The sequence below is a fragment of the Brachypodium distachyon genome, chromosome 4 (genome assembly GCF_000005505.3).
Source record: "Brachypodium distachyon strain Bd21 chromosome 4, Brachypodium_distachyon_v3.0, whole genome shotgun sequence".
Taxonomy (NCBI): Eukaryota; Viridiplantae; Streptophyta; class Magnoliopsida; order Poales; family Poaceae; genus Brachypodium; species Brachypodium distachyon.
In genome coordinates this window covers 18577075-18648273 of record NC_016134.3, presented here as the reverse complement: position 1 = coordinate 18648273, position 71199 = coordinate 18577075, and the positions used below count along the sequence as shown (strand labels likewise).

At 43.9% G+C, this 71199-nt stretch overlaps 3 protein-coding genes, 3 long non-coding RNA genes and 1 pseudogene across 13 annotated transcripts in view; 4 read left to right on the top strand and 3 right to left on the bottom strand.

The window, feature by feature from the left end:
* LOC104584980 overlaps positions 1-1609 on the bottom strand; it is a 2343-nt gene extending 734 nt beyond the window's left edge. Inside the window, exons 1-2 of the mRNA XM_024454826.1 lie at positions 1001-1609; positions 25-650 (exon numbers count right to left, since the gene is read on the bottom strand). Coding sequence (XP_024310594.1) covers positions 25-650; positions 1001-1251 — 877 coding nt within the window. The 5' untranslated portion in view covers positions 1252-1609. The remainder of the gene's footprint in view (positions 1-24; positions 651-1000) is intronic.
* A 2074-nt stretch (positions 1610-3683) lies between these two features.
* LOC104584541 lies at positions 3684-5608 on the top strand. The gene is made up of 5 exons (XR_732281.3): positions 3684-4117; positions 4464-4529; positions 4791-4849; positions 4939-5003; positions 5398-5608. It is a non-coding gene; the product is annotated as an uncharacterized LOC104584541 (long non-coding RNA).
* A 182-nt stretch (positions 5609-5790) lies between these two features.
* LOC112268785 lies at positions 5791-9561 on the bottom strand. The gene is made up of 2 exons (XR_002960238.1): positions 8948-9561; positions 5791-6458 (listed from the first exon to the last, which is right to left on the bottom strand). It is a non-coding gene; the product is annotated as an uncharacterized LOC112268785 (long non-coding RNA).
* Positions 9562-11935: 2374 nt separating this feature from the next.
* On the top strand, positions 11936-13858 carry LOC100822776. Of its 2 annotated transcripts, XM_024454936.1 has the most exons (6): positions 11936-12045; positions 12120-12747; positions 12855-12946; positions 13068-13129; positions 13206-13277; positions 13393-13858. In XM_024454936.1, exons 2-6 carry the CDS (start codon positions 12502-12504, stop codon positions 13470-13472), a joined length of 552 nt encoding a protein of 183 aa, XP_024310704.1. In that variant the 5' UTR covers positions 11936-12045; positions 12120-12501; the 3' UTR covers positions 13473-13858. The 2 variants fall into 2 exon arrangements, 1 of the variants encoding a protein (XP_024310704.1); XR_732280.2 differs by lacking the exon at positions 11936-12045 and having other exon boundaries at positions 12659-12747; positions 12855-12959.
* A 7808-nt stretch (positions 13859-21666) lies between these two features.
* On the top strand, positions 21667-27237 carry LOC100832692 (chromophore lyase CRL, chloroplastic). The gene is made up of 9 exons (XM_003577473.4): positions 21667-21953; positions 22166-22215; positions 23266-23326; positions 23405-23440; positions 24177-24227; positions 25396-25488; positions 26391-26495; positions 26657-26749; positions 26839-27237. Exons 1-9 carry the CDS (start codon positions 21774-21776, stop codon positions 26977-26979), a joined length of 810 nt encoding a protein of 269 aa, XP_003577521.1. The 5' UTR covers positions 21667-21773; the 3' UTR covers positions 26980-27237.
* A 2733-nt stretch (positions 27238-29970) lies between these two features.
* Positions 29971-55205, bottom strand: LOC104584979 (annotated as a pseudogene).
* On the top strand, positions 49963-54224 carry LOC104584540. Of its 7 annotated transcripts, none has more exons than XR_001407934.2 (4): positions 49963-50378; positions 50724-50786; positions 51727-51823; positions 52624-54224. It is a non-coding gene; the product is annotated as an uncharacterized LOC104584540 (long non-coding RNA). The 7 variants fall into 7 exon arrangements; XR_002966259.1 differs by having other exon boundaries at positions 51052-51823; XR_002966260.1 differs by adding an exon at positions 51052-51131 and having other exon boundaries at positions 49963-50786.
* Positions 55206-71199: the final 15994 nt, after the last annotated feature.

Here is a 71199-nt window from a genome sequence, read left to right as displayed (position 1 = left end):
AAAAAACAAAGAGGTGGTGCGTACCTTCTGCTGGAGTGAGATAGCTGGAGATGTTAGTTCGCCAGTATGCAAAGTGCACGCTGCTGGTTCTTTGTGTGGTGAACTTGGCCTTTCGCTCCACCTTCTTCTTTTTCATGTCAACAGCAATCACCCAAGACTGAGGGTCATCTAGATTGGCCTTGGCCATTAAGAAGAGAATATCACCATCTTGTGAGCTGAGCGTGGGGTGAGCAACAAAGAAGTACGGCTCCAGGGCGTTGACAACATCATGAGAATGGATCTCGTCGTCCTTGACAAAACCCGGATCACCAACCGCCATGCTCCAAGTGACGGCCGTCCAACCATTCGGAACGAGCGAGCCCGGGATGGCGTGGATCTGAATGTCCACAAACTTGATGCGGCCTTGGACGACAGCAATATCCCGGAAAAAGGATGAACTGCCACGGAGAGGGAGGCCGTTATTCAGTTGCATTGGCTCCGGCAGCTGGATGCAGCGAAGCATCACAGGGTTGGAGCTTTCCTTCTCTTCCTCCCCGGGGGCAGGGAGGTGCACATCGCAGAGGATGATTCTCTGCCAGAGATCGACCCAGACGATGGTGCCGCCAAGGTGATGACCATGTCGGAGAGGTGGATTGGAGCGCGCTCCGACCCTGGAAACACAGTGGGCTTAAGGGTCCAAGCATCAGCCTTGGAGTCGTAAGTACAGATGTCGTACTGTAGTGTCCGGCTTCGGCGTCGTGTAGACAGCCTTACGATCTTAAAAGCGTCGTAACTGTCAATGTTGGGGAAGGGGTGTTTGTGACGGCGGGCAAAAGCAGGGCTAAGGGTGGGTGGGGTGAAGGGGGTTTCCTTGGTGCTGGTGCTGGTGCGATAGCGAAGGATGGCAACGGCGCCACGACGAAGGATGTAATCGTCATCCTGGTCGGGTTTGCGAAGCAGGTTGAGCTTCGGCGACTCGTGGCTGCCAGGGATGGGGGCACGGTAGATCAAGTAGTTGTACCTGATGTCGTCGATACGGCGGGTGTGCTCGAGGCCGATGAGAACGATGTTACCTTCCATGGCCAAGATTGTCGGCTCTCTGCTCAACAGGGTGGGTTCCCCGCTGTTGTAGGTGACACAGAAGTAGGAGATGTGCGGCGGCGGGGCAAGGCAGAAGGTGACCTGCATCGTCTCCACCTTCTTGCCGCCGTCGCTTCTTCTCCTGGTGACAACGGGACAACGGGCAGAGGTGTGGTTGCGCTCATTTATCATGTACGCGTCGCAGTCCAGTAGGGCTTCCCCCGTATCCTACGAATCCTCATCCTCCCCTTTCCAGTTGCCACTTTCTGGCGGCTGAACCAGGGACTCTACATGATAGCGCTCTTCGAACATGGTCAAGATCTTCTCGATTGTCTTCTGGATCCAACACCCCAGAATTTGTATACTGGAGAGAGAAGGCAAGGCTCTTTCGGGTTTCTAGATAGTATAATGGAGGTAGAGTTGGTGCCGGGATCTGTTGGACATGGACTCAGAAAGGTTTGAGTCGGAGTCGGATGGAATCAGACAGAGAAAACACAAATATTTCTCTTTCTTCTCTTCTGAGGAGGTCGGGCTGCTGAGGAGGAGAGGAGGACGGCGTGCCGGGATTTAAGATAACGATGGCGGCGGCGCCGGTGGAAACACCTTTGGCGACCGAATACTTCTCTTCATTCTGGGCGTTCGATGGCTTCCTGCTAGAGGTGCAACATGGTGACCCTCAGGTCACCCTGTACAAACCTGAACCGAAAACCGAAAACCGGAGAAAAATAACCGAAACCGGACTAAAATTTCGGTTTCGCCGGTTTGGGTCCGGTTTCAGAAAAGACGAACCGAATGACTTTCGGTTAGAAACCGAACTGTTTTCGGTTAAACCAAATTAACCGAAACCCACTGTACGAAGGAAAAAAATGCGGGTGTGAGGAGTCTGCCTCCATGCTGCCCTGAGAGACCACTTGGGATAAGAGACGTTTGTTAATATCCTAAGGAAAACATATTTTTGACTAGTTCACCTGTCGGGCTTCCAGGTTTGGGCCTATTTTTCCTTGGGCTGTTGCTATTGGACCGAGTATTACGTTTAATATGTTGAATTGGCAGAATATACTTGTCGTAGCATTATACATGCTCTTGACAACATATTGCGTATTGGTGTTTGAATTTATGTGTGACAAAATTTTATGTGTTGCTCAAAAATTCGCGTCAAATTTGATTATTTTGGTTATTATCGAAACCGAACCGTATTTTTATACGCAACCGTATTAACCGAAATATACAAAACGTATTAACCGAATAACCGTATTAACCGAACCGACCCGAAAAACCGAACGCACACCCTGACCCTCAGGGTACCCTCCGACCCTCTTTAGTTCAAACAAATGAACTGGTTTTTTAAAAGTTATATCATTTTAAAACTTTAGTTCATTTGGTTGAACTAAAAAGGGCCAACGGATACGCGGAGGGTCACAAAGTTGCATCTCTACTTGTTGCGGACGGCCTGTCTGCGGCTTTCACTCTTGCTCTGCCTGGAAACCTGGACACAATTTTTTTTTTAACACTCTCTCTGCGCTCCAGCTCATGCGGCGTCTGTTACCCCATGGTCTGGCCCAGTCAGTGTTTGTTGCCGCTGTTTCCACCAGTACGTGCAGACGGCATTTTTTTCAGTTTTGCTACCTCTTAGCTGGGCTGTTTTGCTCCGTGGGCCTTTTGCTTCCGTACCTGGCCGTACAAATTTCTGTTTGGGTTTGGCCTTCTCGTTGCCACCGCCCGCGAGCCTGCCCATGTTTTTCTTTTTCGAAATTTCTGTTTGGATAGCTCTAGGCATCTGTATCCACTGATGCACACGGATACAGATGCACACGGTCATATGTTTTTAACGTCAGGCAAAACTAGACAGCAAAGCTGAATATAGTCTACCCAAAATAGAAAAAGAAAAAGATGATTCCACCAAACTACCACTAACCTTATGATATAGGCCGAAAATGAACAAAAAACAGTCTTTAAGAAGGAACGGCGCACGTGCGTCGACTGATGCACACAGCCATACAATAGATGTTAGTCGAGTTTAAACAACGCCTAAATCAATTTTTCTGTTACAAAGGAATTCCAAGTTGCAGAGTTCACTGTTTGTGAAAAAAAATGCTTTTGCCACCCATACTTGCTTCAATTCAGTTTACTCGAGGACAAGCAAAAGTTTGAGCATGGGAGTAGTATGGCCATCATGTTTACTACTAGATCACGAAGGTGCGCTTTGCCGCACCCGTCCATTTTTACAAGAGAACGGATGTCATAATTAAGGAAAATAAAGCGGATGAAAATGAGCACACGGCCATATACTCCATATTTGTTTTCTTTTGTTGGGTATGTCCATATATTTGTTACAAGTTCTAGTTATTTTCAAATATAAGTGTTTGTTTTACGGTTGTTCCAAATTACTATAAGTTAACCAACCACTTTTGTTCATCAACTTGGAATACCATGTCAAAAGACGTCATAGAACGAGTGAACAACATCAATTATTGCACATCCCAAAGAATTATAAATCAAGATAAATAAATAGCCAAAACCAGAACCTCTGAGTACATAGATAGTTACGGACTTATCCATACAAATGATCGTACGGCAGTCTTTTTGAATGCTGTAGAAAGTTTATTTAATTTTCCATTGAAGAATTGAAGGAATATCATTTCATATAGCATGCTTTGCTAAGTATCTCTTTTTAAATTGCATTGCAGCAGCATAGATGACTGAATGCCGCCCCCCTACTCCTCCTCCCTCCTCCCATGGCCGTCGGTTCCCTCCTCCACCTCCGGTGGCCGCCGGCCCCATCTCCTCCTCCGCTCGCTTGGCCGCTTCGTGGACTCTGGCCGAAGCTGCGGCAAGTCTGCCGCCGCGTCCCCCTCCTCTACGCGCCGCCGTGCAGCTGTCCGCGGGATTTGAGGGAGCCGCCGGTCGGATCCAGGGCGAGGAGACTCCGTCGCGCCTGCCGCAGCCTCCATCACCGCCATCATATCGTTCGCTCTCTCGCAAAGCCAATACCACGCGCTGTCGCCGCGCACCATCACCATCCACGTGCTGGCCGACGATAGGGCTTCTGCGAACCGTGGTAGGTGATGATGACCCCGATTTGACGACATGTTCTGCTTCTAAGGCTGAGTCGCAGCAGCATCTATGTGTGCCCGCCATGTGTTTGATGAAATGCACATGCCGAGCCATTGTATTGTAGCCTATCGTCTCCCCCCCATTTGATCTACATGCCTTGTGATGAACTGAGCTTATTTTGTCTTCACATTCATGAATTCTTTGTGCAATTATCAAACTGCAGATAGTAATTATATAGGTCTTATGCCTCTGACAATTAATTCAGTTTTTACATTATTGATTTCATAATGTTGCGGTGTTAAGTGTAGTTCTGATGATATAAATTTAATGCTTTGGCATAAACTTGACAGAAGGACTCTGGATGTTATACAACAGATCGTGCTAACACTAATATAGAAGTTTAGATATTATGCCAGGTATGTATGTACTAATCCTAACTGCTTCATCTTCTCTATTGCAAGTGCTAATTAACACAAGGTTGGAGAATACAATCTACCCTTTGTAACTTGTTGTCATACAATTGATTTATTTGCCATGATTTTCTTGTAAATGTTTTACTTAGGATATATGCGTTTTGTCACTTTGTCTGTCATATAACATATGATTTCTGTTTCTTTTGTCCTCCTTGCTATTCCATCCTTATCTCCTCATAGATGCTGCTTCCTATGTATTATCAGGTTGTGCTATGAGTTATGACAGTGTCCGTGCCTTACATTCTAGAAGATGTGGTACCATGGTAATACTAATGCACTTCCTTATGCTGTACTAGCCTGACTTAAAAGGACACAGGCAAAGCTGCAATTTTATCTCATATTCACGCTACAGGTTGTTGAGATCTCAAGGGAAGGAAAGTAAAATGTGAGCTTGACAAGAAAAATGGATTCATTAAGGTGTTTCTTCTTTTTGCACGATCTCTTGCTAATTGGTCATCACTTTCGTTTCAAGATCACGACTTGGTTTAATATTTATTTAGTGTACTTGTATAAGTAATGAAAGTATCCACCAGCATAATTTACTTCTGATATTCTGCTATATAATTTTGATAGGTTGATTGTGTCATATACTCATCTGTTGGAGCTTATTTTGATTTTTTTTAATCAAAGCATAATGCAATTTTGTTACTTCGTCCGGCCGGGATTACTTGTCGCAGATTCAATACAAAGAGTAATTCCGGCTGGAGGGAGCATTATGTTATGCCATTTGACACGTTGACACAATTATGTACGCATTAGTTGTATATCCTCATAACTATGGTTTCAACGATCCCTCTTGGCCATGATGCAGGTAACTATCAGGTGTAGAGAAGGATAGAATGGCGCCAAGGCAGGCTAAGAGGTTTTAGTTCATTGAGACGCTTGTCCGTAGCAGCGCACGGGCATTGTACTAGTCTACAATAAGGAAAGTTTTCTTTAGCTAAAGATGAAATGGCACTAAGGTTTTGTAAAATAACCGCTTCAATAGTGATGTGGGTTGGGGTGGTCCGGTCTTTCGATGAGATTGGTAACTCTCGATTTGGGTAGGAGATGACGTTGACGATCCGACTACGGCCTAGGAGGCAGCGCCTTAGCAATCGATACACCAACTCCAGAGGGTTATTGATCACGCGGGAGCACGATCAACCTGACCACGAAGGTCTTTGTTCCTGCAAGCAATCGAAAAACAAGCAAGAACAAGATAAATAGCAGATGCAATCTGAAATTGCGAATATACAATATCAAACCAATGTCTCAATGAGACGAAAAGTTGGGGTTCTGAAAGCGGTAAAGCAGGTCGGTCTAACCGACACACGCGATTACACGAAGTAGTAACGATGGCTAATTTTTAACTAAACAAAACCCAAGGCTCCTTAAGGGGGCTCATGAGGTATATAAAGGAGGAGGAAGATGGATTTTCGGCCAACTTGGGCATGGGGCTGAAATCCAACTCTATCTCTAACTTTCCTAACAAAACAACAACTCTTTAGGAAACAGAAAAACAGATCCGTCAGCTTGTTTTGTCCGTCACGGTCAGCACACGTGGAATCTCCTTGTGAGGCCGGATCCGTTGGAAAGGTCTTGTAATTACCTTTCCAACAAGTACTTGTTTGCGCTATTTGGACTCCGGATGCGGCCTGTGTGATTGAAACAAATTTGGATCTTCTGACAGCTCGGACCCGAATCGGATTCAACTTTAATTCGTGGTATCTTTCTTTAGCAACCTCCGAATCATGTGCCGTTTGATTTGTTGAAAAGTACACTTGAAATCCTTCTCTCTCAGCTACGTGGATGTTTGATTCTTGTTGCACCTCCCGCTGGCCTCCATTGCATCTCATCTTGACCTTGGACTTGAAAAGCTCGACCAAATACCTACGTAATAAAATGATACAAGATAATAGCTCTGCCTCTTCATGCATATGACATTGAAAACAAATAGTACTTGACTTCACATGATTATAAATGTTATCGAATACTATAGAATTGAGGGTGCCGAAGGTCGTATTCATAGTCATCATGTCCATATCAAATAGTGCTACATGCAAAACAGCTCACATTTGCTCACTACTGAGCACCAACTTAATGTATTAATAGTGAATCATCAACCGAAGAAATACTACTACATAATTAATGACCCATGGAAAACAATTATAATTTCTCCCTATTAAACGTTAACACATTGTATATCAATGAAGCAAAAAATAGCCACTAGAGCGCATAAAACCTCGGCTAGTTGAGCCACTAGAGCGCACTCCCGGGTGCTGGATGGATGAGCTCCCAGCTGTGTTGTGGAGTCTCAGGACAACCCGAAATCAAAATGCTACCTGCCTTAAGGGGATCCTTGACAAGTATTGTGCTGCCTCTGGACAACTTGTTAGTGTGGATAAATCGAGTGTCTTTTTCAGTCCTAATACCCCGGCTGTTGTGAGGGAGTTGATCTGCAATATACTTGATATCATGACGGAAGCTCTTTCAGATAAGTATCTCAGGCTCCCGGCCATTGTGGGTGTGAAATGAAGCGATACTTTCCAGTACATTGTGGATCGGGTTTGCCAACGGATTAATGGATGGGAGGAAAGATCCCTCTCCATGGGAGGGAAAGAGGTGCTTTTGAAATCGATTGCTCAAGCCATCCCAACGTATGCGATGTCAGTTTTTAAAATCCCTAAACAAAATTGCAAAGGAATTACCGACGCGATCTCGCGATACTGGTGGGGTGATGAGGAAAATCACAAAAAGATGCACTGGTTTGCTTGGTGGAAGATGTGTGTTCCCAAGAAAAGAGGTGGTATGGGATTTCGGGATATTCACTGTTTCAACTTAGCACTTCTAGCGAAACAGGCTTGGAGATTGATCGAAGAGCCAAACTCCTTATGTGCCACTGTTCTGAAAGCAAAGTACTTCCCTGATTGCGATCTCCTTAATGCCAAGCTTAGAAAAGGCGCGTCCTTTACCTGGCAAAGCACCATGGCCGGTTTGCAAACTCTAAAAAAAGGCTACATTTGGCGGGTAGGTGATGGCACAATCATCAATATTTGGTCCGATCGGTGGATACCCAATTCTTGCACTGGGAAAGTGGTGACGAGACGAGACCACCAGCTCCTGACTAAGGTTGACAGCTTAATTGACCCAACTACTAATGAATGGGATGAGGCTCTTATCAGGCAAACGTTCTGGGAGGTTGATGCTAATCGGATCCTCTCTATCCCTCTGCCGGTGCATGACATGGCTGATTTTATTGCTTGGAACCTCACAAAATCTGGGATCTTCTCTGTCCGATCCGCTTACTTTGCAGAATGGGACTTCCAGTACTCTCGTAAAGCTGCTGATCTTGCTGCCCCAGAAGCTACTAAAGATCCTCTGATTTGGGATCGACTATGGAGGCTCCGTGTCCCTGCTAAGGTCAAGATATTCCTGTGGAAGACCCTCCATGGGGCTGTGCCTTGCCGATGCATTCTGGCGAACCGTCACATCAAAGTAAGTGCTCAATGCCCGATCTGTCAAGGCGGGGCTGAGGATATTCGACACCTCCTGTTTATGTGTCCTCGCGCGAAGGAAGTTTGGTTTGAACTTGGTCTGGAGCAGCTCATCGCTTGGGCCTGTGAGATAGACCGGTCAGGATCAACAGTTCTGGAGGTGCTCCTGTCTCCGAAGTTACCGAACCTGATGCCGAGTGAGCTGGAGTCGGTGCATGAACTTGTTGCAATGGCGAGTTGGTAACTCTGGTGGGAGAGGAGACAGCTTGTCCATGGCGAGGTGGTCCAAAATCCGAGCCGATCTGCTATGGCGATCAAGGTGTTGACGTCGAACCATATCAGTGCTTCTAACCCTAAAGCTACACGTAAGTTACAGGGATGGAGGCGGCCCCTGAATAACAGAGTTAAACTCAACATTGATGCGTCCTTTGATGCGGACGATCTGAAGGGCACGGTTGGGGCAGTCCTTCGTGATGATCGGGGCGACTTCGTGGCAGCAGCTCATCAGCGAATACCCGCCTGCTCGGAAGCTCACCTTGCAGAAGCCACAACAGGTTAGAGGTGGAATCCAGGGCCGTCTGCAGGAATTGGGGGGCCGGAACGAAATTGAAAATTTTGTTTCAATAATTGGACAATTTCATAACAGTATAATGTAGTATACCAGTACAACTAAACCATATTTTTTTTTATTAATATAACTTCGCGATTACGATGTGTCTAATTTCACGCAATCTAGAAATATAGTACTCCCTTCGTTCCATAATTCTCGTCGGAATTTTACATGTATAGACATTTTTTAAGAATAGATACATCCATTTTTAGTAAATTTGAGATAAGAATTATGAAACGGAGGAGCACTAACTAGTATTGGATTAATAAACTGACCTCGTGCATGTTGAGACGCGATGGCTGGACGTCTGGACAGGAAGAACTGTGGAGTCACGGTGACATACGGAGGCCGTCGTCTAGGGAAACAAGCAGCGCCTGGAGCCTTGGATGCAGCAAGCCAACTAGCAAGGGCCAAGGGATTAGGGGACAGGGACGGCCACGGACTGAGGGCCGAAGCAATCAAACGAATCAAGCGCAGGGCTGATCAACGAGATTACTGAGACGAGCGGCAGTGGGCAGCAAGGCAGGGCGATTGGGATCGCCTGGGTGAGCCGTGGAGGCAGGGGAGTCGAAGTCGAGGCGATGGAGGCAGTAGTCAAGGAGTCCCGTGCGTGATTAGCGTTGATTCCCTCATTTTTTTCCCCCAACTAAAACCATAACCACCTGTAGATTTGGTGGCCCCATAATTTTGGAGGCCCTGAACGGTCGTGCACCTCGCGCACCCTCGTCGACGGTCCTGGTGGAATCTGACTGCATGGAAGTTGTGGATGTGGAGACTATGGAGAACAGAGGTAACTCCACGACGATTGCAGCTGCTATTTACAAGGACTGTGCCTGTCTTTTCATGGATTTCATGGAGATTTCCTTCGATCATGTGCCACGCGAGGCGAACCAGGTGGCGCATGAATTGGCGCAGTTGGCTAAGTCCTCGGGGTCGGAAAGCTGGCTGGATTCTCCTCCCCTCATATTGTACCCTTTCTCGTACGCGATGTAAACCTATTTGCCAGTTAATGAAAGGAGTTTTTTGGGAAAAAAAACTGAGAGTATGACCCACTGTCAGCAAGGACATGCATGCATAGAGGGATTGATCGATGAGCCGGCCTGGGTCTAACAGCACGTCGTCCGTTTGAAGCATAAGATACATCTATTACGGCCGGGGGGTCTATTCGAATTGTGGTGACTTTGCTTGTCGCTGTCAAGGTACTGTAGCTGCAGCAGAATTACGCTTGTGCCATCGTTGCTTGGTTCTGGTTCGATGCATAGCGGCGTCTCTGTTGGTGGTCCTTTGTGCAGGGACCAGTGTGTTGGTCGAGTGTCAGTGAGTGGGTGCGAAATCAATTGTGCGTGGTAGGTTTGGTGGTGTCTGGAGGGGTCGCTTTCAGTTATTTGGTCGGCAGGGTTCCATGCACGCTGACGCGTGCCCTGTGTGTTGTCCGTCTGTTGCGTTGGTTGCTTGCCGCGCCTCCTGTGTGCTGTCCGGTGGATGGTGACATGGATATAATAACCATCGATATAATCATTAGAACTCTAATTGTTGGTGTATTTAATAATAATTATAATCAGGTGAATTCAATTACAAAATATTTTCAATATGTTAGTTGCAAAGAGGCCGAGCTACTATCTTATGTAATCTTATTATGTAGTCATCTTATTGAATTTTATAAGTCCAAAGTGAAGATGAAGTGTGATAGCCTGCAAAGAGAGATTCAAAGTGAAGCCTGTCAAGTCAACTTTCTAACAAATCAAACGGCGCATGATTCGGAGCTTCCTAGAAAAAGATATCACGAATTAAATTTAAATCCGATTCGGGTCCGAACTGTCAGGAGACCCGAATTTGTTTTAATCACTCAGGCCGCATACAGAGTCCAAATCAAGCAAACAAGTACTCATTGGAAAGGTAATTACAAGACCTTTCCAACGGATCTGGCCACATCAAGAGATTCGACTCGTGCTGACCGTGGCGGACAAAATAAGCGGACGGATCTGTTTTTCTGTTTCCTAAAGAGTTGTAATTTGTTAGGAAAGTTAGAAGTAGAGTTGGATTTCGACCTCCTTACTCAAGGTGGACAAAAATATCTCTCCCTCCTCCTTTATATACCCCATGAGCCCCCCTAAGGAGCCTTGGGTTTTGTTTAGTTAAAAGTTAATGATATGGACATGCTAACCATGGATACGACTTTTGGTACCCTCAATTCTATAATATTTGACAAAAATTATAATCAGGTGAATTCAAGTACTAATTGTTTTTATTTTCATATTTATGAAGAGGCGGAGCTACTACTATCTTGTCTCGTTTTATTACGTAGGCATCTTGTCGAGCTTTTCAAGTTCAAGGTCAAGATGAGATACGATGGAGGCGAACGGGAGGTCCAACAAGAATCAAGCATCCATACAGCTGAGAGGGAAGGATTTCAAGTATACTTTCCAACAAATCAAACGGCATATGATTCGGAGCTTGCTAGAGAAAGATATCACGAATTAAAGTTGAATCCGATTCGGGTCCGAGCTGTCAGGAGATCCGAATTTGTTTTAATCACCCAGGCCGCATCCGGAGTCCAAATCAAGCAAACAAGTACTTGTTGGAAAGGTAATTAAAAGACCTTTCCAACGGATCTAGCCCCATCAATAGATTCGACTCGTGCTGACCGTGGCGGACAAAACAAGCTGACCGATTTGTTTTTCTGTTTCCTAAAGAGTTGTAGTTTGTTAGGAAAGTTAGAGATATAGTTGGATTTCGGCCTCCTTACTCAAGGTAGACGAAAATATCTCTCCCTCCACCTTTATATACCCCATGAGCCCCCCTAAGGAGCTTTGGGTTTTGATTAGATAAAGTTTAGCCATCTTTGCTACTTTCGTGTAATCGCGTGTGTCGGTTAGACCACCTGTTTTACCGTCGTCAAGACGCCAACTTATCGTCTCGTTGAGACATTGGTTTGATATAGTATATTCACAATTTTAGATTGCATCCGCTATTTATCTTGTTCTTGCTTGTTCTTCGATTGCTTGCAGAAACAAAGACCTTCGTGATCAGGTTGATCGTGCCCCCCACGTGATCAATAACTTTTTGAAGTTGGTGTATCGATTGCTAAGGCGCTGCCTCCTAAGCCGTAGTCGGATCGTCAACGTCACCTCCTACCCAAATCAAGAGTTACCAATCTCATCAAAAGATCGGGCCACCCCGACCCACATCAGAAGGTTGTGGAGTGCATATGTGCTGGCGGTTGTGGTGTGTCTAGAGTTTTCTCGTGCTTGCTATTTATAGGGCCTTTGTTCGTGTTGTTTCGGTGTGCCATCGGGATTGCTGTTGGTTGGTCCTTGCTTGTCAGCTGTGCTGCTGCTTGTCCGTTTTCTGTCGGCTGCGCTGCTGCTTGTCGGTATGTATGATGGCGTCGAATTCTGGGAGCATCTGCTTTGTTGTTTGTGTTTAATGATTGCTGATTTTGCTCAGGTGGAGCTGGCTCGGTGCCCTTGTGGGGGTATTGGCTTTTGATGTCGGCATTTGGTTTTTGGTGCTTTGTGACCTGTTACGGATTGGACTGTTCTGTGTTGTTTGTTGGTTTTTTCGTGACGATGGAGGCGCAATCCGAGAGCAGTGGATCGATTCGGGATGTTGGGGTTGTGACAGGTGACGTGACGCTTGGCGAGGCGTTTTTTGGCCGTGGTCAGCGTGGGAGGGGCCAAACAGTTGCGGGCGTGCGGGCGCGTGGTGACGTGTCCTCTCTTGGCCGCGGGCGGCGGGGCAGGGGCAGGCCCGTTGCGGGCGCACAGGCACCTGGTGATTGTGGCGTCTCGTGGTCGTGGTCGACGTGGGAGTGGTCCGTCAGTTGCGGATGTGCAGGCGGTTGGTGACGGGGCCTCTTGTGGTCGGGGACGACGGGGGAGGGGCCGGTCAGTTGCGGCCGTGCAAGCACCTACCGACGTGGCGTCTCATGGTCGTGGTCGGCGGGGGAGGGATCGGTCCGCTGCCGGCGTGCAGCCGCCTGATGATGTGGCGTCTCGTGGGCGTGGTCGGCGTGGGAGGGGTCGAGGTTCGTCCTCTTCTGTGGGACGTGGTCGGGGTGGTGCTGAGCGTTCGGGTAGGAATTTTTTGTTTTCTTTTTTTTAGAACGTGTTGTTCCTTTTTTATATATATTTACTTTTCGGAAAAGAAACGTTCGTTGATTCGGGTGGTGCCGTTTTTTAGGTGCTGTTTCGACTGGTGTTTCTGCTGATGCAGGCGCTTCATCTTATGCGTTGTTGGCTGTTCCTGTTGGTCGTGAGGTTCCTGCTGTTCAGGTTTATCTGCTTGGTATTAGCCTGGTTCTTTCTCTTATTGTTTGCGTGCTTTCTGTGTATTTTATTGTTGTTCATGTATATTTCCTTGTGTTGTACGTAATCTTGTGTTGCCACGTGTCAGCGCTTCGGTTGCTAGGCCAAAAAGAAAGCGGCGGCGTATGCAGCAGCGGCCTTATTTCTTTGGTGGGTTCTTTTTTCTATGGTTGCTTTTTGTTTATGGTTTGGCAGACTGCTGATGGATTTCTCGCTTTTCGTGTAGAGATGGTGTCTTCCTGGGTTTCTGGCGCTGTTTTGCCTGTTTCAACTAAGGAGCATGTGGCTTATTTGAAAGGTATTTTTTTTATGTTACTATTATTATTTGTAGTAGTATATTATTACTACTAGCAAAAGACCCGTGCGTTGTTACAGAACAACAGAAAATTGTATCATCAAATTAATTGCCTCAGGCTCATCCCATCGTCGTCCAAGTCCCGTGTGGAGTCACCGGTGCGCACGAGCCGGTGGAGGCGGCGGTCGGGGCCCGTGACGGATCCGCGGGTCCGCAGCCGCCTTCCTCACATGGACGACGCCGACACACACGAGTTGGTGGAGGTGACCAAGAGCGGCAGCGGGCGCCGGCGAGATCCCAAGGGATAGTAATTACTGTGCCCGCGCGTTGCTACGGGTTAATAAAATCACAAACTGTTTATTTTTATTTTCTGTGTAGGCAACTCATGGCGCTGTCGAGGTCGGCATGCGGGTGTGGTGGCATCGGTTGTAAGATGGAGTAGAAAAAATCGTGAAAAAACTGGAGGAAAAGAAAATAACGAGCAGTGACATATTGGTTGTAATTTTAACGAAATTAACCGACCGCGACTGTACCATCACCACCAACTCCAATTTAACAGATAGTAATAGATTGTTGTTATGTTATTACTCCTTCCGTCCCAGAAAAAATATCGTTTTAGGTTTTGTAATTTTTTCCAGATTGAATGTCGTCTTAGGGATAATTAATTCTGCATGCACACGCTTTGCTTTGCTCGGTACTAGATGCAGGTGCTAAGTGCATGCAATGGCACAAGCATGGGGCCCCACCGTTTGCTTCGCTCACTCATTTGGACAAACCAGTGCATGCAACCAGCGCATGGGGCTTTCAGCCTTCCCGAGCTGCCGTATTAAATGCGTTTGTAAAGCTGCTAGCATGCACACAGTGCTTCATTGGTATTTGCGTTTGGTCTAAAACGACTAAGTAAAATGAGAAGTAGGAAGTATTACTACTGCTATATTTTTTATAGTATTATTATTATTATTATTATTATTACTATTAATATTATTATTGTCATCATCATTACTATCATCGTTATTATTATTGTTGTTCTTGTCGCTTATTGTTGGCCCTACTATTATTATTGTCATTATTATTGTTGTACTTTTTTTAATGTTTTTATTTGTAGTAGTAATATTATTATTATTACTATTGCTTACCTTGCTGTTGGCAGTATTGCTGAAGTTATTTTGTTTGTCTTATTGTTACTAAGTATGAACTATTGCGGCTACTATTATCTTCGGCTTTGTCGGTATTAATATGGATACTATTAACATCGTTAATAATATTCTTAATGATATTATTGGTGTTCTTTTGTTTTTTCAGCTGATTATCATGAGAGGTCGTACCATGGTGGAATGGATTATGTATGTTTATATTTTGCGGGGTGCTGTTTTGGTTTTTTGAGAGGATCGAGAGTAGCAGTGCTGGGGAGAATATGGTCTATAATTTATGTTGTAGGGGTGGTCGCGTGCAGTTGCCACCATATAGGGAGTGGCCTTCTCCACTACGGGAGCTTGCTTCATTCGTTGGTGGCAGGCGATCTCGAGATTTCATGTGTTTGATCCGGTCTTATAATTCTTTGTTTGCGTTCACTTCACTTGGTGTTAACGTGGAGAAGCGCATCAATACCGGCCATGGGCCTATGTCTTCTGTGTGTGTGGTAAGGTGCATCATCGTATCGGTTCTTTGGTTCCCGTACAAGGCAATGCTCCACAGTTTGCACAACTTTATGTATATGATGTTGCCAACGAGCTTGCTAATCGGATGGGTGTCTTTGGTTGTGATGGTGATCCTTGTGGTTCCCCTGATTTGGAAATAGTTGCTTCTTTAATTGCCATGTTGAACGAGCATAATGTCCTGGTTCGTAGTTTTCGGATTGCTTCCGAACGGCTACATTCGCCTTCCTGTCCGAATTTCGCAATCAGGATTGTCGGCTCAGATTCTACAGATCCGGATGTCTATAGTCCACCTACTGCTCCTGAACTTGCTGCTCTTGTGGTTGGTGATTTCAGCGCCGACAGATGTAAGTTTGATATTGTCGTGGAATCTCGAGATGGCCCTCTTAGGCGTATTTCGGAGCTTCATCCTGCACTCATGGTGTTGCAATATCCTTTGTTTTTTCCCTATGGTGAGAAGGGTTTTTATGTTGGTATTAAGTTTGTCCAAGTGGATGGAGGCGTACCAGTTGGTAGTAGAGGCGTTGTCAGTATTTTGGAGTACTACTGCTACCGGTGTCATTATAGACAGAATCAGCCTAATCCATATCTTTGTTACGGGCATTTGTCAGACCAAGCCAAAGTTGATGCTTTTTTCTCTGCGGAGTGCAGCCGGCTTTCATATATTTTGAATAATCAGCCAAGGATAAGGGGCGAGACATTGCAGGGCTTGACCGATGCAATTGGACAGGGTGCTTCCTCTTGTATGAATGTTGGCGTGAAGGTGTTATTGCCTGCGAGTTTTATTGGGTCTCGAAGATATGTGGCGCAAAATTATCAAGATGTCATGGCTATTTGCAGAACTTTTGGTGCTCCCGATCTTTTTGTTACCTTTACTTGCAACCCAAAATGTGAGGAGATATTTGATGCCCTTCGGTCGGAGCCCGAGCAGTGTCCGAACGATAGATCGGACATTGTGTCGCGGGTTTTCAAGATGAAGCTTGATGACCTTTACATGGATGTGAGGCGTGGGGAGGCATTTGGTCCGACACGTGCAGGTGGGTTGGTTATTCTTTGGCAGTTCACGTTTCTTTTGTTTTTTTTATTCTGATTTTGACTTCCCTTTCTTCGTGTTTTTTTCCACAGATCTGATCTTTAATTTTTCTTCCATTGTATTCAGCTTTCTATACTGACGAATTTCAAGGCTTGCCCCATGCGCATATGTTGATCTGGTTGGATACGCGTACGGTTACGAAAGTGGGTACAGATATGAATGTCTCTTTTGTCGATCAGTTGATCTCAGCAGAGTTGCCTGACATTTTTGCTGATCCATTCGGTTATGCCTTGGTATGGTCCATGGGCCTCGTGGGCGAATGAATGACGGTTGTCCATGCATGAAAAAAGGGGTGTGTTTGAAAAAATTCCCAAAGAAGTTTAGTGATCACAGTGCAATTGATACTAATGGTTTTGTTTCGTACAAACGTCGTGATACTGGTCGTTTTGTGCAGAAGCATAGTCGATGGGTGGTCCCTTATAATCTTTTATTGTTGAAGAAGTATCAGGCACACGTTAATGTAGAGTGGTGTAACAAGACACACGTGGTGAAGTACTTATTCAAATATGTTCTTAAGGCAAACGATCGTGCTAGAGTTAGAGTGCAAGATCCTTCTGTCTCTTCTGATAACAGTTTGACCGGGCATTCTGTTCGTAGTGATGATCTTGTGGCTGGGCCTTCTGTTCGCCGTGATGTTTCTGTGGATGCCTCGGCCAATTAGTTGGATAATTGTATTGATGAGGTGGAACAGTATCTTAATTGTCGGTATTTGTCATCTTGCGAGGCTACGTGGAGAATGTTTTCCTTTGATGTTCATGTTAGGAACCCTTCGGTTGAGCGTCTGGAGATACATCTTCCTGGTATGAATAGGGTCACTTTTTCTGAAGATGATGGGCTTGTATATCTATATGGCCCATCGTCCATGAGCTGGCCGGGATAACTCAAGACATTTGAAAGTTAAACAGATAAGGATTGCTAACTGAGACGCCTAACGGCCGCGAGACTTGATCTGGATTTGCAAGGGAAGTTGTTAGCTCATAACGGTAGAGCATGCGGCTCCGGAGATCTGGACGTGAACCAAGTATAAAAGGAGGCATTGTAGGCTTGTCGCTGCGGTGGAGAGGGACGGAGGAGGATGGCTGCCAGTCTCCGCTTTTGATCGGCGGTACACAAAACACAAGCACGCGCACACGCACACACAAACAGATCAGATCATCTCCCCTCCGGCCAAGTAGATCAACCGTCATCTCCACTGGTTTCTTCCGAATTCCGATGGCTTCATCAAGACTCGCGACCATATGGTGTTTTTTCATTTCTGTGGCATTCTTGGCTCTACTCGGCATCGTGTCGTCGTCGCAGATGGTTAATAAAAAAGAAGAGAAAAGGATACTACGACATCTGTGGCTCTATCCGGCGTCGTGTCGTCGTCACGGATGGACCGTCATTGCTGTCTACAAATTTGTGAGGTCCACGGCTTTACCTGGCGCTGTGTCATCGTCGCGGACAGTTAATAAAAGAAAGAGAAAATGATACTATGACATCCGTGGCTCTATCCGGCGTCGTGTCGTCGCCATGGATGGACCGCCATTGCTGTCTACAAATTTGTGAGGTCCGCGACTCTACCCGGCGCCGTGTCGTCATCGCGGACGGTTAATAAAAAAAGAAAGACAAAAAGATACTATGACATCCGTGGCTCTACCCGGCGCCGTGTCATCGCCACGGATGGACCCCTATTGCCGTCTACAAATTTGTGAGGTCCACGGCTCTACCCGGCGCCGTGTCGTCGTCGCAGACGGTTAATAAAAAAAGAGAGAAAGAGGTATTATGGCATCCGTGGCTCTACCTAGCGCCGTGTCGTCGCCACGGATGGACCACACCATCGTCATATGTTTCTACAGTCTTTGTGATGTCCGCGGCTGTATCACATGTCGTGCGGACGGTCAGTCTTCATTTGTGAAGAAGAGGCAACAGCTGCTAGGCATCTCATGTCTCCACATGAAGATCATGATTTCGTTCCCAAGGATCGTCGGTTGGAAAGGGCAAAGCCCCAAGGCACGGCTGCTCTATGGAACATGTGTACATCGTGGCCGATGGATGGCATACATACACATAAGAGATTATTGCAAGACGCCATGCTTCATGGGCCGATCACAAGAACCAGAAAATAGATTAATTCATTGATTGAAGCATTATTGTGTAGCCTTTTGTGACTTCCATGGCCACATCACAGTCACATGCTGAATGCTAAATAGATGAAGCAAGAAAAGATTAGTTGTGCATTGTCATATTGCTAGATCAAGATGAACTCCAAAGAGAAGTCAAGAGATCTGTTGCTAGTCTGTCATGATAGGCTGCTACCGACGGTAAGACTGTCGTTGTATCCCAAGAGTCTGCAACTACCTGTGCGTTTATCTTTCTCGTTGGCTTGGTTGGAACATGGCAGTTTCCTATAATCTAGGAATTTACAGACGATTAAACAGACAGTCTGTTGTAGAAGTTATCTTTAATATTGTCTATAGACGATGACTACTATAGACATGACTTGTCTAAACTATCGTACATGTCCAGGGTGGACTGCTAAGGAGGGCAGCGACTGGGCACCGAGGAGACGATGATGACTGAATTCCATTTTTGACACGAAGTTTTAGTTTTTTGACAACTTTGACCTCATTCAGTGGGGTTTCTGTTTTTTTACCCCATTTACCTAAACTTGTGTCATTAATGACCATATTTATTTTTTTGTCCAAATCCCTTCCGTCCTGACAGTGGGACCCACTTTTTCAGGCCGGCATGGCAAGCAAAATTGGACACAGACAATATATAATCCACCACCTGAGGCACTGACCACAATGCGTGCACAAATGTTTCTAGAATAATTATCATCCTGAAGACCTGAATAGACATGCACATTTCTTTTTTTGAGGGAAAAACAGTAGATCAATTGATCTACTATAAATTTTATTGCAAAATATGTACAAAATATTTACAAAGGTCTATCTAAATGCCTTAAGCCAGTCTCCCATACGAGCGTACTGCTTTCTTTTGGCGCGATGAAACACAAGGTTCATTTCTTCAATGAAGTTATGCCGGTATCTATACAATGAGGGCTGAGCATCGTTAAAAATGAAGTCATTACGTGTCTTCCAAATGCTCCAACAAATCAGGTGGCAATTTCCATGGAAAACGGCACCTCAAGTTTTTTCTTGAACTCAGCCATATTCTGATGGACATTACCTCTGGTTGTGAAATCTGGGCATAGGTAGCGCCAGCAAGCAAGTGCAAATAGACATGCACATTTCATAGTTCTATCTGATGTATTCATATATATCAGTTTGCACCGTAGAGGTGGTTTTCACTGGATATTTTGCCAATATATAAATAGCTATTTACATAAATAAAGAGCATGTAGTGATTAGAACACACATGAGTATCGGTTCATCTTCACTTCCATATTTAAAATTTCAAGCCGTGGTCATGGATAAATAGAGACTAAAAAATTAGATAACTAATACAGTATACCATAATAACAGAAATAGCTTACAACATTAGTTCAATATAAAATCAAACGCTCCATTTGGAACCATACATACACATTAAGTGGATTCGGGCAAAAATATTAATTGGGTCATTAGTGGCACAAGTTTTACTAAATGGGGTAAAAAATTGAAAATCTCACTAAATGGGGTCAAAGCTGTCAAGATAATGGAACTTGGGGATCAAAATAGTATTCACTCTTTCTTTTCCATGTGGCAAAAATCCGCTTACGTTTTATCTTCAAATGTATATGCGCTAAACTTAATGTTGCAGCAATGTTTCTTGGGTTGTAGACATTAACCTTTCAGCAATGATTTCTCTTATTTTCAAATCCATGGTTGAGATTTTGAGATGGGTAGAGGAGAGGAAGATGAAGGGGAGAGAAAACGCAGATGCCATCTCAGACGAGATCCGATTGTGGCGTCTGCTGGCCTTAAAGGATCCAAATTGTTGCTTTTTATTTCCACCGTGTTCGGCCTCCCAAGGGATGGCCTGCTTCCTAATTGTTTCCTAATTTCTTCTTGTCCCGCTATGTAACCTCTCCTCTGTAAATTACAACTCTTATTAAGGAAAACGACGCTGGAGATGGAGATAGGAGGACAGAACAAAAAAAATATGAGGTAAAAGATATAGCGAGAGGCATGTGAAGATACGAAGTATGTGTGTGAACATCATGTAGAAAGTTCCTGCAGATTTCCAACACCAAGTGATCCAAAGCCATGTGTTGGCAAGATCGAGTGAGCTTGTTGCTTTCTGGTGTTCCGGTATTGTGTATTTGTGTTCCTTGTTGCATCCAAGGTGTTGTAAACTCTGAATCTTTGTTATGTGAATGAATGAGCTAGCCTATTCTCGAAAAAAAAAAGGTTTTGAGGTGTGATTGTTAGCCCAATCTTCACGACCGGATGGTTTTGAGCAAAAGCAGATGAGAGAAAGCAATCCAAATTAAATCTACTGGATAACTAGCAAAGCAAGTGAGAGATTGCAAGATCCAACAACAAACTCTACTGAGAAAGCACTTGAACTGGAATTCAAACCAAATTCATTTTAATTGAAAACTTAGCCACGCCAATGGTTGGTGGAATTCCTTGGTCCAGACAATTAAAGAAGGTGGAACGGTGGACTTTGTTCATCATCACCACCGGTGGAAAGAGAAAGAGCAAAGCTCAACTAAACTTGACATAAACGTTCTAACACTAGCATAGAGACATAGGTAGGAATTTATATGGGTAACTCTAGGCCACTATAAATGAACTTAAGTCTAGACTTAGATGTGAACAGGTCGAGCCATGACTAGCGGTCGGTAGTGCCGAGTAGGACTGGTAGTGCTGAAATGTTAGTGCCATTGCGTTGTGAGTCATGTCGTCAGCCGTGCCGACTGGCAGAAGGTATAGAAACCCAAGCTGTCGGCATTCCAAGAAGCTTCTATGTCGTTAGGAGAAGAGCCGATAACCAAGTCGCTGGGAGACCACGATGCCAAGCTCATGTGCCGTTGGGAAGAGAGATGTGTTGTTGCTTTCGGTGGCAGAGTTAGAAATTTTCAAAAGCTAGGGTAGGGTAAAACGAACTGGACTTGGAAGTATGGGGCCGTGCCTTGGTAATCTAGACGAAAATGACAAGTTAATACTGCGGATAATAACTAGTAGTTGGGCTATAGTCTCATTTTACTCAGGTGTATCTTCGCTCCTGGCTGCATTCCTTGCAATTCTTCATATCAGCCTCCGTTGCCCCATCCCCATGTTCAAACCCGCCCTCAAACATGTCGATGCTCTGCCTTGTCATCTGCAACCGTTCAGCCTCTCCCATCGCCCCTTGTAAATTGCACGTTGCGACACAAAAAGTAATACATGAGCCACTGAAGTATGGTGCAGTGGACAGATAAGAAGAAATGATTCCGAAAATATAAAGTATGTTGTGGTGGAAAGATAAGGAGAAGTGATGCATTTATATGTGCTACAATACTTAGTTACGTGTAGAGTAATGAGATACGCGAAAATTGTATCAACGTCACGCTAAGACACCAATTATTGGAATGCTCCTGTCTCCTCAATTCTTAAATAGTATTATGATACTATTTCAATTTGAATTTTGATTTGTGGATCCCAGTTTTAAAGAGAGGCCAAAGTGCACGAATGCAAAAACCATCGGTGGATGGATGAATGCAATATTGCAGTCCACAGAAATACTACTTTCCCATCTCACCCCCACAAAACATGTGATTTCTCTCTCCTGCTCCTCTTCCACCTCGTGCGCCCTCGCGAGTTCGCCGTGGAACACCCCATGGGCTCCGGCGAGGATAGCCCCGGCGGAACCGGCGCAGGAGTCGGTGGGATAGTCCGGGGCGCGGTTCTGAAGGCGCTTGTCGTCTTCGGCGGCGTCCTACTGATCCGGCGGCTGCGACGCTCCACCACCCGGTGGGACCACGCCCGCGCCGTCGCCGACGCCCTCTCCGGTGAGAAGGTTAGTGCCCCACCTCCCCCCCCCCCCCCCCCCACCCCACCCCACAATCCCCCGCCCCCCCTTAGAATTTCTATCAGCCTCCGTATCGTTTAGTGCGGCTGACCCTGTGAATTCGTCTATCTTTATGCAATTGAGCGATGGAAAATTATATGCTTTTCTAACATTGATGCATTTCTCGGTGTGTATTAGCATTTGATTAGTTCCCTGTGCAGTTCTCGAGGGAGCAGGCAAGGAAGGATCCCGAAAACTACTTCAATTTGAGGTGACAATTATGCTTTTCATTAGCATTACATTTGCACTAGAACCACGACAAGTATTTAGGAACGGAGGGAGTACATCTGATTACGGTTGTATTGGGAATCGGAAGACGTGACTCCCTTTTGGGTTGTGGTGTTCCTGGGTTGTTACTTAATAGAAAGTGGTAAAATTGCTGCCCTAATTGTTAGAATATGCATTAGAAGTGATTCTTTCCTGTTGAATTGCTGCAGTTCACATTGTTTATATGCATAGATGCCTAATGTTGAGCATTATTGTAGATTTTTTATTTATTAGGTTTGATGGTGATGGTTGTCTGATTTTTACATGCTGTTGGCATGTTGCGTATCAATCGGTAGCTAAACTGATTCGGGAACCCAATTTGGCCATAGCAATGTTTTTGGGGTTCTGGTTGCTGTCCAGAACTCTACATAAATGTTATTTACATTTCAATTACCATGCTAAATTTTTAACAGAGCATGCCGTGGCAGCTGCCGGTGGACATTGTCATAGCGTTGGGTCTTCCTTGACTGAGAACCAAGAGTCCAACACGATTCATAGGTTGTGATACTAATGATAAAACGTTATGCTATGATCTTAACCAAACACCATGTTAGCAAAAACTTAAATAAAACTAGCTCTATTTTACACAACACAAACAACATATTCTATGAACTCATCTTAACAGAATAAAAAGTTAAAATCTGGTCTGCCAAATATCTTGATAAAACCAGTTTACTCAAAATTGATTCTCTCAATCCTTGTGACCCAAACAATCAAATTCTATCCCCGTACTTCATATGAAAATGCAGCTCTTTTAACGTGATTTCAAAACATCATTTTCAAAATAAAAATTAAATTAGTATCTGTTTGAATATTGCATAGTCGAATTGATGTAACTATTGTGCACCTATAACGCATAAACTTCCGTTACACACTCAGAATCATGTGTTTTGCTCTTTTTATGAAATCCTTCCATTTTTTTTTCTACTGCTTTAATCTGCCTTTTTGTCATCTAAACATTTTGTGTTATATCTTGGCCTTTATTTTCTGTTAGAATGCTCACATGCCCTGCAACTGAGATGGTGGATGGTTCCGGAGTGCTTTACTTTGAGCAAGTATGCCTGTTACTTTTAGAAATCCTTCAAATTTATCGCCCCCTTCCTGGAACTTAAGTGTCATACTTTAATTTGCAGGCATTTTGGAGAGCTCCTGAAAAACCTTTCCGGCAAGTACGGTAACTTTTAAACTGTCCATATGAAAAAATCTGAACAGTCTCTCTCTTTCAAGTCATATCTTTTTTATTTGATATGTGTGTTTGGCCATTGTAAATTCTGGATGTGTTCTTCTACCAACTTAAATTCGTTATCAAATACATATATTTAGCAAGCTTTAGCTTAGACTATATTATACACAAGCACAGATGTATATACATCTTTGTACCTTCCCATGTCAGTTAATTATTTCCTCTTCTTTTTTAATTCTCTGATATCTGATCAAGGGAAATATTCTCCTTGTTCCACTCCTTTTATGACCATACAACACACCAGTACAAATGTTTGTTCATTTCGTGCTTCTGTTATACCTATCTTTATGGTAGCTATAACAAGGCAAACAATTTCTAGGCCATTTTGCATACTTTTCTCTTGTTATACCTGCTTTGATTTTGTCTCGGATTATTCATTGTGCTCTTAGTTTGGAGATATTGCGAAAAATGTTGTGGTACTCTAGTCTGCTACCAGGATACTTCTGAAACTTTTTTCTATATGATAATATGTAACTCGAGGCGAATAATACATCTTGAAGAGTGTAATGAGGCTGTTAGTGTCTGGTGGCAGACAGTAGAAGTTCATATACCCATTTGTAGCTTGTTATTACGATGATTTAACAATGAAGTTCTATTTAAGTTTGTTCATTCTTACATATATGCATCTATATTGTATAGTTATAAGCTCGTGGTCCTTGCAGAGATTCTACATGGTTAAGCCATGTCCGAAGGAGATGAAATGTGATGTCGAGGTGAGCTCCAATTTGGCATACATGCTTATAGTTAACAAACATGCAGACAATCTTTGCCCACTGCCCCACTGTATCCACTCTGAGATCCACTTGCACTGTTATGGTGAAACTTAAGTACTGAACAAATTAATATTCTCTCCAGCCCCAAATATAAGGCATGTAAATTTTGTTGACTGTCAAACTTTGTCAAGTTTGATCAAGTTTATAGAGAAATATTAATATTTACAGTGTCAAATCAAGATCACTAGATCTATCATGAAATATGTTCTTATAGTGTATTGATTAGTCAAACTTTAGAAAGTTTGACGGTCAACAATATTTATATGCACCAGAAGCACCAGTAAACAGTAGGATTTTAAAGGGATTTGATAATGCTAAGAGGGGTAGAGGGCGACCTAAGTTAACTTGGGTGGAGGCAGTTAAAAGGGACCTAAAAGACTGGAATGTATCCAAAGATCTGGCTTCCGACAGGGCTGCATGGAAATCTGCAATCCATGTGCCCGAACCTTGATTATTTCTTTGTTTTTGTGTTTACTCTTAGTTTCCACAAATTTCCGTTTGGGTTTCATATCTAGCCTACCCCAACTTGCTTGGGACAAAAGGCTTAGTTGTTGTTGTTGTATATTTTGGAAAAAGTGAGCACAACAATATCGATATTTTATAAAGTTCCTGGAGACATTCATTTCTTCACCCACCGGTTTTGAATTTATCGCCAGCGAGAGATGGTTTTAATATTAGATGTTAGTATCTCCCCTAAGGAACATTTTGGTTGATCACGTAGAAACCTAGGTGTCATGCAACATCAGGATTGGATGAATCATAAAATGATCCGAGTATAACATAACCATTTTGGTATTGCACTAAAACAGTGACAGTATTTAGGAATGGAGGGAGTGCACTAAAACAGCGACAAGTATTTAGGAACGGAGGGAGTACTATATAGGAGTGTAACCAACCATACTTGTGTTTGGCCATGTAATTACCTTTAATGTGAATCTAGATAGATATTTAGCTCAAGACATTTTAATATTTGACATTAACAACATCACTACAATGGTGTTTGAAGCACACCATTTGAAATAAAACCACGACAAGAATTTGGGAACGGAGGAGTATGATCCAACCATGTTTTGTTAAGATAATATTTTGAGTTATTTCTACTGGACAGTTGAGTTCATATGCAATTAGAGACGTTGAAGAGTACAAGAATTTCTGTGACCGTCCAAAAGATCAGCGGCCACAGCCAGAGGAAGTAATCGCGGTATGTCTTGTCTCCAATCAAACCATAATTTTCAGAACACGCACTTCAGGGATTGTCTTTAGTTCTATAATTTTGGGTGTGAGATTTATTTCATATTGCCATTAATCCATGTAATACTTCTTCCCATGATGGGGTCTAATGTAATTACATCATGGATTAATTTGCTTGGTGTTTGTAAGGTCCAAATATTAGAATCTTTAATAGCCATTCGCACCCATGGGTACTGCTTTATCCTCTATCTGCTTGACCTACAGATTTGTTTTCCAAGTCGGTAGTTGGGACTCCAGAGTTTCTTCCGATTTCTATTAATCTATCTAGTTTATAGCGTTAGTGTCATGGGCATTCTCCACTGTCAAGCTTAAGCAAAATATTTCATAGGAATGAGAAGAGCTGCTCATATTTGAATTTGCTTTTGTGTACTGTCATAGGTGTTCTCCACTGTCAAGCTTAAGCAAAATATTTCCTAGGAATGAGAAGAGGTGTTACTACTGTATACGTAGTTGCCTTTAGTTCGGTTGTCGGCTTGTACCCATGCTACCAGAATGGAGGCTTAATAGCTCAGTATTGCTGCACTGGTCTAGAACAGAATGCTGGTTTAGAAATACCAATTTCTGGATCTTGATTAAGCTCTGGAATACAAATTTACAATGTTTGGGTAGCCATGTGCATAGATACTACTCATATGTAGATCTCAAGTACCTTGTCGATGTGTTTGAACTCTCTTAATGAGCTATTAAAAATAAATAAAGCGATCTATCATCCTATAATGCTTCAAATACTACCTCTATTAATGTTAGTCTGGCAGGGGACACATGTGGACCCAAGAATGTGATCTACACTACACATCCCAGCTTGTGGCATACACACCTGTCCTAGCACTAAAGTGTATATTTGGTGTTCAGGATATTGCAGAGCATTTGACCACCATACACTTATCACGATGTGGGCGCGGAAAACGCTGCTTATATGAAGGATCAACGCCTTCTGGAGGTTTTCCCAACAATTGGGTGAGCTACTTATTCTTCTTTTTGAATCTATATGTTCATTCGTCTTCCTGACCAAGCATATTTTGAACCTTGTTTTGATTCAATATCCAACCCCACCTGGGGTTTATCCTCTTTTGCAATGTTTGGCTATTGATTTCGTCTGACAATCAATATTTTAACAGAGTGGTGCAGCATATTGCACATCTGATCTGTCCATTCACAAGAATGGTGAAATACACATTTGGGACAAGGGTTTTGACGACGAAGGAAACCAGGTAGGTTTCCCATATGCTTCACAGCATGGTTCTTTGACTTTATGCCTTCAAAAAGGGTACTATTCGACAATTTGCGTATCTATTCTCAGGTCTGGGGAACCAAGGCTGGTCCATACGAGTTCAAGCCCGCTCCCAAGTCCAATTATGACGACATGTTCTCACCATTAAATTTCTCCGCTCCCTTGTCACTAGAGAAGATAGAGAGCTCATATGTAACCGATGACCAGTAGATGAGTAGAGTTTGTCTAATAAGTTTTGTTGATAAGAGAATACCATAAAGGAATAGCATGTATGTAAATATATTGAGTTATTGATATTGCCTCTGATCATCAAATAGTAATTTTGTGGGAGAGAGCACTTGTAGTGCCTAACAACAGAGTGAAACATAACCTACAAGACATGAGTTGTGTTAGCAGGTGAAGGCATGAGACTAATGTTTGGTAGATGAATCCTACAAGGTCTGTAACTAACGTCTTCTACTGTGATTACTTTCAATGCCCAACAACAGAGTGAAACATAACCTACAAGACGTAAGGGCCTTAAGCAAGGTTGCTAGTACGTACATGCTGTTCTCTTATCAACAAAACTATGCTAGGTAGACTATGATAGATGTCATGCCTCTCTGATTTCTTCTATCTGCAACTGTATATAGGCTTGTAGCTTGTCTGTCTGTCGAGTTTAAGCTCCAGTGCATGCTCTAGTTTTCTGCAACTTCAAAGCAGACTCCGTGATTTCTGTTCAAGAGCATAGACAACATGCCTGTGCGATTTCTTCTATCTGCAGTAAAAAGATCTAATCTTATTGCTGCAATTGTGCAAGGAACAAAGTAAAGGCTTCACTTTCTATTAGTAAAACATAGTAAAGGCTTTTGTATGAGTAAAACAAATATGATACATATCTGATCCGAGATTTATAGTAGTTAAAATTGAAATGTGTGTCACAACTCACAAGTCTAGTTTTTTGTGCCATAAACATCAAGGTTTTTGGAAAACTTTGGACCGTATCTAGTTTTTTTGTGCACTATTGATGGATGTCTAACAAGAAAAACAAGCAAAAAAGGATGCTAATCGCTAAAGACCCTCCAACAGGTTGCTTGCATTCCCTTGTTTGAGGTGATGGTTGAAAAAAAAATGTTGATGTCCGAATGGAGTCTGCATGATCATATATTCGTGATGCAATTGCTTGTTTGTGTGACTGATTTTAACATTGTAACTAGTTGCGTGATGAATGCTTGGCCACACAGACTGTTAATTGTGTACATCCAGCACACAAACACAATTATATTGTCTCTGTTCATCTTTTCAAAAAAAAAAGTTTTGCCTCCGTTCAAGACTGTAGCTATATTGCCTGTTCGCACCAGCCTGTAAAAGTATATACTCCGTCTGATCCTAGATTTTGTACATCCAGCACACAAACACAATTTGCTCAAATATGGATGCATCTATTCTTAAAAAAGTCTAGATATATGTAATATTTCGACAACAATTTAGTATCAGAGGGAGTAGTTATTTTGCTTCTATTTCAGCTTGCTTGTACTGAGCACTCAACATTGTGGAGAGGATTAGTGGGCTGGAGTGACGAACGGGCGCCATGGACATAAACATACGCTATTTGGTTGGATTAAGTGGTCAACTACTGAACTCAGGCTGCGGTTGGCATTGCGGTGGATTCTCATAATCTCGTTTTTCTCACCCGCTTTTCACTATTTTTGTGTTTGGCTAATCAACTTTTTTCTACTTTCGTGTGTATTTTTCCACGGCAGATTATAAAATAAGTTCAGCGCAGCACAATTCAACAATGTCAAACTGCCTCAGTAATGTGTTTAGATGATCTGTGATAGGTGCACGGCCCATAGAATTTACAGGCTTAGATTTTGTTTGTTTATACTGGAGCTGAAAATAAGCTAGCTGGAGCGGAAGAAGCTAATTTTCTGCCGGAACTGAAAGGCTGGAGCTAGAACCTGACAGTTGTTCGTTTAGGGTGGCAGTGAAACCGTGGTTGTAGACGGATGACAGTGGAATATCTGAAATGTCCCTGTTTGCTATAATTTTGACTAAGTGTTGAGTTTGCTGATGTAATTGTAAATAACGTTTTAAGATTTGTTTTCGGCACAAATCACCTAATTTTGATAGAATTTACCTGAACTTGTGTGTTTTTGTTTGATTTTGTATGACCCGCATGATTTCATACATTACTTAACTTTGACAATGCGAAAGAATTAATACAAGTCCATACTAGAGAATATTGGAGTCTGAAAATTAACCATACAATATCATAACTGATCATAGTGCTGGAAATAAATTTCTCCACAAATTCATTATTCCAGGCATAAAATGGCATAAAATTCGATCCCAATTCTGCCCAAAGGGCTTTAGGGCCGTAGCTAGAAGAAGAAGAAGCAGGCCTATTCAGCCACCTCGATACAAGAAAAGGGCCTTGACACACAACTAAGCCACTCCTCCAGCATTGCTAAGGAGATGAGGGCGTCAGCAGTCTATATTACTCCCTCCGTCTATCTTCACCGGGCGTCTTAGTTTTGGCACATATACCAAGGAACTGGAGGCATGATGCCTTTTTTTTTTGTGCAATTCCTTTCCTGCCCCCATGGTCTTGTGAAAACCGAGCCTAGCAGTACTAGTCTCTCCAGCCGTCGCATCGGTTCCTCATGGGTCCAGCAGGCTAACGATTTTTATCCGGCCTGGCCTAGCTTTGCATGCAACGATTGGTCAAATAGGGTGCCACTATTTAATGCATGCATCCCAGGGTAATTGTGTTTTGGAAGCAACTTGGCAAAGAGAATCTACTCTTCGTATAAATAAACAGTAGAAGTTGAATAAATCGCTCCTGGAAAAGGGACGGAGGGAGCAGAAGACAAAGAACTCATACAACTGGGCCACACATCCGTCTAGCATGGCGCCTTTCGAACCGGCAGGTTTTAAAAAATTATTGAATTATCATCTATTATCTTTGATCATATCATTTATGTACCACCAGTTGAATTTTTTATAAAAGTAAAGATTAAGATTTCCTTCGTATCTCTACTCCCATGCACAGTTCAACTGGGACAAGAGATCCACAAAGGGAGCAGGAGAGTGAGAAACAAGTAAGGAGGATGGTCTTCCTTTTAGTGGGGATGTCAAAGGACTCATGAGAAGCCGAAAAATAAAATAAAATTTGCACCCATCATTGAAATAAATAAGGAAACAAATGTGAAGCAAGTCTCAGTATCAACAGAACCCTTTATTTCTTCTTTAACCATCACAGAACGAGAAATGAAATCCTTATGTGCACTTTATTTTTGCTACTTTGCTAGCACAACACCTATGCGTTGCTACGGAATACAAAAATACATTTAAAAGGAATGATATACTATTGTATGAGATCATATCATCGATATCCGTGTCCCAAATCAGCAAGGGATGAAAACACTACTCGAAAAACAAGTGATGCAAACAAAATCAATCAAGTCCGAAATCTAAAAGTCACCAATTGAGGCTTTTAAGTGAAGATAAAGATTTTGTTGCACCATTGTAGCCCACAGTGTCTTCATTGCATCCGTAATAGATATTCATCAATCATCAGTCGATCAGTTGCCTCGTGGAGCGCCGGACGACTGACCTAATAAGGACAGCTTGCTTGGAGAGTCGACGCGGACAATGACATCTTCTTCAGTGGATTCTTCCATGCTGCCGTACATGCTGAGCTTCAATGCTTTAGCTCATCTCTGCTTGAAGTTAAGCTGTTGGGTCTCTGCGAGCTCTCCGGCCAACTCAGCAACGATGAGCTTCCCTGCACATTGGCCTCCGACAATAGTAGCCTTCCTGCTTCAAAGATGATAACCCTAGATCGAGCTTCCACCTGATATCGGGAAGATGCATAGCAAAAGCTCATATGTTTCATGGCTGTAAACAAGAGAGAAGTATTTGTGTCATCATCAACCCAAGGACAAAAAATGTGCCGATCGATAGACATATATAAATTTTCCAGAAAATCACTGCTCAATTGATGAAATGAAATATACAGAACCTGAAGAGTCAAGGCCGAGCATCTTCAGGTCCATATTTAATGGAAGCAGCACTACTGGAGGTACGATGTTATTCTGGTTCTCTGCTTTCAAAAATCCTTCCAGTAAGATGCCAACGTAATTATGCTCGAGTACAACGTCTTCTCCCCCGGTGTATAAGCTCATGCGAGATCCGTTCGCCATAAGAAGTCTCATCTCATGCATTGCCATTCTCTCAAATATACGAGGATCAATAGCTTAGCAACGACTAGTGCGCTTTCCTGCAATTTCCATATATGAGTGATCACAGATTAGCAGATATCGATTATGTCACCAAGTTCACTAAAGATCAAATAGATTGCACAAGAAGCTTTGTCACATTGAACCCAACTGGACTTGCTCTTTATTCTGCAGTACGTACCTCATGCCAAATATAATATAGCTAGGGAAATTTTCCCATACCGTGACAATCAGGGAAACTAGAAAACACAAAAGTATTATGGTGTGATACTAGTAGAGTTGTATACATATGGGCTTTCAGTTAGTTAGTGTCCCTGTACTATTTAGCTTTCAATACAGTTTTTTAATACAGGAAACCTAGAAACTAAAATTCTTTGTGCCATGAATACAAATTATGACAAAAAAAATCAGAGCGTCCAGAAATTGAAATGCACCATGTCATAATACTGAAGGAAAGCTGGACAGTTGTGTTTTCTTGGTAAACATGGAGGCAAAAACCTGACGGGTTCCTTTTTCTAGAAATTTTCAAAATTTTGAATCTTGCAAATTTGAGGTTGGGGTACAAATAAGAAGCTATTCTACACGGACTTGGTCAATTTAAAATAATAACCCAATTGCTTGAAAGTGCTTCTGCACTTTTCGATTGAAACGGGCGCGCAGGCTCTGCGTCATCCGATTCACCCTCGACCTGCCACGCCGTGCGATCCAGTTAAGACAAGGTCCCCTGCTATCGAGCGGGTGGCCCCACATGACAGCGATATTAATCAGCTGGGGGAAATGCGCTGCTTGTCTCTTCCTCTTCCCCGTCCCCATTTCCTCCCTCGTGAAAGCCGACCGCACCCTCTCTTTCTCCCTCGCGATTCTGGCAAACTCGGTGTCGGCGAGGCGCAGCGAAACAGCAGCGCGGCCGTCAGCAGTTTCAGGAGTGGCGGAGCGGCGTCGGCGCGGAGTTTCGCGGCGGACAGTGCGCGGGAGGGCTTGTTTTTGCTGGTTGATTTCGCCGCGGGGCGAGATTGTACCGGCGAGGGCGATTTGGTGCGCGGGGGATCGTGCATGTCTTCCATGGAGGTGATGAGGGCTACAAGAAGCCGATCCTGTCGCTGAAATCCGGACAGTGCGCGGGAGGGCTTGTTTTTGCCAAAGATTTTGTAAAGAGAGTAACAGGAAGCAAAATTAGAAGATGAACTACATGACAAGAAAAGATGTGTGTTTTTAGGTGGTCTTTTAGCCAGGGAACAAAGGTGTGGGGGCACAATTCTTTTACCTAATGCATCATGTAGCTGCACAAGCAAAAGGGGGAAGGTTTCCAGCAAGTCCACAATATGTAGCATTATTTGTTCTTTGTAGCTTCCAGCAACAGGTTAAGTTTATGCTTTTGCTTGTAAAAGGGGGAAGGTGGATGCACAGTCCAGAAAATGTTTTTTGGTTTTTTAGTGAACAGATCAAAGCACCATAATAGGCATATTTTATTTTCCCATAAAAAGGTTTGCGACACTTAATTTCCTCCTAGTTTGCTTATATGCATGGTAGCTTCTTCCTTTTTTTTTTCTGTGCCTTCAAAGAGTTGCTTATAAATGTTACATGGTGTCTATATTTTGATGGATTCATTCTGGACGCATGTTTATTTTCTCCCCTGACCTGGATTGCAATTCTGGGAGTGCAGGATCACATAAACATGCAGCACTATGATTCTACCTTCTAGGGGTGCCAGAGTTAAGTGCCATATCAAAACCCAAAGCAACATGATCTGTGTTTAGCCTTTTTTGCAGCAAACAATTTTCTTTGAGGAGAATTAAGCCCAGAGTTAAGTGATTTACTCGGCAAGGGGAGGGGGGTGGCAAGATCTGCATTATAACTATGCAATTTTGCCTATCCGGAGTGTGTGGGGGATGAACTCCTGGCTTTTTTCAATTCATGGACGTAAGAAGGGCATAGAGGAGGCGGGAATAGAGGTGCTGGAGAAGATGGGATCGGGGGAGAGGAAGACTTCATCTGCTTTTGCTTTTGCCTTTTTGTTTTTTTATATAGTTGCTCTGAATCACGGGCAACTTTCCGATATATCGGGCAAACGCGACAGCTAGGGAGCATAACGAGGCAAAAAAACACGTGCTTTGGTGGTTTTGGCGGGTCCAGACGCGTGACGTGACGGAGGGACCAGAGCTTACCTTATTTGGAAAGAGGGGCAAATAGTTTCCTTTTTTGGGTGTGCACTCTTGGCAAACCAGAAGTGCACGGGCACTCACTAGCACTGATGAGGACATCCATTCCACAGATACAACCGCGGCATTACAATGACCGATTACTCGTGCACGTGCGTGCCAACTCAATTATCAAGTACTTTCATTTCTTTGTACTATGGGCAATCTAAATGAGAATATGATGCTGCCTAAATCAGATGCTCTTATGTTGATTAGGAATGAAGGACCAGGCCGTGACACAAGGAATGGGAGCGAGTCGGAACTTCGAGAATGATGGCACGCGTGCGAAAGGAAACGGTGCAGCAACTACCACGAGAATACGAGAAGCTGTAGTCACTTAAAGTCGTGGGAAGAGAAGAGATGCTTGGGCTGCCACTTGCACTTCTAATGGGCCCAAGGCCATGTAACAGACCAGCCCATCTTAGAATCTGAAACCCTAGATCTCTTCCACCTCCCACCCTCTATATAAGAGCAGCCACCACCCCCTTAGGCTGGTTGGGTTTTGTTTAGATAAGTTAGCCATTGCTGCAACTTCAGGCTTCACCACTAGTGTCGGCTAGACCTACTGGAAGAACCGCTATCAGAACCCCACCTTGTTACTCGTCTCCTTGAGACTGCTGTACTTCATCTTTATTTGCAATTTCAGATTGTCTTATCTCGATTCTTGCTTGTTCTCGATTGCTAGCAGGGATTGGAACTTCGTGTTCAGGTTGACGGCGCCTTCGGTTCTGTCAATAACTACAGGGAGTTGGTGTAGCGATTGCTAAGGCGCACCGTCTAGTGTCCGGTGTAGTCGGATCGTCAACGTCTACTTCTGCCCCAAATCGTAGTTATCCATCTCACCGAAAGATCGGGCCACCCCCAGCAGCCATGGGGCGCATCAAGTGGTATCAGAGCTCAAGTTGCTCTGTGAGAAATTTCAGATATCCCTTAGTTTACTGTTCTTCTTCTACCTACAGTCCAGAAAAAGGCCCACAAAAATATTGTAATTCAGCTACCTTGTCCTAGCACCAAATCTGAGCCGTGCATGTTCGATTTAGCTATTGCTTTGTTGATTTGTTGCTGCACTCTTCGTGTCAAGTTGCTGGACTAGGTTGGTTCGAGTTGGATTTGTTTTCTACCAGATCGTACCCCTTTTGTTTCCCCTGTTCTCCCTGTTCTTCATGTTCTTGGAGTTCTTGCTGCCACCACGCCCCACCACTTCACCCGATCTGCTACCACCCACGTTTTCCCCATCCACCGCTGCCAAATCACTCATCCAACACCATGCACCCCCATCAATCCCAGCCACCATGGATCTGAGAAAGCCAAAGACTAGAGAGATAGAAAGAGAGAGAGAGCTGCTTTTGGGTGTTTTTTTTACCCCTGCTCTTTCTACCCAAAATTTGTGAGTGAGAAAGTTGTTTCCCTGTGTTAAAGAAGCAAATATAAGAGATCTGAGCTTGGTTCCCCTTTTTCAAAAAGAAAAATTTCGGCGCAAAAGCAGAGGCAAATCTGGTCAAAATTGCTTTTGGGCTCGAAAATTCAAAGTGGCCAGAAAAATCTAGAAAAATTCTGTAAAATCAAGGACCATATCAGGAAGCTACTGTTAAAATTTCAGCTCAATCGGAGCTCGGGAAGAGGGTCAAAACCTAAAAATACCCTACTGAACATTTCGGGAAAATCTTCAAATTTGAGTTCTTGTGCTCGTGTTTTCGGCCTTTCACTTCAGCATCTGGGCCTAGATACTTATCCTAATTGTACTACTCGAAGTCCAGCAGTTAGGACTAGCATTTGTGAGCATATTATCAACTTTGTATTGCTATTTGTTCATTGCTTATCCTTGCTACTAATATCAGCCACCCAACCTCCACTTTAAACGACTTTGTGCCGAGTTTCGTATCTCCTGGCAATCGCTTATCCAATCTTCTTCGTGGTGAGATACCGTTGGTTGCTAAGTCACCCCCTGCTGCATGGTAAGAACTTGTAAGAATTGTGAAACGGCACGAGTGTTGAGAGCCTTTTTCCCCACATCCCACTAGTGCATAGGAGTCTTGTATTTGTGCTTTGTTTTCCTTGTTTGCACTAACCATGGCAGGCCCTGGAGAGAATAACGGCGATGACCTCACCCCTCGCTCAAGTGAGGTGCATGATGACATCAAATGGTTGTCCACCCATGTCACGGACATGGAAAAGACACATGCTGCCACCGTCACATGACTAGATGGTCGGTTGGACGGTTTGGATGCGAGCATGAGAGAAATGAATACCAACTTTGACACCTCCTTGCTCGCATGGATGGAACACACCGGCAGCCCCCACCTCGGCAACAACCACAACAACCACCTCCAGCTGGTCGCCCTCGCGCCCTTCGCACTGAAACGGCGCAACAAGGTGCTGCATCCTGCACTGGAGTTCCTGCGGGACATGGTGAGGACATGGCGGTCTCCGACGATTCTGATTATGCTGCTGATTCAAAGGACCCACGAGACACCAACCGCACCAATGACCGCCAACCTCGTCGGCTGCATCATAACCGACATGGTATGGGGCCACGTCGGGAGGTACGTGATGATTTTGATGTCCCTAAGGTTAAGTTTTCTATGCTGCCATTTGAGGGTCGCTATGACCCTGAGGCTTACCTTACTTGGGAACTAGAGGTAGAACAACGGTTCACTTGCCATGACTTTCCTGAGGATAGAAAAGTTAGAACCGCTGTTTGTGAGTTTACTGGTTTTGCTTCAACGTGGAGTGAACATTGTAGGTTGCATGCTAATAATATTCCCACCACTTGGGATACGTTAAAACGTGCCATGAGAGCTCGATTTGTACCTCCTTTCTATCAACGAGAAATTCTAGGCAAGCTGCAACGTTTAAATCAAGGCTCTAAATCTGTAGAAGATTATTATCAAGAGCTGCAAACGGGAATGATCCGTTGTGCTATCATTGAGGATGATGAGGCCATGATGGCTAGGTTCGTAGGTGGGTTGAATAGGGATATTCAAACCATACTTGATTATAAGGAGTACAATAATATCACCCGTTTATTTCATCTTGCTTGCAAAGCCGAACGTGAAGTGCAGGACCGCCAACCCAAGACAAGGACTAACATTTCTGCAGGTCGCACTACTTCGTGGACGCCACGCACCACTTCAGCCCCTCCTACTCGCACGGCTGCTGCAACCACCTCCTCCAACGAAACAAGCTCCTGGCAACCACGTTCGAGTACGGCGTCCCTAACTACGACTAAAAGCATGCCGGCTGCCCCAACCCCGAGCACATCATCTATAGGCTCCACGGGACAAACAAGAGATGTGCAATGCCACCAATGCAAGGGTTATGGTCATTTCCGCAAGGATTGCCCTACCAAACGTGTGATGATTATTCATGAAGATGGGGGCTACGATTCAGCTAGTGACCTTGATGAGGACACCTATGCTTTGATTGCTGACCAAGAGCAAACGGAGGGCACGACTGAGCAAGAAATGGAGATGATGGGTGTTGAACACGCTGATCAACACAAGAGCCTTGTCACCCAACGTGTGTTAAGTGTGCAGCCCAGCCCGGTTGACCATAATCAGCGCCACAACTTGTTCCAAACACGTGGTGTTACCAAGGAGCGGGTTGTCCGTATCATCATCGATGGAGGGAGTTGCAACAATTTGGCTAGTTTGGATTTGGTTGAGAAGCTTGCTCTCACAACCAGGCCGCACCCCTATCCCTACTATGTCCAATGGTTCAATAACAGTGGTAAGTTCAAGGTAACCTGAACTATTCGTGCACATTTTGCAATTGGTACATATGCTGATTTTGTTGATTGTGATGTTGTACCTATGCAAACATGTTCCTTGTTACTTGGTAGACCTTGGCAATATGATAGAGAGTCAATTCATGATGGTAGAACTAACCAGTACTCTCTTGTGCATATGAAAAGAAGATTGGCCTCAAACCAATGACTCCTGAACAGATTTTGAAGGATGATCTTTCTCGGGCTAGTAGAGCTAAAAATCTGGCCAAAGCTGAAAGTGAAAATCAGATTGTTGCTAAAGAATTTATAGGGCAAACAAGTGCACCCAAATCTGAACTTAAACTTGGTAATGAGATTCGTTTAAAGGGTACATGTTTGCTTGCTACCAAATCTGATATTTCTGAACTTGACACTTGTGTCTCTACTTGCTATGCCATTATTTGCAAAGAGGCTTTGTTTTCTCTTGAGGATCCGCCTTCCTCTTTGCCCCCTGCCATTGCTAACCTTTTGTAGAAGTTCGAAGATGTCTTTCCACAAGAGACACCACCCGGATTACCACCGGTCCGCGGGATAGAGCACCAAATTGATTTGATTCCCGGGGCTGCACTTCCCAATAGAGTGCCATACCGTACCAACCCGGAGGAGACAAAGGAGATTCAACGACAAGTGCAGGAGCTGCTCGACAAAGGTTACATCCGTGAGTCTCTTAGTCCATGTGTTGTCCCTATTCTTTTGGTACCAAAGAAAGATAGATCCTCCCGCATGTGTGTTGATTGTAGAGCTATCAACAATATTACCATTTGCTACCGCCATCCAATTCCATGATTGGACGACATGCTTGATGAGTTGAGCGGCTCTACCATGTTCTCTAAGGTTGATTTGCGTAGTGGTTACCACCAGATCCGTATGAGGCTTGGAGATGAATGGAAAACTGCCTTTAAAATTAAATTCGGTCTCTATGAGTGGCTACTTATGCCTTTTGGTTTGACGAATGCCCCCATCACCTTTATGCGACTAATGAATGAGGTTTTACGGTCTTTTATTGGACGCTTTGTGGTAGTTTATTTTGATAATATCTTGATCTATAGCAAGTCTTTAGAGGATCATTTAAATCACTTGCATGCTGTTTTTGATGCCTTACGGACTGCGCGCTTGTTTGGTAACCTTGACAAGTGCACCTTTTGCACGGATCGAGTTTCTTTTCTTGGTTATGTTGTGACACCGTAGGGAATTGAAGTGCACAAAGCCAAAGTTGAAGCCATCCAAAGCTGGCCACCACCGAAGACGGTCACTCAAGTGAGGAGTTTTCTTGGCCTCGCTGGATTCTATCAGCGCTTTGTGAGGGATTTCAGCACCATTGCTGCCCCTCTAAATGAGCTCACAAAGAAGGATGTTCCCTTTGTTTGGGGACCTATGCAAGAAGAGGCATTCAGCATATTGAAAGATAAGTTGACACATGCTCCTTTACTCCAATTTCCTGATTTTAACAAAACCTTTGACCTTGAATGTGATGCTAGTGGAATTGGATTGGGAGGTGTGTTATTACAAGAGGGCAAACCTGTTGCTTACTTCAGTGAGAAATTAGGAGGGCCTGCATTGAACTATTCTACTTATGACAAAGAATTATGTGCTCTAGTTCGAACCCTCGAAACATGGCAACATTATTTATGGCCCAAAAAATTTGTTATACATTCAGATCATGAATCTTTGAAGCATATTCGCAGCCAAGCAAAACTGAACCGTAGGCATGCTAAATGGATTGAATACATTGAGTCTTTTTCCTATGTAATCAAACACAAGAAGGGAAAGGACAATGTTATTGTTGATGCTTTATCACGCCGTTATACCATGCTTTCACAACTTGACTTCAAAATCTTTGGTTTGGAGACCATCAAAGAACAATATGTGCAAGATGCAGATTTTAAAGATGTTTTGCATCATTGTAGAGAGGGCAAGACTTGGAACAAGTTCATCATTGATGATGGATTTGTGTTCCGTGCTAACAAGCTATGCATCCCAGATAGCTCCGTTCGTCTTTTCTTGTTGCAGGAGGCGCATGGAGGAGGTTTGATGGGTCACTTCGGAGTGAAGAAGACAGAGGATGTGCTCGCTGCTCATTTCTTTTGGCCTCGGATGAGACGGGATGTTGAGAGATTCAATGCTTGCTGCACCACATGCCAAAAAGCTAAGTCACGACTCAATCCTCATGGTTTATATATGCCTCTCCTAGTCCCTAATGTTCCCTAGGAAGATATATCAATGGCTTTTGTGTTGGCATTACCTAGAACTAAGAAGGGGAGGGATAGCATATTTGTTGTCGTGGACAGATTTTCAAAGATGGCTCATTTTATTCCTTGCCACAAGAGTGATGATGCCACACATGTTGCTGATCTTTTCTTTCGTGAAGTTGTACGCTTGCATGGTGTGCCCAACACTATAGTTTCAGATCGGGACACCAAATTCTTGAGCCACTTTTGGAGGTGTTTATGGGCAAAATTGAGGACAAAATTATTGTTTAGCACTACTTGTCATCCCCAAACTGATGGACAAACTGAAGTTGTTAATAGAACTTTGTCTACCAAGCTTAGGGCTGTTTTAAAGAAAAACTTAAAATTGTGGGAAGAATACATTCCTCATGTTGAATTTGCTTATAATCGTTCGTTGCATTCTACTACTAAGTTATGCCCTTTTGAAGTTGTCTATGGTTTTATTCCTCGTGCACACATTGATTTGCTGCCCCTTCCAACTTCTGAAAAGATTAATCTTGATGCTAGTGCACGAGCTGAAATGATTCTAAAATTACATGAGACCACTAAAGCCAACATTGAGCGCATGAATGACAAGTATAAACTTGCTGGTGATAGAGGAAAAAAGAGGTTGTTTTTCAACCCGGTGATCTTGTTTGGTTACACTTAAGAAAGGACCGGTTTCCTGTTTTGCGTAGTTCTAAACTCATGCCACATGCTGCTGGCCCTTTCAAGGTTCTAGAGAAAATAAATGATAATGCATATCAACTTGAGCTGCCTGCAGATTATGGTGGGGTTAGTCCCACATTTAACATTGCAGATTTGAAGTCCTACTTGGGCGAGGATGAAGAGATTGTGTCGCGGATGACTCCATTTCAAGAAGGGGAGGATGATGAGGACATCCACCCCACAGATACAACTGCGGCATTACAAGGACCGATTACTCGTGCATGTGCGCGCCAACTCAATTATCAGGTACTTTCGTTTCTTTGTACTATGGGCAATCTAAATGAGAATATGACGCTGTCTAAATCAGATGCTCTTATGTTGATTAGGAACGAAGGACCAGGCCATGACACAAGGAATGGGAGCGAGTCGAACTTCGAGGATGACGGCACACGTGCGAAAGGAAACGGTGCAGCAACTACCACGAGAATACGAGAAGCTGCAGCCACTTAAAGTCGTGGGAAGAGAAGTGATGCTTGGGCTGCCACTTGCACTTCTAATGGGCCCAAGGCCATGTAACAGCCCAGCCCATCTTAGAATCTGAAACCCTAGATCTCTTCCACCTCCCACCCTCTATATAAGAGCAGCCACCACCCCCTTTGGCTGGTTGGGTTTTGTTTAGATAAGTTAGTCATTGTTGCAACTTCAGGATTCACCACTAGTGTCGGCTAGACCTACTGGAAGAACCGCTATCGGAACCCCACCTTGTTACTCGTCTCCTTGAGACTGCTGTACTTCATCTTTATTTGCAATTTCAAATTGCCTGATCTCGATTTTTGCTTGTTCTCGATTGATAGCAGGAATTAGAACTTCATGTTCAGGTTGACGGCGCCTTCGGTTCTGTCTAGTGTCCGGTGTAGTCGGATCGTCAACGTCTACTTCTGCCCCAAATCGTAGTTATCCATCTCACCTAAAGATCGGGCCACCCCCAGCAGCCAAGGGGCGCATCAAGCACCGTCCAAATAATAATAATGTTGATCTGCCAGATTCATGTTTCTCGGCTTGTAGCCAACAATTTCAGACCCTGGAGATATTAAGTACACCCTCTGATCCTAAATTCTTGTCATGGTTCCATCAGAGTTCAGAAATTGCAGCCTGTGGAAGATGTACAAGAATCAGTGAATTCAATAAGCAAACTTACCTGCCACAGAAAAGTGTCAATAGAAGGATCTGACCGACGCAATTGATCTATCTTTTCAGCTTCGATGAAGAAACAGTGCATAAGAGAATCTGTAATCATGTCACAGATATAAGACTTGCCAGTTAGCACCTGATATAGACCCAAAGTGCTTCCATGTGATAAAATTGGATCCAATGAATGCCTGCTGCTTAGCCTGTGACTTGTCCACTGTCAAGAAAAGGGGGCATGTTAAGGTATACACTTATTACAGAACAAACCATAGCAGTAAAGTATGTACTCCAACAAAGTAAAATACAGTGGTATTGGAGCACAAACAAACCTTTACAACTCCACTCGACACAATCCATATACCAGTTGCCCTTGAGCCTTCATTATAAAGGGTTGTACCACGCCCGATCACGTTTTCTTTTGTATTATGTAACAAAGGAGCACGCACAGTAGATGGCAGCACACCAATTAAGGGATGAGTGTCTAAAAGGTCGCCAACCCTTGGCATTTTCACTAATGGTGGACTCCTCTTAAGCTTCTTCAAGTCTCTCTAGCATGGTGAATTAAAATATCATTTTAATTTGAGGTCAATTTATTTTCACTTGGGAACAACAAAAGAAAAAGCACACACTCCCACTACCTGCAAAGCATCATCTAGATGGACCATTTCCTTTTCTTCCAGTAATCCAGTCTTCTGTAGGTTTCGAACATACTCACTCAAGTGTGTCAATACCGAATATGTTACTTGTCGAGTCTTTAACACAGAGAGCAGCTGAGAAAGCATATTGTGAAAACAGTTTCAGAATCTTGGCATCAATAAAAACCCAGATTCACGAATGGAAGATTCATCAATTTACTTATGTAGAGAGGTTTTTATTCATTACTCCAACTTTTTTTGTATGATTATGAAATGAAGTATTTGTTTTTAAACCTAGGGCATGTTTGGAATGCAGAGAGTTCCGCAAGAATTTCTCGCGAATTTTGCAGGAAGAACACTTTTGCAAAAAATTCCTAACAAATCCCTCCATTTGAACTCCCAGGCTCACAATTCACAACAACTCAGCCATGTGGGTGAGCACATGCAAAGTCTCTAAAGACCAAACTAGTCCCTTTTCAGTGGAGATGATATGCTTTCTCTAGTTTTGCAAAAGATAACACAAGTTGAATGAACTGTGAAGATGTTGCGTTGGAGGCAGAATGCTCCATAACAGTTGGGTCAATTGACAGAAGCAAATTGTAAACACAAACCTGAGGGAATGTACAACGAACTTCTTCCAAAAACATTCTAGCCTCCTCTCCAACAGCATTGCTTTCAACAATAACAATTCTTGCGATCTCACTATCACCTGAAGAAACAAGTACATACATTTACTGAAAACTGGTAACATAGATTAGGATCATACAGGGTCAAAGGAGAAAATAGAAGCATTAAAAAATATTGAGAAAGGTGAAATTAGATAGGTTTTGCATCCTAACTACAAACAAGTAAACCAGTTCAACATTAATAAGCTAAAATAGGTTGAAATATCCATTCCATCAGTGCTATGCCATAGCTGATTGGTTCCACATGATCATATGACTGTCTCTGTAAAATAATAAATACTACTTTCTGTTTGCACACACGAATTACAACATTGGACACCAACATCTGTCATGTGCACCCATTTGTACCAGATATTCATGCACTACTTTTTTGGGGGGAATTTGTAGCCCAAAGAAATATTACTACTCCCTCCGATCCATATTAATTGTCGAAATATTACATGTATCTAGACGCTTTTTAGGCATAGATACATCCATATTTGGCCAAATTTGAGACAACTAAAATGGATCGGAGGGAGTACTAAATAACAAGCACATAATAATATTTAAAAACATTTCCCAGATTTTACCAAGAAAGTCTTGTAGTTGTCTCCTTGCAATTCTATGAGCACGAAGAAATGCAGCACAGATGTAACACCCTGACTCCAATCTTTTTACTGTGAAGTATTTGATAAGCCTTTGTGGCAACCTGCTCATAGAAAGGAACCTATAGTAACTTGGCAAACGCACTTTTGACCGCAAACCATTCCAATCGCATATTGATCCACTAGCAACAAGATCCATAGCTTCATCAGCTCATCTCATTAAAATATTTGCTGTCGCTTGAGTTATCCGTCCCTCTTCAAGCATTCGCCAGTAAGTGGCTTGCACACCTGAAAAAGGTATTTGAAGATCATCATGTTAACTAGTTCCATTTATTATGAAACTGAAGATCTCAATAAGGCATAAACATAGGTGAAGATCAGAATCATTGATGAAGTATTGAGTAAAGAACTTAAGAGCGAAAACAGAAAGAAAACAAGAGGATGTGAAACTTGGGAAGGTATGTCAAACTCATGGAAACAAGTCTCATGCAAGCAATGATACAGGTTTTTCAGCAAAAAAAAAAAGAAAGTAATAGGGGCCAATCAATGTACAAAACAAGGCATTTGGCCTTGTAGAAGTCTGTTTAAAAGGAAAAGATAGCCTATAGGCTCTGATTAATACTCCCTGTGATCCATAATAAGTGTCACTGAATTAGTTCAACTTTAGTACGACTTTGTACTAAATCAATGACACTTATTATGGATCGCAGGGAGTAACATTTAATATTTGTGTTAGAGCTCTTTAACTTCGGTTGTTTTATGGTCCCTAAGGTTCAGTTATAAACATGTACAGATAAAAGGCAGTCCACAGGTGCACGTTGGAGGTTTCGGGTTGTTCCTCATGAAATAACACCCCTTGTAAATATCTGTTTTTCTTCTCCCTACTAATAGAAAAGGCGGCACACTTGCTTGGTTCCTAAAAGAATAGGATATTTCGAAGATATTGAGAAAAGGGCTTGGTAAATAACATAGTATATATGGTCATAATGGACCATCTAGATTCTTATAACTTCCTATTTGCACAACTATCTAAGGCACAAGATGTGCAGCTTTAGAGCTCAAAGATGTGGTAGGTCCATTCTGACAACTGACAAGTTTAAGGGCCTCGGTAAAAGGAGCAACTCCATAGCTTTTAACATGTTAAAAGAATACCTTCAAATTTTAAACATGGACTATGTTGAAAAAATTGCATATAACTGAAAACTAGTGTATATGCTACCTACGTCGTCTTATACTCACATACTAGGGCTACTACATATTCACTGTGTTAGGTGGCACGTGCATTGTTTTAATATACACCTTTATATGTGCAACGGTGCCAGTATGAAGTTATCATTTTTAAAATATGCTAAAAAATATGAACTCGTCTGGACTTTTTTCATGTAGTTTGCTTTCTGATATCTTAAATTTAGTACCTCCAAAACATACAGAACTTGGCATTCGAGAGAAGGCACAGAAAATAAAATAAAATAAGCGATAAACAAATATCAGATTTCTTCAGCACATTATCATGTAACTAGCTGCGTACCATTCAAAAGACGCACTCGGATATCCCTTAAGTTCATGGTTTGGACGTGCTCATGATTGTCAGCATGTGGATGCACATGTTCGCCCTCCAAGTTACTCAAGTATGTGATATATTTCTTTACTGTAACCCAATCAGCAGGTCCAAGTTCCTCATCATCCCTAAGATCACCAAAAGCCTCTAGTGCCTTGTTTAGCAATTCATATCTTGTATAACTCAGCACACGAAGCTGCAGCAGCAACCAAATTAGAATTATTCATCTGGAACTGAACAGAACATTGCTGTACTACTTAAATCAATTTTTTTTACTATACTACTAAATATTCATCAAGCACATGCGAAACTGAGAACTCCTGATGAATTTAGGTAACATCACAGAAAATCTACTCACCTTTGGGTGGATGAATGAAGAGGTATAATTAAAAATAGTAACCAAGGCTCAGAACAACTTTGAACTAACAAGGGCACAACAAAAAGAGAAATAAAACATTTTTGTGTCATGTTTATGTAAGATGAGCAGATTAGATGAACCTTGAACTCATGGGCGCTGGAATAAAATAAGAATTAAAAAGCATATTAGCATGCAGACAATGAAGTCCTTTAATCCCAAGTTACAAAAGTCACAGATGAAAATTTGTAAAGCTAGCTAACCTTTGTTGCTGACAGCTTGTCCATACCAAGTACATGCAATAAAAATTGTGTGGTCGAACCATTCAATATTAATGTCAGAAAAACGATGCCACCAGTGAAGAATACAAACTGAAAAAAATTAATAAAATAAGTTAAATTAAGCATTTCATATTTTGTGAGCAAAATAATAAGAACCTACCATTGTTCCAACTTCTGGTGCCAGAAAAGGTTGAGGTGCATCACTAGCACGCTAGTAAAAGTAATTCAGCAACAAATTATTATGTTAGATTAACATTTAAAGAAAAAGTAGATTACCGTATAGATATTGAGACACAAATAAGATGGCCAACTGGTGCAGGAAAAATGACTTACTTTAACAGAAATTGATAGTGATAGAGAAACAGCACCTCGCAGCCCTGACCAAACAATAACTGTGGCTTCTTTTAAGTCCAAACCATAACCAAGGGAGCGCAACAACGGATACATAACACTGAGAACTACAAGACGTGTCATTTGCACAAAGACGTAGAGTAGGAGAAGAAACCCCCATGAAGTGGCTGGAAGAAGAAGAGATAAATGGAAATTATATGATGCACGATGATGGATTAGAACACAAAATATACTCCCTCCGTCTCTTTTTATTGAGTGTGTTTTGATTAGCTTATGACAAGTCTTTGGCCAACAATTAATCCATTATTATGTGGTAATCATAAGACATTAGTTTTGAAAATTAATCTAATGACATCAATTTTTATCTCACATAAATTGTATACTGATGACTTGTCTTAACCAGTCATATTATGAAGTCTCTGAGTTAGTACAACTTTGTACTATCAGCGACAATTAATATGGGTTGCACAGAGTATCAAAAGAAACAGAGGCTGTGGTACATAGAAGTAGCTTTTAAGCAGTTGCAAAATAGTATCAACTCCAGAGACGATTCCGTCGATTTGGAACTTCCTCGCTGATCATGATCACGGCTTGGTGGATCTGGAAGCACCACAATGCGGCTGTCCTCGACAACGCACAACCTAGCATCTCTGCACTGCTCGACGCCATTAGGGTGCGCGAGGGAGGGATGTCGAACCTCGCGGTTCTGCTCCCAGCAGGACTAGTGCTTACGGTGCTGAGTTTTAGCTTTTGGTGTTGGTCCTTCTGTAGCCTTGTACATAACCTTCTTTCTACCAATGCATCGAGACGCAAAGCTTTTGTGTTTAAAAAAAACGATTCTCTTTAATGGAACCCTGCTACATCTTTGCAGTCATTTGGAAAAAAAAGTAGGAAACAAAAATGGAAAGATACCAAACACCAATTGTGCTGCCCAAGATATAGCTTAAAACAAGACATCTAAATAGATCTATTTGATAACTAAGATGTGTTTATCCACGTGATCTGTTGACTGCAATTGCAGAGAAACTGCTTACACAATTCAGCAGATAAACCATTTGACAGCAAAAATCAATAAACATGACAAAAAAAGTGTGTTATTAGAAGATTTAGTACAATGACTGTGTTGACAACTAGTCATGGCTAGTTATCGTGATGTACATATAGAAAACTTATCACACCAGCAAAGACATGATGTAATGCTATATCATGAAAACTACGAACAAATGGTGCATCATCATCTAATAATAATAATAAAGGAAAAAGTTGAGCAGGCAACGGACATAAAGAATTTTGATTTTTGAATGACCAAGTACAATGCTTTGGATTATTTTTTCTAGAATGAGAAAGAGGAAGATGAATACCATGCCTCTGAAAGTGGTTATTATCTTGTAGTACACCATCTGCAATTGCAACCCCACTGAGGGCAATAAACATGTAAGAAAATCATAAAGTAAAGAAGATATATACCAACCCAAAGAAAAGCATAGTCTGGCTTAGCCAGGAAAACATAAGATCTGACAATATTTTTGCCAGGAGTGCTGAAAATGTGGATACCTCAGTATGAAAATAATAGTGTTTGCAATGTAAGCCACTATTTCCCTGAATACAAGTAAACATCAATCAGACACAAAGTTCACCGAAAAATGAATGCGTGCAAAGAAAATACGAAAATACGCATAAATCTATTATCAGTTAATGGGTGTTCATAATGGTACCTCACTTGGTACCAACTAAAGAGATACTCAATGCAATTTTTGTAACTAAATAACAACCACATAGTTCCGTGGCAAAAGAAAGAGGATGGAATAAAAATGAAAATACAAATGGAACTCCGCACCCAAATGATCAAAATTTGTCGGTGAAACTTGAGAGTGTGATTTTTACTCTTATTTTTTTATACAGTTGTAGACCCTAAAATGACACATTGAACAGATTAGCCTATGCAACTTCGAATGCGAAGATCATCTGTTGAGAATCTTGATCTTCGCTGATAATGTAAAATGACATATATTGCTATAACAATACCAGAAATCATGCAGACTTTGCTGACTGTCACCCTTGAAAGCAGTTTTTGCAAAAGCTGCATATAACCTGCCAGATCTGGCAAAGTTAATACTGGAGCAATGGTACTAAAGGATATGCCAATAAGATGTGAAGACAAGTTTTACTAACATTCCCAAAGTCATGGCAGTCAAAATACCAGAGAGCTCCAGTGCATCTTGCGCCTGATATGAAGGACATGAACGACTGGTCACTTCTAATCTAGATTCATGACTGAATTGAACAGAGTTCATAATACAGCAGTTTTGAAATTGAAACTACAAACTACCAATAATGAATATTGATATGTTGTTATCATAAGAAAAAGACTCGATAGATATGGAATCGAAGGATGGTCATCTTCAGCTCAATGGTACACAATCAATAGCTTGAAAAGCTGGAAACAATGTTATTGTTTTTAGGTTAAGAAACAATGGTGTTCTCAGCATATCAAAATATAGATTCGTGTTCCTGTAGAGTTTTAAAGTAATAATAAGAATGTTGTTCTTCACATACATACTCAGTTTCACCTACCTTGCTTAACCTGTAAAAATCTTCACCAACCATACCCTAAGTTATTCAAGTATACATGAGAACTAACAACATTAACAGCATTTTGATTGCAACATAAGGCCTCTGATGAATGCTCAATACTGAGATGGTTATTTAGAACATATGTCATTGCAAATATTTTTATGAGATGGAAACTCTGAAGTTCAGAACAATTCGATATCTCAATTACTTTGGTACATGCATATCTAGAAGTTACCTATGTTCTCGGTAAACGGCACATGCGCAATTTGCAAAACACGCTAGAAAACAAAACTCTAGGACTGGTGCTAAGAGTTGTAACTCAATCTATCTGTTGTGAACTATTTCAAGAAACTGAACCGATCACAACCTTTAAAATAGAAGGCAGGAGTCTAAGATCTTGAATATGTTCTCCATCTTACAGATGAAAACTGTTAAGCTCTCTTCAAAACCTTGATATATAAATCAGGTAGGAACTTTGCCATACGCATATATACAAATTACCTCAGATCACCAGTAAAATTGCAAAAGGGGGTGTCAAAACATAATCCTAAGGCTGATACTTTCCGTCTGTTGTGGACCATTTCAAGGAACTGAATCATAACTTCCAAAACAAAAGGCAGGAGTACGAGAACTTGGATATGTTCATTATCTTACGTAAAGAAAGCAATATAGCTGACAGCAAGCGTAAGAGTCATCTCTAAGATTGTATCATTGAAAACAAAGCCCAGCCATAGCAATGATACGATTCCAAACGCAAGGCCCAGAGCAATACTGATCAAAGAAGATACCAGTTGGGTTGGATGCTTGTAGTCATATTGGGTAAGTTGCTATTAAGAAAACATTGCACATACGCTCCAACTGAAACTTCTGATAAGAATATCACTATTGACCATGCACTGAAGGTTCTTCCGAGCACCATTCGGTAAAACAACTGATAAACAACAACAGAAACCCTGTACAACGTGTGACCAGTTAGCAATAAACGCACTCCAAAAAGAATCTTATAATAGTGCATAATGCAGTTTTGTGACTTATAAAAAAACATTTAGCTTTCCTAAACCTATGTCAACCCCATATAATAAAAGAACAACAATATGCGTGGACACAGAGGTCACAAAATTCCGGTCATAGTTAACTTAGGCCCTTATTTTATCTGTCATTGATTAACTAACAAAATTGCATTCGTAGTAGTATCATAAAAAGGCGTCCTAGAATTTTGTAATACTTTATATCTTAGTCTTAGTTTGCAAAAGAAAAACAGTCTTGCATTTAGTATTCTTATGCGAGGAATCTCCCCTAATTTTGATTCAATCCCTCACATGAAGTTCAATATGTGTTCCATTTATCAACAATCGTACTACTATAGAGATTGTTTCAAATATGAGAGTATTAAGAATGAAGTATGATTAGCATTTTTTAACCAGTTACTAGACCAGTCCATTTTTAGAACAAAAACTTACAATCCATATATTTGAGCCAAGGGTTGTATTTTGGTTTTCAGGGACGCAGAAAACTGACAAGGAAAAAGAGAAAACATGTTTAGAATGTAAGGCGTACCCATCATTCATCAGGGATTCTCCCTCAATAATTGTATTGAGCTTTTTACTTGTTCCAAGCTCTTTTAGATGTGCAACCACGGCAACAGGATCAGTGGCACTAAGCAGGCCACCAAGCAACAATGATGTCTTCCAGTTCCAATCATAAGGAAAAGCAAACTGCGATAAATGAACTAGCTAGTATCAGTAGATGAAAGTCAATGGCATATGTCCATTTTAAGTTAAGTACACACCTGGACAGCAGCGCCAAGTATAAATGTTGATATTAGCACACCAGGACCAGCAAGTAAGAGCATTTGTGCCATGCATTTCTACAAATAAACATTTTACTAATTTAATAGACATAGAAAAAAAAAGATATGTGCAACTGCAGTGCCATAGCCCAACAGAAAAATGGCAGGGGAAGAGATCAACATAAGAACTATTGGAAACTTCAATATTAGAGAAACAAAATATGATGTGCAAATAGTTATTTGACAAAGCACAAAAGGAAATGCCTGTATGTAGATTATGGTTACCGGACAGGGTTTGCATGATACAGGATAAAGAGTGACGCAGTAAAAGATGAATCTCGATCTTTGCTGATCCAATCCTTTAGTTAACCCACTGAAATTTCATCTCTATCTCTACTACTTATAAAAGCACAAACATATTCATCCCAACGTCCACCCAACTAAACGTACACGGACAAATAATAACCCCACAGTCAGCCCGGGGGCACTGCCAGGGCGTCGTGCTGTTGAATTTATGCGCAGGCAACGCAGGAATCAAATTGCCGGTTCATTCTTATTTCCCTTTCTTACTTTCCTTCGCGATTCACTGTCCAGAGAGTAAGGGCATTAGCAGCAGCCTTGATTTCTTATCATTTCTCCATGCTGCCACCAAAGGGAATTAGCACGGCTGCTTCTTTGGTAGATTTCATTACGAGTTGTTATCATGTTCTGGCATATGGATTTGTTTTAGACATGATATTTATCTACAAGAAGTTATGAATATTGGAAGATGTGCAGAACCACCGTGTGTCTCTATATAAAAAGCCATTATTTACTCAATTGAATATTTGGATTATGATTCCTTTAATTTTCAGTGTTTGCTCAATGTTTAATCTGTATTCTATCTCCAGGCCAACCATGTGGTTGTTAATTTAATGGCATGCACATTCACATCACATAGCAAGAGGCTATTGGTATGTCATCTCCCAATCGCACAGATATGATTGCTTTTCAGCCAGTTCAGTTTGATGTACAATTTAGTAGCATTTTCCTCTCATTGTTGCTGATACAAACCAGTATGTTTCTGAAATGAGTTGCCATCCACTATGAAACTACATTATCTTTAGCCTGTTAGGCTTCATTTACTGCTTGAAAACTTGACTGGTAAGTTGCGGTTAGGTTTTCAAAATGCCAATGTATTTCCATTGGCACCAAAGTTGTTTCCTGATACAACAACAGTATGTGCTGTCGGCGTCACTCTCCAGGACATCAGGTCACTCAGAAACCAGCCGCCAATGCAGTCGTCGCCCGTCTACAAGGTGCCCGTCCTATCCGGCCCCCATCCCTTCCGCACGTTGCTTGGGGACTGAACCGAGAATCTCCGCAATCTTTGCGCTGCTAAATAGAGAACGCCTGATCCCTGCTCTCCCAAAATCTTCAGCTCTCTCCTCTGAATTTAGTAGTTTGCTTCCTGCAGCACGCGACAGTCTCCAGTTTCCATAACCTTCACTCCCTAGCTCCCAGATCAGAATGAACAAAACTTCACTCCACGCTACCACACCATCATCGACACTTTCTTGCATCATTTTCTGGTCTAATGAGATTAGTTGATTGAAGCATAAATTATTTTCTTGTTCATAAATCAGAGGGCATTGGAATCACGCGGTTCCGTAAAAGAGCAAAAAACACAATTTCAATTTTATATACGTGGATCTGATCTTTAGGATGTTTTGGTAAATTCAATTCCTCTGCATATTTAAATAGTTTAGCGATGTTAGTTTGTGAAATCTGGCCACTAATATGCTCAACAATGAATTTTGGTGTGTTTCTGTGTTGACTGCAGGTCTTTCATGATTTGTTTTCTACACTGGTCCATGATGCTTGATTTATTACGATGTCTTTGATTGTGAGCAGGGCATTGGAGGCATCATGGGGGCATTGTCTTGCAATTTTGGCGATCTCAATGAAGGTGAAGAGAGTTATCTGAATATCTATGATGCCCGTCAATTAGGTGCTTCTCTGACTGTAGATTAATTGGGTTCTTTCGATAATCAAAATGGCTATGTAGTTACCTTCTCTGTTATTTTCTATAGCTATTTTGGATGGCTGGATGCACCATAGTTTTATTTTGCATTTTTGTCAATCTGGAGTTGTCTGGGATGGCTAGATGATCATGTGCTTGGTGTCCATTGTTGAATGTGAGCCTACATACCCTGCTAGAACTTGCGGCTTATCTAACCTGACAGTAGTCACGGAAATTATATGGCTTTTCTTACTTTATGTTTGTTAAACGTCTGACCTCTGATCATGTCAATAGTCACGGAAATTATATGGCTTTTCTGAACTTTTCCTATGATGTTTTCATTACTTTCCTTGGTTTGAATGTGACTTCTTCTTTCTGAATTTTTACCTTGGTTTGGAATTTTACCTTGGCTCATTATATGGGAAAATGACCTCTTTTCATTACTTTCTTTGGTTTGCAAATGACCTCTCTCTGTGTAATATTGTGTGCTTGACTTCGCTAATCTCCAGTGTTTGCCATTAGGCACCAAAAAATGTACAACCCTGTACAGAATTCAGTGAGATAATTTCAGCTTGGTAGCCATGCATGAAATTCTCATTAGACTTAAATTTTTTTTAAGTTCCTTACCCATACGAGGAAGAAAACACTCTTAAAAAGAAGAAGCCAAAGACATGTTTTAAATTATAGGGACGTGTGTACACTTACTATAGAGATAGAGATGTCAAGAGCTTTATGTTTTATTTCCTTTCTCTTTTTACTGATCGGAGAATCTGTTATTTTGCTTGCAGCTCTGGAATGCATATATGACCATGTCATGCCCAATTTCAGAGAGAAAACTTCTGAACCATCAGGCAAATTGAGGGACAAATGTTTGACAGTACTTCTCTTCCTTCAAAGCAGAAATATACTACCGTTGACGTGTAAATGAACATTCTTTTTTTACTGGAATCGGCAGGCAGCAGCTGATGGATTATACTATTCTTTACTTGTATTGCCATTTATACATGTAGTTGTATGCAGAATCAGAATTGGTGCATCGAGCCTGTTCAATGCAACACAAGCAACATGACCGTTCTTGGTGGCATGAAGTTTCCAGCAAGCTAGGTAATTGCAATCACTTGGTGTAGTGTACCAGGTTTGAGACCCTATCACCTTATAGTAGTTGCACACTGATACATGAATGCTATTGTCACACTGATAGGTCCTGATGTGCAGTATTTGTAATTTCAGAGAATAACTGTACGTGTTTTCTTAGCTGAAAGAACAATTGTTCGGGTGAGGAAGTAATTGTAATTTTCCATCTAAGGCCGTACTGCCTCCAATAACTGCTGATTATACTTGGATTTTGTGATTTTGGTATATTACTGCAACAACGGTCGATGGACAACTTGTCCAATAACCTTTGCTTATTATCATGGAGTCTTCATAGCATTGAGCTTACAAACCCCAAATATATCCATGGTAATGTTGGACTTGTCCAATAACCTTGCTTATTATCATGGAGTCTACATAGCATTGAGCTTACAACGTAAGTGCAAGGCAGGATACAGTGGATTAAATTTTTATTCTTCATGCCTACAAACCCCAAATATAAGTCTTGTTTGGAGATACGCATTAGCTTTCTGTAGTTCCGTCAAAACTCCCAGTAGCTTTATATGTGCTTGTGATTTCATGAATGAAGAGCACCGATTTGACTGTTGTTCATATATTATCACTGTTGGCTTCAGAGTTTCAGTTGCAAAAAAATCACATCATTCGAGCTAACTGGCACATAGAGAATTAGCAATGTTGTGCTTGCGGTCATTCAATACCTGAGTAAGGACCTAATAGCTATCTTGAATGTGTGCAGTTTATTGTTCTGTCTTAGCTTGCTTGCGGCTTCTAAATTCTGAGAGTTGAATGCATCGATGAACTGGCAATGCATAGGGAACTCCTTCATGTTCATCTGGAAACAGGGAACGAAAAGACTTGTAGATATTTTTTTTTCATTGATTTTTATCTTTGTTACATCAACTATCATTTAGGGCAAGTTTAATTCTTCAGAACGTATACGATGAGTTGAGAAATTAGTGTTGTAGTTGAACATGATGATTTTGAATATTGTCTATGTTCAAATGAGATTGATTCGACTTCAGTGTATTAGGGTGCATGTTTTTTTAAAAGTCATCATGGTTCGGATTTGATGATTTTATGAAGAAAGTGTGGGCATTTTTGGAGGCCAACTTTAGCATTTTGGCTTAAAAATAAATAAGATGGAAACAAATTGTAAAAATACAAGTCATCATATATAAAAGGTATAAAAAAAGGTATAATTCAAATTGTCGCTAGACGTGCGTTGCACGTGCCAGCTCACTAGTCATAGTAGATAGACAAACTTACAAAGATTGAAAGATACCTTTATTTGGTGTGTGTCCATAAAAAAGGAGCTTTCAAATAAAAGGGGAGGAAGAAAAGCAGCCAGGAGAAGATCAGGATTTATGTTAGCCCCTGCAATTTTCCAAGCAAAATTAGTGGATATTCAGAAGGAAAAAAAAACTAAATCCCAAGTACTTGTTGCATGAATTTAATCATAAAATATATAAAAATGGTAAACTCACATATACGAATGCCAGCTCCAAGTTTGCCTAGACCATGTTTCGTCCCATACTCTGGATATTGGAAGAAAATAACATTTAAAGAGTGACTTCCCAAGTGATGCAAACGAAGCAGAAACTAACCATTTTACAGAGAATCCGTACTAGAGGTAAACAAGACCTAGCGATCCGAGGGCGACGCCGAGGACGAGGAGGACGATGGTGTAGGGGACGCCGGTGCCGCGGAGGAGGTGACGGCAAGCGAGGCCCAACACGAGGGACAACCCCGCGAAGAGCACGACATCTTCAGGGTTGGCAGCGGTCACCATTGAGCCCAGTAGTCCTCAGAGAGTAATACAGTAGTAGGAAACAAACTCAAGACCCGAACTTCTGCGGGAAGAAGAAACAATCTCAGGATCCCAAGTACTCTAGGAGGCCGCCCACGCCCTTATATTTTTTACTTAACAGAGAAGAAAACTGAAACATTACAAGATTATGTTGATCTCTTCCCGTAATTGAAATATATAAAAAATGGTAGCCAGGGTAGGGGGGAGCGGCAGCGGGGGGCGAGGGGGTGGTCGCCGTGGTAGGAGGAAGCGGTGACGAGGCCGTCGCCGTCCCCATGTAGGGGACGCGCGGAAGAGATGTGGCCGGAGGAGGGTGGGGGAGATGAGAGAACGAGGGGGAGGAGGGCACTGACCTGCGCCGCCGGCGAATTGGAGGAGTGTTCCCGTGGAGGGCTTTAGGCTGGTCATGGCGTGTAGTTCCTGAATTGTTGTCGGTGTTTTGGTTCAAACTTGCCCTAAACAAGAATTTAGTAACCGAGCTAATTTTTTTAAATAATACGATTTTTTTTAATTATTTTCAAAAATAATATGAGTTTTTCAAAAAATTCAAAAATAATGCGGCCTCGGCCTGGGCGGGGCCGATTGGGCCGAGTCGGCCTCGGCCAGGCCAACTGGATTCCGTCGGTTTGGGCCAGGCCGATTCGAAGTAATTAGACCCATTTTTTGTTTCGGATCCTTGCGGTCTTTTGATCAACGCATACACGGCCGATGCCCATTTTTTGTCTCGAATCCTTGTGGTTTTTTGAACTAAAAGACTTGACAACTTGGATAAAGAGTAACCCACATCGATAATTTGTTGGACAATTTTTGTGTCGATTCTTTGCGGTTTGTTTGAACTGAAAAACTTAACATTTGGATAAATTTGGATAAATTAACGTACATCGATAATGTGCTGGTTACGGAACCAAGGCACGACTAAATTAACATACATTGGTACCGCAATTGGACATAATTAAAGATAGCAAATACATTTGAAACACAAGCACTACTGAGTCCACTTAGGCCATTTTCCGCTCGTATCGTCACGTTCTTCTGCAGCCTTTGCCACGGCGGCCATTTCTCTTTGCCTCTCCCTTTCTGCCTCACGAGCATCCTTGCGCCTTCGTTCCTCCTCTTGCATCTCAAGCGCTTTCTTCCTGTTTTTCCTTAGTGCTTCGTTTATCCAACGACGTTGTTCCTCCCTATGCTCTTTCATCTCTCTCTCTTGCTCCTCTTTCTCCTAGGCTGCAGCTTTTTCCGCACGCTCCTCCACGTGGAAACGCTGCCATGCATTTCGGGACCTTGTTTTGATCTCTTCCACCGCCCAATCCGGCATCTCTGTGTCAATCCAACGATACCACATGCATACGGGCGGAGGAGACTACAAAAAAGCCTACTGTTACAAATCTGATATGACACAGAAAACATGTTTTAGAACACCTAAATGTGCTTACTGGAGGCTTGTCGTACGGCGAAACCGGGACAGGTGGTTCATACTCATAGTTCGCACACATGAAAAACCTCATGCCCAGCTTATCTGAAAAATCTGTCACCTCCTTCACCTTGCATAGATTGCCGCACCAACACCTGAGATGTTCCACCCCTCGAGGCAACATCGCATCTTTCATCCTCCTCGGCCTATCGCCCTGGTCGGAGCAAGGCAAACTCATTGGGGGACACTGGAATATTGGAAAAAACAGTAGTGGGAAGGATGCTTGGATGACTACCGGAGATGAGGTATTTATAGGCTCTCAAACTCATTCTCCCGCCACCGTTTCCCTCCTCATTCTCCCGCCACCGTTTCCCTCCTCTTTTTCCGGCCAGCGTTTCCCGCCTCGTTTTCCCGCCAGCGTTTCCCGCCTCCTTTTCCCGCCACCGTTTCCCGCCTTTTTTCCCGCCACCGTTTCCCGTCTATTTGTATCTTTTGTAACTATAAAAGACCGTCCATGGTATTAAAATGTAGTCTCACCATTTCGTCTGGGACGATGTCATCTGGCTTCCCAGATGATCATAGATTTTGGTCAGGTATGTCCCGTGAGCTATTGTGGTTAGCCGGTGATTTCAAGGTAGACAATAGGATAGTTCCATGGGACGAACTCATTAGTAGTGACACCCTACTAACTGAGCTGGGCCACCAATTATATAGGTGCAATTTCTCATTGAGGACTTCTGCAGAGATACGGCAAGAACTGCTAAGGTTGCACGAAAGGTGGAAGAAGCACAGTGAAGGTAAGATTGAGTCATACTTACAATGGGCTAGAAAACATCCATTGTTATGAGTTGAAGAGGAGGAATCCGATGAAGATATCTTCATGCCAAGCAAAACGGGTAAGAGTTCTTCATCGTCCAAGGGGAAGAGTACTGCACCATCAAAGCGAAAGAGCACATCATCGTCCAAGGGGAAGAGTACATCATTGTCCGATGAAAATATCTTCATGCCAAGCAAAACGGGTAAGAGTTCTTCATCGTCCAAGGGGAAGAGTTCTGCACTGTCGAAGGGAAAGAGCACATCATCATCTAAGGGCAAGAGCACTTCATCTTTGGTTTGTTGCAGGTGCACTCACACGTTGGCCACGCTTCATTTCCAATCTTCACCTCCTGTGTCCTCAATTCATTTCCAACGCCGAACTTGTTAGTTGGCAAGCGCACCTCAAACATGTGTTCTTGATTACTGATGGCGACGACAGTATGAGACCTAACTTTTTCCATCTTCTCATGCATGTACTTCATAATCTTTTCACAATACGGTGTATTTGGGTTGTTCATGATATGCATTTCAGCTCTCTGGCGTCTATCTCTGAAATACTTCACTGTGCCATGGAAAATACCCTCGAAGATGGCTGTAAGTGGTAAAGCCCTATTTTCCCTCAGGACAAAGTTGTATGTTTCTGCCAAGTTAGTAGTCATGACGCCGTACCTAGCGCCATGTGTGTCGTGCAGCAAAGACCACCGCTCCAGAGGCTCGTGCTCTATCCACTGCTGAAAGTTTTTAATCTGCCTCCCAACCCTTCTCCTAGTGCCAGGTGGGTCAAACCCTGGCAAGTCACAAAGCCCAACAAGTTCTTCCTCAGATGGTCCTATTCCAACTGCTATCTGTGCAGCCACTGTTGCTACATGTGCTGCTACCGCTGCGTTTCGTGCCGTTGTCCTCTCCCTAACATGTTTCTTCGTGAACTCATCAAGATAACCACGTATCCTAGTGTACTTTCATTGTTGGTTCTGTTTGCAAAGTTTTTTGAATAGATTCATAAGTGACTTGTTCCTGAACTGCGAGAAGAAGTTGGCCCCCAAATGCCGCATGCACCAACGACTCTGCATGTCCTGCCATGGAGTCTGTTCATCAGGCCCAGGGTTTGTCAGTGTCCTTATCGCACTGAGTATGCCTGCATGTCTGTCATGAAGGATGCACACATTCGGCTTATCATGCACAACTGCTCTCTTGAACTGTCTGAAAAACCATAACCAACTTTCAGTGTTCTCACCCTCCACGAAAGCAAATGCGAGCGGAGCTATTTGATTGTTGCCGTCTTGACCAATGGCGGTCAAGATCTGCCCCCTGTATTTGCCAGTGAGAAAAGTGTCATCTACGCATAACACCGGTCGACAATGATGGAAAGCTTGGACGCATACACCGAAAGTGAAGAACAGTCATTGCAGCACCCTCACAGTTGGATACTTTGGGTGCAGGAAGTGTTGGATGTCCACATAGGTGCCTGGATTACGGGCTTGTAGTGTATGGAGGAGGCGGACAACAGAGTCGTACGAGTCGAAAAACGAACCAAATCTTTCTTCAAGAGCCCTCTGCTTAGCCCTCCAAGCCTTGCCATACGAAATGTTGTACTTAAACCTTACCCTGACCTTATGCATGATGGCCTTCACTTCCATTGTTGCTCTCCACTATCTCCGTGTAAAGCAACCGAGCAAGAAGCGTCGACAAAAGGTTACGATGGTCTTGAGGGATACTGGGAATGACAAATGTGTGCAACACCAAGTCACTCACAACCCAATCTGTGTCATACTTAGGAACATAGCCATGCACCCTCCCGGGACAATCTATTTGTTCGCACTCCATTGTAAGATATTTTTGTGAAGAGACTGTTGTTTTGAAAACCCTTTGCGTGGACATTGCCCAAGCAATTATCGCATCCTGCAGATGTTTCTTGTCAGGAAATCTGGCACCCTTCGCAATGTTGTTCTGATGATATTGCCATGCAGAGTCGTGCCCATCGTTCACGGTCATAGCTGAAGAGAAGTGCGGATTCCATGATGCAGGAATCGGCACCTCCTCTTCGTCCGACTCATGAGACTCATCGTCATAAGAACTATGACCATCTGTATCTTCATCCTCCATCTCGTTCTGCAAGTGACCATCTTTTTCGTCCGCATCTGCCTCGCCAGTGTACTCATCCTCTCCTACTACCCCGGAGCTTTGCCCTGATTCATAACCACCACCTCCAGCATTCGACACAGAGTTTGCATTGGACAAGTCATAACTTGATTCACCCTCGCCTTCAGCTGGATTGGTCTCATGAGCGACAACCTGGATTAAGGCGACAGGTGTAGTTCCCCTATTCTCGCAACTTTCTAACCAGCGCACCCACTTTGATGTCCGGTCTATCGGCCTCAAAACCCAGAAAATATTTGAACTTGACTTGGTCCACAATGCTTGCACACGGGTGGTGTATGTTTCAGGATTGACCGCTAAACATCCTACCAACCATTCCTGCACCTGACTAAATGTCCATGTTTGAGGGGCCGTTAGATCCAACTCCACATACTTAAACTGACTCATATCAGCTCCGTGCTCGGTTGTTAAGACAGTATCGAAACCGTAGTAAAAAACAAACTTCACTACACCGGACATCTCTGATGCCTAAAAAAATGTTTAGACGCATCAAATACTAAGCAGTACGGCATATAAAAAATATTATGACGCATCAAATACTAAGCAGTACGGCATATTAAAAATAGTATGACGCGTCAAATACTAAACAGTACGGCATATTAGCGTCAAATACTAAACAATACGGCATAAATAAAATCTAGCCTAATCAAAACATATTACTACCGGCCATACTATTTGGACGTGTCAAATACTAAGCAGTACGACAGATTTAAAATATTAATAGGTGTCAAATACTAAACAGTACGACATAAAAAAAAATCTCGTCTATCATAACATATTACTACCGGCCATAATATTTAGACGCATCAAATACTAAGCAGTACGACATTAACCGTTGTCCAAAATAATGAGCACTGCCAAACGCTAAAACATACTTCTATATATACATACACATGTATCCTCATAAAGATATATATTATAAGATAAATACGTGAGAGATTAGGATTTACCCTTGAAGTGTGTGAACCCAACCTCGAGCAGCCTCACAGTCACCGGATGAGCACCACCATCTCCAAACTCCTCCAAACCACCACCATTGCTCCAACTTTGCACCACAAAATATTAGCTCTACATGGCCAATGAAAACAGTAGATCGAGGTGTCTTTGGGTGCCAACTAGGTAGGGGATGCGATTTTGTTGGTAAAATGGGATCAAAGTGCACTAATTTGAGCTAGAAAATGGGGGCATTTGAGGAGAAAATGAAGAACACAAGAAGAACAGAAAAGAAGAAGCTGGCTGGGAGAACGAGCAGAGGAGGAAGAAGCTGGCTGGGCTCGCTCGGGCACGGAAGGGATGGGAAGGGAAAGTGAAAAAAGAAAAAGGAAAAAGATTCCGGCCCGGAACCCACCAGGCCGCTTTCGGCCATGGCGAGGCCGACTGGGTTTCAGTCGGCCCGGGCCAGGCTGACTGCCTCGTGGGGGCCCCGCGGGCTGAGCAGGGCCGACTGGGCCTAATCGGCTTGGGCCAGACCGACTGGACCCATTCGGCCTCGTTCAGTCTGAGACCGTATTATTTTTGATATTTTTAAAAACGTGTATTATTTTTAAAAATTATTAAAAAAATCGTATTATTCAAAAAAAATTAGCCATATGTTACGGAGGGACTACGGCGTGCCCCACCTAGCGATCGCCAGCGGCGCCTGCCTGCGAATGCTCCGCGAGCGTACGTACCCCTCGCGCCTCCCCGTCAGCTACGTACCGTGGACCAGCTCCCCACGAGGCCTCCAGCGACGGCTCCGACAAGGCCCAAGCAACAGCATTTGATCCCGCGTCCAGACAACTACATCGATGGAAATAAGCCCCTATAGTGATTAATTATTTTTGTTAGCCGTGACTGGTCCTCAAAAACAAGAACTAGCTTGCCTCGTGGACTTCACTTTGATTCCTTCGATCGCATGAGAAGTTCTGCTAGACAACTGACTAGTAATACAAAGATGAAAATCATGGCAACTAAGACATAATAATCTACTGGCAGAGTGCCCGTGCATGCTACCAAATCATATAATACATTGCAACGAACAACAATGTTAATAGCATCTGATGATCTATGATCAAAAGTGATACCGTCTGCTTGATCTCCAAACTGTAGCAGTTTTCAGTTCAGAACACTAAATGATAACATTGTACCAACTAAACAGGATATCCAGTTTCCTTCGTAGAAATTTACTCAATCATTCGGTACCTTAGCTAAATACAGCACAACACAATATGCTTCTTCAATTCTCTTGTTTATCCAAACAAGTTTTACCTGGAACCATCCACCATAATAGGAGAAGAAATAAATGAATGAGAATTATGGAGCATGAATTCCTCATGAAGAAATTTAGTTTATGTACTTAAGATGAAGGTCAAAATAAGCTTACAATATAGCCCATCTTATCAATCAGCTCCTTGACAACCTGTCCGGATACATTTACTCAAGTTATTAGATTCAGCCTTCATTTATAAATACATGATGTTTCACAAAGTATGCAGTCAAACTTCTCTACCTTGAATAATGAAATGATCCATAAAACGCTATTTAGATTGGCCAGGTGAAAATGTTGTTGTCAGATTTTTAATGAACAATGATTCCAAATCTTTTTTACAAACATATTTACATGAAACGTAACACTTAAAGTTGCATATTGGTAACAGCGACAACATTGAAAACATCATATATTCCTGAACAGAGGGAGTAAAAGATAGTCAAGGATTAGCCTCAATACACGTCATAGATATCAATCTATGTTTGATCTGTGTATAGTTAGACATATAATTGGTCAAAGTTAAATCTTGGAAAACATGCACAATCCTCTGCATGTCCTCTGCTTTGGCAGGGATAATGCACAATCCTCTGCTTTGGCAGATCTTTAATACGAACTGTGAGTCCATCCCTAAACAAAGGCCATCATCTGGAAGCTCAAGTGGAGAACTCTCACAATGCACACAATGTTATTTTCCTAAGTTCAAGCGTACAAATTTATATGACAACCCGAATGAAAATTGCGATGCAACATAGAATATTGCGCAGTTGATGCCAACGGAGAAAAAAGTTTGGAGCAACAACTGATTAAAAAATTAAGTAATTTCTGAATGTAGGTGATACAAAAGGCCGCCATGGCATGGTGAGATTACGTGCTTCTAGCACACTGGAATCAATATATAATCTTCATCATTTTCTTTGAAGTTTCTAGCTATGTATCCATTACCATCAGATGATGAGCTGAAGCCAGAGCAAATAGGGCCGAAATTCTTTGCAGATGGCTGAGAGGTTGACGAACCACGCAATATGTCCGTATGATTTCTGCTTCTTCTCTCTCGTCATCCCCGAGTGATCTTGGGCCTCCCGATCTCCTCTCTCCCCCGATAGCACTCTCTCTCTCTCTCTCTCTCCGGTTCTCCTTCTGACTGGAGCAGGGCGCGGCCCCCAAATCCCGAGCAGGAGGGCGCGGCCCAAGAGAAGCGGCGTAGCAGGCAGCGCAGAGCAGGCTCGGATAGCGGCGGCGCTGCGGCCCAGGAGGAGCAGTGGAGTGAGGAGGAGGCGACGCTGGAGGCCGACGACGGGGACCAAGGAGGAGCGAGGAGGAGGCGGCTCTGGGGGCTGTCGACGACGGCGAGGGATCTCCGTGGGCTCGTTGGGGACGGCAGGCCGCGGCGAGGGATCCGGGTGGAAGAGGGGCGTGGGACGACAGATTTTTTAGGGTTAGGTGTGGATCGAGAAAGCTTTCCCTGCGTTTTGGTTTTTTCCTTCCCGTGCGAAGACAGACGCCATCAGGCATAGGGCGCGGGGGTTCCGGACGACGTACGAGCCTACCATGGACGAGCCTACCACAGACACAACTGCAAATTAAGGAATAGTAAAGATGCTGCTTGCCAGATTAGCCATTCCTACTTGCCGGGCTAGCGATGCCTAATTGCGGATTATCAATGCCTATTTGCCGGGTTAATTGTGTCTACCTGCCAGGTAAACGGTGCATATTCTTGCCGGTTCACGATGCCTATTTGCCATGTTATCAATGCCTAATTGCCAAGTTAACCGTTCTACTCGCCGGATTAACGGTGCCTACTTGCCGGGTAGCGGTGCTTACTTGCAGATTAGCTGTTCCTACGACTTGTCGGGTTAACGATGCCTACTTGTTGTGTTATCATTGCCTAATTGTCTAACAATGTCTAATTGTCAGGTTTGTCGTGCCTACTTTTCAGTTTAACCGTGGCCACTACCGGGTTAACCATGCCTATTTGCTGGGTTATCAATGCCTAATTGCCGATTTAACCGTGCCTACTTACCAAATTAGCCATTCTTACTTGTCCTGTTAGCGGTGTCTACTTGCCGAGTTAACGGTGGCTACTTGCTAGATTAACGGTGTCTATTTGCCAAGTTAAGTATGTCTTTACAGTGTTAACCATGCCTATTGCCACATTAATGGTGCATACTTGTTGTGTTACCAATGCCTAATTGTCAGGTTTACTGTGCCTACTTGCCGGTTTAACCGTGGCTACTTACCGGGTTAATGTACCATGGCTACTTGCCGGGTTATAAATGCATAATTGCCGGTTTAACCGTGGCTACTTACCGGGTTAACCTTGGCTACTTGCTGAGTTACCAATGCCTAATTGCCGGTTTAACCGTGGCTACTTACCAGGTTATCAATGCCTGATTGCCGGGTTAGCGGTGCCTATTTGCCGGTTTAGCCTGGCTACTTGCTAGTTTAACCGTGGCTACTTACCGGGTTAACCATGGCTAATTGCCGGATTATCAATGCCTAATTGCCGGGTTATCAATGCATAATTGCCAGATTATTCGTCTCTAAACTTGCCAGATTAACCGTTCCTATTTGCTAGGTTAGCGGTGTCTACTTGCCGGTTTAACCGTGACTACTTACCGGGTTAACCATGGCTACTGGCCAGGTTAGCGGTGCTTATTTGCCGGTTTAACCGTGGCTACTTACCGGGTTAACCACGGCTAATTGCCGAGTTATCAATGCCTAATTACTAGGTTATCAATGCCCTTATTGCCGGGTTATCATGCCTATTTCATCTTACCATTGACACTCCGCCCGCGAACGCTTCTGCTTGATTTGCAATTCTTCAATTTCTTGGTCGGTTATTTCGGTCAGAAACCGAACCGAATTTTTCGGTGCTAAAATGGAACCGATCGGTTAGGATTTTTGAGAAACTGAATTTTTTAAATACCCGAAAAACCGAACCGAACGGTTAGGTTAAACCGAAGGCCCACCCCTACTGTTTGGCAGGTTAGCTATGCCTACTTGCCAGGTTATCTTGATAGGTTAAATATGTCTACTTACCAGGTTAATCACACACACTTTTCAGGTTAGTAATGCTTACTTGCCATGTTAGCAAAGCCTAGCCAATTTTGCTATGTCTAGTTTCGAGTCCACTTAGTTACCGATTGGCATTGAACAACAACTATGTATTATTTTGTTACTCGTCAAGGTAATTGTGCCTACTTGCCATGATAACTAAATCTACTTGCCGGATTATTTGCGGCTACTCGCCAGGTTAATGGTGTTTACTTGCCAGATTAACCACACATAATCACCAGGTTAACTAAGCCTACTCGCCAGGTTAGCAATGCCTACTTGCCAGGTTAATTATACACACTTGCCCAGTTATCAATTCTTACTTTGCAGGAAAGCAAAGCCTACTTGCGAGTTTAGCTATGTCTAGTTTCGAGTCCACTCACTCACCAATCGGCACTCAACAACAAGTATGCATTATTTGTGGTAACTTGCCAGGTTAATTGTGGCTACTTGCCATGATAAGTAAACATACTTGCCGGATTATTTGCGGTTACTCCAGGTTAACGATGCTTACTTGGCAGATTAACCACACCTAATTGCCAGGTTAACTAAGACTACTTGCCAGGTTAGCAATGCCTACTTGCCATGTTATCTATGCCTACCTGCCATGCCCACTTGATAGGTTAACTATGCCTAATTGTCAGGTTAGCAATGTCTAATTGACAGTTTAACTAATACTACTTGCCAGGTTAGCAATGCCTGCTTGCCAAGTTATTAGTTATGTCTAGTTTCGAGTCTACTCACTTACCAATCGGCATTACAAGTATGTATTATTTGTGGCTACTTGCAGGTTAATTGTGCGTACTTGGCATGATAACTAAACCTACTTGCCGGATTGTTTGTGGCTACTTGCCAGATTAACTATACCTAATTGACAGATTAACTAAGTTTACTTGCCAGTTTATCGTACATAAGTTTACGATACCCCATTTTTGATCTAGTGCAACACACAAATAAAAAAAAGATACGAGACGTGTGCCACCGGACAATGATGTTCTGTCGATCTGCGGCTATCTAGTGTACATGGTTCTCAGATCACGTCACGCCTAACTACGCTGTTAGGAATCCACTGAAATCTGCAACAAATAGCATCCATGATCACAGAACAAAATCCAAAGAGATGCAAATATCAGGTCGAATCGGGGCAACAGTGGATAGCATACCAAGCCAATGACAGTCGATGGGGTTGTGTGTTCTTTCTTTTTTTGCAGTTTCCATGCACAGAAACGATATCATCCACAAATGAAGCACGACACGGTACAATATAGCGTCGAAAACACCATTGTAGGCAGGATCAAGCAAAAAGTTGAATAGCAAAATATTTCAAAGCTATCCCACAGTCAGCTTAACAACCACATGGTTGTCACCAAAACTTGAACAAGTTACTAGCACAGTACTCAAACAAAAGACTACAGCACATAAATAAAGCCTTTAGGAATCCATTTCTCTTATGCGGGCGACGATCTCAGGCACAACAGCAAGGCAGAATGTCTTCAAGGGTACTTGATGAACCCAATGTCCTTGGCGTTGCTGCGGAAGCACTGCCTGCAGCACATGAGCCCGTCCTTCCTGATGAGACCATGGGAGTTCCCACAGACCCGGCAGACGCGGAGCCGTAGTTCTTGCGGTGGCGCCTTGCATCCGTTCGTTCCGGGCGGCCGCACGAGCTCGATGCGAGGAGGAGAGGACCAGGACCGCACGGTGTCTGCCGCTACTGAGTCCAGGACCTAGCCATCGTCCCCGTCGACGCCCTGTCAGCCTCAGGCAAGACGCCGCCGCTCCTGGTGGCCGCCGAACCCACACCGACTACTGCACCTGCACAGTCGCCGAAGCCTGCGCCTCGCTCGGGATTTGGGTGCCGCGTCCGCCCCTGCTCCGAAGACGATCTTGCGGCCACGCCCCTGCCCCAACAAAGCCTCGCCGCCGCGGCCGTGCCCCTTCTCCGACGACGCACGGCCGCCGCGGCCGTCCCTCCGCCACCGATGCAGCCGTGCCCCTGCTCCGACGATGCCCCGCCGCCCCGGTCGCGCCCCTGCTCCGACGACGCCCGGCCGTCGCGGCTGTGCGCTGCTCCGCCGTCCCTCCGCCGCCACCACGGCCGCGCCTTGTTCGGGATTTGGGTTCTCCGCCGCCGCGCCTGCTTCAATCGGGAGGAACCAGAGAGAGCGCTAAATGAGAGGCAGAGGGAGGGGATCGGGAGGTAGCTTAGATCGGACGGGTGAAGACGCGCCGCACGGCAAGACTAAGCAGGGCCTCGTCTAGAATCTCCGATATTTACTGGCACAAGGTACTACCTCCACGGTGACAGTAACACAGAGGTGGTGGTGTCATGCATTGTGTCGTTTATAAGGAGATTGTAGACTCATGTTGTATTGGTTTGTGTGATGTTATGATAACATATCTAGTTATCACATTTCTTTTTTTTCATTTATTAGTATGGCACATCACAAAATACTTAGTTGGCAATTATGTTAGTACCCAAGTTACTCCCACTATGAGCAGCCTTATATCGACTTGCAATTCTACGGCTCAATGCCAATGTCCTGTGTACTGGACTTTCTCGCCAAATCAACGCATTTGTTCTGACCCAACAAATAGATTCTTCACGAGCGATCTTAAGCAGCTCGCACAGACGTACAGTGATGCGAACTGAAAAATTAATGAAATATTGGCAGAAATAATGTGCTGATATTCAGTTATAATGTTGTCACATTTATGTGCCGTTCGTACGATATCATAATTATTCCGTCCAGTATTCTCAGTAGCACATGTCACTATCACATACTCCTTCCGTTTCATAAAGATTGGCACGGTTTTAAACTAGCTCTAGTACAAAACCGTGCCAATTCTTATGAAAGCGAAAGGAGTATCTCAGTGATAAGAATCCAAACAAATGTATGCACCAGCACCGATGTGTGTCTCACTCAAGTTGCTATTAGAGATCTCAATAATCTCAATAATGAAAATACCCGAATCAAAATACGGTGCATGGTTGTTTTGTTCCATGAGACCGTATACCTTTACTTTATGAGTAGGCCACAAATAAGTCTCGTCACTGCACGGAAAGCTCATCCAAAGCATGTTACGGGAAATTAAATAGCTCAGAACAATAATTTTAGTAAAAATCACATTAGTTCAGTCTGGGCACCTTAGAATATTAGTATTGTTTGTAATTCTTGTCGTACCAGTGGCCAACGGGGTCCCACTGATACGGGACGCGTGGATCGTCAGTGATGAAGCCCGGTTCAGAAAGACCTCCCGGGAAGCGATGAATTCAGGAAACCTGCCTCGACGAGACGACTCTTGGTCAAGTTAAAGCTAAGGGCCGAGTACAAGGAAACCCCGGGAATCCCGGTCCCGGGAAGCTGAAGGAACGACTCCCGGCAACTAGCGGGTGCGCTAGCTGGGAAGGAGCAACCCACGTTCGGGCATGCAAGCGGGACCCGCAGAACAGTGAAGACAAGACAAGACAGCGGGCGCAGTGCATTTAATGCACCGACATGAGTCTTGTCGCCAGGACTAATCTTGCTGAGCAAGGCTAGGAGACTACCCTGCGAACCGTTTTTTCTACCGTGTACAGTAGGCTGGACGCTGCATGGCATGCAGCGTCCAGCGCGGATCAACCAAAGTGTACCTCGTGTGGCCTTGACACGCGTCTGGAAAACGTGTCACGCTGCATGCTTAGGCACATGTGGTATCCCCTTCTCTATAAAAGGAGGACCAACGCGACCGGTCAAAAGGTTACAACCCCAGTTATTAGAACATAGCACAACGTTCACCTAAATAGCCAATTCGGGAACCTCTCGGGTGATCTGTAGGCAATCAAACTTGTGAATACAACTCAAAGCAGGACGTAGTGTATTACACCTCCGGGTGGACCGAACCTAGGTAAACTCTTGTGTCTACACTTCGTGTCTATCGCCACGCCAGCGACCGCCGGAGCGATCCCCTCGCCCTCCACCGAACGAAAAAGGCGGTTCTTGGCATCCCCGGTGCCGGAGACCGTGCTCCGACATCTGGCGCGCCAGGTAGGGGTGCGTGCAGAGAGCTTCGGGTGGCCGCCGGCGTCATCGTCATCCACACCGGCATCTTCATCTACGACGTCTTCGGCAGCTAGCTCGCCATGCCGCCCTAGAAGGCAGACGAACCCCAGGTCGACTTGCGCGACACCCTCGCCATGCGCACTCGGTCCCATGACGCTGCGCGCGCGTCACAAGCACAAGGGGACCAGGGGTCCCCTCCACGGCAGCAGCAGCAGTCACAGCTGCCGCCTCCACCTCCTCGGCCGTCGGCACACCGCCGGCCACCGAGTCAACTCGCGGGCCGAAGACGCGCAGCGATAGCTGCGCCACGAGCGACGCCGACGGAGTCTCGCCCCACACATCCGAGGGCATCGGGTGACAGGGCGGAGGGCAGCCGGTCGGAGAATCGGCAGCCTCCCGCCCAGACCCCGGCGGAAGCCATTATGGCCGCGCGTGTCATGGTGCGCTACGAGCCACCACAGGGCACGCCGGCGCATGAAGCATGGAGTGCGGAGCTAGATGCGCTCCTCCCACTCGCCACCCAGCAGCCGCAAGGCGAGGGCGCCCCGGCTAGTTCAGGCCGGGGGCAGAACCCAGGACGCGGAGACGCGCCCCGCGTTTCAGGGCACGGAGAACACCCTCCCCCGGTGGGAGGGCAAGGAGGCGACGATCCCGTGGGTCCTCGGATTCGTCACCGACCGTTACACGGGGTGACGCGCGAGGCGTCCTGAACGCCCGCCAGTAGGAAGACCTCTGCCAGCGCTTGGAGTGCCGGCGCCGGCGTGAAGAAGACCGTCAGCACCCAGAGGAGCAGGAAGATGCTCCCATGGGCGCCGAGGACGGCTGCGCCGCGTTTACTCGCGAGCTGCGCCGGGTGACATGGCCCCGCAAGTGCGGAGCGCCGGCGCTCGGGACGTACGACGGGACCGTGAACCCCAAGGATTTTCTCCTGACCTACACGTTGGGCATGCACGCCATTGGCGTCGACGACAAGGTCAGGGCCAACTGGTTCCCGATGGTTCTCAAACGATCAGCGAGGACCTGGTTGCTTGTAACAGCCCGAAAGCAACCCTTTTCCTTTTAAGCCCTTTTGGATTGTTTTGTAATTTAATTGTTGTCATCATCTGTCATGCTCATGTCATCATTAACATGTTGTCATGTCATTAGCATCATGTTGCATGAAATAATTATTCGTTTGCACGAAATGTCACTTCTTTTGTGTTGTGTGTGTTTGTTTTTTGTTGTGATTCTAAAAGCTTAAATTATTTTTGTACAAATCCTAATTTGTTATTGACAAAAGTAATTCAGACCTAGCTACTTGTCTATTATCTATTTCAAAATCAAAAATTGCGAAACCAGTATTTTGTTTGAGGCTTTTGTTGGCTCAAAAGCCCACTAAACCGAAACCCTAGCTTTTCCCCTTTTCCTTTCTTTTCTTCCTCTCTTCCTCCAAGCTGCCGCCGCTGCTTTCTTCTCCCCTTTTCTTCTTCTTCCTCCCGATCTCCCCGTGGCCTCTCTCCCTGGAGCTCCCATGGCCGAGCTCCCCTCCTGCTTCCTTCTCTCCTCGCAGCTCTCTCTCTTCCCCGGCTCTCTCTCCCTATCTCCCTCGCCGCGCCGCTCTTTCTCCCCCCTGCCTCGCGCGCTTGCTGCCTCCCCGCGCGCGCGCCTCCCTGCTCCGCCTCTCTGCCCCGCGCTCGCCCGCGCGCCCTTCTCCCTCTGCGCCGGAGCCGCCTTCTCCCGCGTCCGCCGCCGCGTGCCTCCCCTTTTCTCCGGCGCCGCCCTTGCTCCCCGCGCCGCCCGAGCTCCGCCTGCCCACGCCTCCACCTCGTCCGCGCCTCCCTCTGCTCCGCCCTCCACCGCGCCCGTCGCGCGCGTCGCCCGCGTCGGCCCCGCGCGCGCCCCACCTCACCGCCGAGCGCCCTTGCCTGCTGCTCCCCACCGGTGCGCCTCCTGTGTCCCGCAAGCTCCGTCGCTGCGGCTCCTCCACCACGCTGCCAAGCTCCTCCGGTCGCCAGCTCCTCTGCCGCGCGAGCTCACCGCCGGCAGCGCATCTTCTCTGCCTCTGCCCTTCTTTTTCCCCACAAAACCACCGGCGCCGCCTGCCTTGCTCCCCCGCGCTGCCTCCACCTCTTGCGGCCCAACTCGCCAGGCCCAGCCGAGCCCCCTGCTGGCCCATCTTCTCCAGCCCTGCTCAGCCCAACCGTGCAGCCCAGCACGCCCAAGCCCAGGCCCGTGGCGTTTTCCCCTTTTCTTTTCTGTTTTCTAAAATTAATTAAATCCTGACGTGTGGGCCCTACTGTTCAGCACCTTCGTGTGCTCACTGTTGTACCGTTGTTGCTGCCGCTCCGCGTGTGCTTCGCCGTGCCGCTGCCCAAGACCTTGCCGTGCGCCGTGAAGACCGACGAACCTCTGAGTCGGAGCCATGAACGACTACGACCGCGACGATTGAACGACTACTTCGCCTACGATGGCTACATCGTGAACGACTACGTCGCCTACGTGAACAACTACTTGGACTACGTCGACCACGTGTACGACTACCTCGCCCGTACGACTACTTCCTCTACGTCGACTACTTCGTCTACCACGCGACGCCGCAACGAGTCGAAGGTATAACGTGCGACCGTCCCGTGAGCCGACCGTTCTTCGGCGTAGACCCGTAGGTTGCGATTGTCGATATTCATGTGTTGTATGAGATGCCGTGTATGTATCGATAGTGTCGATAGTTGCAGGTAC

Bases quoted from the DNA above. Each gene is read 5' to 3' on its own strand.
- LOC100832692 (XM_003577473.4), top strand. From the start codon at position 21,774: ATGGGCTCCGGCGAGGATAGCCCCGGCGGAACCGGCGCAGGAGTCGGT. The intron at 21,954-22,165 runs GTTAGTGCCCCA...TTCCCTGTGCAG, and splicing joins ACGCCCTCTCCGGTGAGAAG to TTCTCGAGGGAGCAGGCAAG. The intron at 26,496-26,656 runs GTGAGCTACTTA...ATATTTTAACAG, and splicing joins GAGGTTTTCCCAACAATTGG to AGTGGTGCAGCATATTGCAC.
- LOC100822776 (XM_024454936.1), top strand. From the start codon at position 12,502: ATGTGCAGGCGGTTGGTGACGGGGCCTCTTGTGGTCGGGGACGACGGG. The intron at 12,748-12,854 runs GTAGGAATTTTT...GCCGTTTTTTAG, and splicing joins GGGTGGTGCTGAGCGTTCGG to GTGCTGTTTCGACTGGTGTT. The intron at 12,947-13,067 runs GTTTATCTGCTT...GCCACGTGTCAG, and splicing joins GTGAGGTTCCTGCTGTTCAG to CGCTTCGGTTGCTAGGCCAA.